Source organism: Hemiscyllium ocellatum, chromosome 1 (assembly GCF_020745735.1).
Source record: "Hemiscyllium ocellatum isolate sHemOce1 chromosome 1, sHemOce1.pat.X.cur, whole genome shotgun sequence".
NCBI classification, from domain to species: domain Eukaryota; kingdom Metazoa; phylum Chordata; class Chondrichthyes; order Orectolobiformes; family Hemiscylliidae; genus Hemiscyllium; species Hemiscyllium ocellatum.
Window position 1 is genome coordinate 94,458,691 of NC_083401.1, and position 72,089 is coordinate 94,530,779.

The window sequence follows — 72,089 nt, forward strand, 5'->3', positions numbered from 1 at the left end:
CTGGCCTAGCTAGTGATGCCCTCAAACCATGAATGAATTTTAAAAAAATGTTTACTGCCACTTCTGACTCATGAGGCACTGATCAGTTCATGCTAAATGCAGCAGGAACTGTACAATATCCAGTCATTGGTTGATCAGTGACAAATAGCATTTGTGCCACACAATGACCAACTTCAACAAGAGAAAACTAACCCATCTTTCCTTGACATTCAGTAGCATTACTATTGCTAAGTCTTGCACTATCAACATCTTGGGGTGACTATAGTCCAGAAACTGAACTGCACTAGCCACATAGACATTAGGGCTACAAGAGCAAGTCAGAGTCTAGGGGTTCAGTAGTAAATAACTTATCTCATGACTTCCCAAATTCTGTCCACCATCTGCAAGGTATGTGGGAATGTGATGGAAAATTCCCCACTTTCCTGGATGAGTGCAGCTCCAATAACACTCAAAAGCCTCAACAAACCTCCTTTGACAGCACCTTCCAAAGCTGTGATTTCTATCACCTCGAAGGACAGAGATAGCAGATGAAGGGAACACCACTACATGCAAGTTCCCTACCAAGTTGCACACCATCCTGACTTGGAACTATATCACATTGTCACTGAACAAAAATTCTGGAACTCATTAAGGGAACGGTAAATGACCGTACCCACCTCATCCACTTCACCCTCAGTGGTTTAAAGGAATTAGTTCACCACCATTTTCTCCAGGGCAATTAAGGATGGGCAAAAAATGTTAGCCTGGCCAATGATGCCCACAAACCATGAACAAATTAAATAAAATGTTCTCAATAAATTGTGGAGCAGGCCCCAGGGATTGAAGCTGAAAATGTGTTGCTGGTTAAAGCACAGCAGGTCAGGCAGCATCCAGGGAACAGGGAATTCGACGTTTCGGGCAAAAGCCCTTTGTCGAATTCCCTGTTCCCTGGATGCTGCCTGACCTGCTGTGCTTTAACCAGCAACACATTTTTCAGCTCTGATCTCCAGCATCTGCAGACCTCACTTTTTACCCAGGGATTGAATACCTATCCCTTATCCTAATTATTCTGTTTCAGTGTGTGTATGATCATGTGTATGATAATTATATTATAATTCATTGCCTCTGCACCAATTAAAGCCTTCAGGAAGGTGCTTTTGGGCAAGAGAAAGGGATGCAATACTTGAGGATGGATGTTTGAAGCTAGGGTGATGACCCACATTCTTGCTCCAGTTGCAAAGTGGATCCGATGATCAAGATCAGTAATAGATGAGATTTTCACAACTCCCCAAAAGCTGTCCAGTTTTTCCTGACATCTGTAAAGCATGCAGCACCAAGGGTATGCATATGCAGGTAATCTAGTTCCCAAACAGGTAACCAACAAAATAGCACAACACTACCACACCAACAACAAAGGAAGTGTTAAGAATGTATCAAATACAGACACATCATTTAAGGTACAGAGTGAAGAAGTCAAAAGGCAAATTTAAGCAGATGACCAGGCTTCCCAAAATCTTCTGCCCAGGAGAATACAAAACCCAGCAATGGCAGGACTAGCAGTGTGCTCAGATCTTGATGTGGTCTCATTTCATGATATTCAAGCCACATCCAAGAGGGTAGAACAGACCATTCATGACTTAAGGTAGATAGAATAGTGAAGAAGGCTTTTGGTATTCTTTCCTTTATTGGTCAGAGTATTGAGTACAGGAATTGGGAGGTCATTTTGCGGCTGTACAGGACATTGGTTGGGCCACTGTTGGAATATTGCATGTAATTTTGGTCTCCTTTTTATCGAGAAGGTGTTGTGAAACTTGAAAGGGTTCAGAAAAGATTTACAAGGATGTTGCCAGGGTTGGAGGATTTGAGCTACAGGGAGAGGTTGAATAGGCTAGGGCTGTTTTCCCTGGAACATCGGAGGCTGTGGGGTGACTTTATAGAGGTTTATAAAATCATGAGGGGCATGGATAGGATAAATAGACAAAGAATTTTCCCTGGAGCAGGGAAGTTCAGACTAGAGGGCCTAGGTTTAGGGTGAAAGGAGAAAGATATAAAAGAAACCTAAGGGGCAAAGTTTTCACTCAGGAGAGTGGTACATATATGGAATGAGCTGCCGGAGGAAGTAGTAGAGAATAGTATAATTGCAACATTTAAAAGGCATTTGGATGGGTATATGAATAGGAAGGGTTTGGAGAGATATGGGCCAGGTGCTGGCAGGTGGGACTAGATTGGGTTGGGATATCTGGTCAGCATGGATGGGTTGGACGGAGGGGCCTGTTTCCGTGCTGTAAATCTCTATGACTCTATGACTCGAATACAATCAGTCAGTGATCTCAAATATGATTTGACACAATCATCAATTTTAAGAGTTAATCAATATTCCATCTTAAGGATGTTACAATCTTGCTGTCTCATTTCTTGATCAGTCAAGAAAGTGCAGCATTTAAATCAGGAGACGTTTTGAGAGAAACTTAATAAGGTGGAGGAACACGATATAATTTAGAGGGTCAACCATCACACAGAATGGTGTAGCTCCAACTCACGTGTCTTAAAGAAAGATAGCACCATAAGAGGATGCCTGATCCATGACAACTTGAACTTTCACTGAAAAGGTGCCCAAAGAAAACACTGATGCCTGGGAAGCTGACTCCTAAGTTTTCCACAACAAGATTCTTTGCAAAGTTGATACACATTTCCATTTAACAGGAGAATTGCCAGAACTCAAAAAAATCTATGATGCCATTTGGACAGTGCTGTTTCTGATGGGTACTATTTGGGTGATCAGTTCACCAAGCCATATTCGAGGAGACCTGGATGGATTATTGAAGATACACCTGGTTTTGGTTACGTTGCTAATAACATTATGATCATGGGTAAGACAAAGGAAATCATGACCACCAAAAGTAAAATTCTGATGAATGCCAAGACATGGATCAGCATTTAACAACATGAAATTTCAGCCAGCTAAACTTCTTCAGGGCCATGTACTCCACCCATGGAAGTTCTCTTGATTCAGATAAGATATACTAAACAAATATCATCTCCACTGAATAAATAAGATTTGTAATCTTGTTTAAGATTTTCTAACTTTCTCTTCTCATATCTTCCTAAATTCACAAACAAGATATCCTTGCTACGAGATTTTCACAGGCAGGGTGCCTTTTATATGCAGCATAACACTATCAATATATCTTCAATGTTTTTAAAAAGTTTCTGCCAGCAAAATATTGCCTCCTGTAATGCTAAACCTTGAGGAAATTACAATTCTTGATGTAGATGCATCATCAAAAGGCTGAAATGTATGCCTTTTTCAAGATGAAAAAAAACCTATTGCCTTTGGTTCAAAAACCCTGTCATCTTCACAAGCCAACTATTTCAATATTGGGTGTAAGACATCAGCTTTGATATTTAACATCATGCAAGTTCATACTTATTTGGCAAGAATAATAGTTGAATCTATTATTAGCCATTAATGATGACATGCTACACGCCACTCATGAATGTAGCATTAGGTTTATAACATCTACCTGTCAAGGGGGAGCAAGGGATACACCAGAAACTGCAGGCCAGTCAGTCTAACCTCAGTGACGGTGAAATCATTGGAAGCAATTCTGAGGGACGGAAGTAATCTGCATTTGGAGAGAGAGGGATGAATCAAAAACAGTCCACATGGTTTTATTCAGGAGAGATCATGTCTGACTAGCTTGATTGAATTTTTTGAAAAGATGACAATGCTTTTGACATAGTCTACTTGGACTTCAAAAAAGCTTTTGCTAAGATTCTACTTGGGAGGCTGATTGCAAAGCTAAAAGCCAATGGGATTTAAGGAAATTTGGCAAAGTGAATCTGCAAATAGCTGAATGGCAGGAAACAGAGGGTAAAGGTTGAGAGATGGTTTTCTGACTGGAAGTCTGTGTCCAGTGGGATCCCACAAGAGTCAGTGTTAAGGACCTTGCTGATTTGATTTATATAAATGATTCAGACTGGAATGTAGAAGTTTTTCATTAGTAAGCATATGATACAAAATTTAGTAGGATGTTAAATAATGAGAAGGATAATCTTAGATTACAAGATGGGTTGGCCAGATGGGCTGATCAGGAGCAAATGGATGACAATGAAATACATGATGAATGGTAAGACCTGGAAATCACTGAGGTTCAGAGAGATTTTGATGGGTGTGTCCCTTAAGATATTAGGACAGATGGCAAAAGCAATTAAGAAGGCATGTGATATAATTGCCTTTATTAATTGAGCATATAGTTTAAGAGCTGGGACGTCATACTGGAACTGTATAACATAGTGGCTAGGCCATTGCGTGCAATTCTGGAATCCACACTAAAAGAGAGATGTGATAGCACTGGGAGGGTGCAGGGTAAATTTAGTTTAGATGTTCCCTGAGCTGGAGAGTTTCAGTTATGAAGAAAGATTGGATAGATTGGGGTTGTTTTCCTCAGAGCAAATGAGACTGAGAAGGGACACGATTGAGATGTATTGAATAATGAGGGGGACAAATAGGATAGACAGGAAAAAACGTTTCCTCTTGATCGAGGGATCAATGACTGGGGGTGGGGGGTGGTGCAGAGGTTTGAGGTAAGGTACAGAAAGTTTTAATGAGATGTGAGGAAAAATATTTTCACCCAGAGGTTGGCAGGAATCTGGAACCCACTGTCTTTAAGGGTGGTAAAGGCAGAATCCCTCATAAGTGCTAGAAGATTGGATTGAAATGATTAGGTGCTTGTTTCTGACCAGCTTGTAGACCTTTATAACTCTAAGGTGCAAGGATATGCTTTTGAAGTGAGATATAAGCCAGATACCAGGATGTTTTCCATGCTGAGCAAAACCCGCAACCCACTTAAAGATGTGGATATTCCTCTTGATCTACTTACTAAGGTCCAGATTATGAAGTCGAAGATGTTCTCAATGTTAATCTGTAACATTTTGGTGAGAGTCAGTGCAAACAGTTGCAATTGATAACTGCTGAACAAGAGATGCAAAAGGTCGTTAATCATACTTAACATACTTAAAGAAGTAACTGAAAAGATTTGGCTACATAGAAGTGAATTTGGTGTATCTTCAAGGAAAAATGAGTCTTAATTTCAAAAGCATTATGCCAAACTATCATGACTATGTTACAATAGGATTACATGGATATTGACTATCTAAGTTGCCCAGCACAGTAGGTTTATGTACTGGCTCAGGATAAATTGTGAATACATATGAGGCATGCCAGTTGAGTCACCTCCAGCAGTGGAGGGAACTTCTACATCGACCTGATGTTCTCTTTGCTTTTTGGACAAAAATAACAATGGCAGTGCACAAAGAAGACTACAACTTATGATATTTTACTTTTCCAAGTTTGCTATTGTTCGATGTCTTAGCAATACAATGAGCGTGACCTGTTTCTGCAAAATGAAAACTATTTTGAGTTCATTTTATATCCACAAATAGATAGTGTCCAACAATGGACCGCAATTGACTGGTAAACAATTTCAAAGTGTATATTAAGTGGGAAACTATCCATATCTCATACACTGCACTAAGTACATTCGGACTAGCAGAACATATGGTATATATGATTAAATCAAAGGTCATTAAGCATCAAGCAAAAAAACCCCAACATTTTCACCCAAGGACAACTTTTGCTCAGAAGACAAGTGTGAATGACCATGCCCACCAACTAGATGTCTAATTATTCTGAAGCACACGATACGCTTCTTCAAAGTCAGAGAAGAATGGAAAAGATATAAGACAAGCTAGCAGATAGAGAGCTATAGTAACTGTGCACTGGGCAGAGAATACAAGCTAGAAATACAATTAAACACTCTTGCATTCCAGCAAAGGTTTACTGGTCTTTGCATACCAGCCCAGATCATATAGTCATTACTGATCATGGTGCTGCACTGTGAAAGAATAGGAGTCAATTTCATCCAAAGAGCAACATACCAATCATACATGAAGAAAATGAATAAGAATAATCTTGAGTGACAACAAACAGCAATAAATCAACCAAGTTGCCAATAAAGTGTGTCAAAGAACGATGTCCAACCGATTTGATTAACTTGATTTGATTTATGTATTTTCACATGTATTTAGTTACAAAATACAGTGAAAAGTGTCTGACAGTGTCACCACTCTCTGGCACCATCTTAAAACATGGAAAAATGCTGTAAAACTAATATAGAGTATAAAGGCAAAAGAATAAAGAAATAGTGTTCACCTTTACAGTCCTTTGTGTTAAATGCTCTGCCATGGGCCATGGTGACCAAACACAAGACCCTTTGCAATCTCACTGGAATTAAAGTTGCTACTCTTCTGCATCATCGCACTTCTACACTCGCCTTCACACTCACCTCCACTGCAGCAGCCACGAGTTGGCACTAGGACCACCTCGTCGATGCAAATGCTGCCGGGAACCCAAACTCTCTCCGACTGTGCCTCCATAAATCCATGCTGGGTGCACTCATCACCTGCCATAAGTCTGCTCTGGGCCCACTCCATGACGACATGAATCTGCATTGGCCTATCTGCCATCGCCAATGCTATCACCAGGACGGAGCTCTTCAAAAAAGAGGTAAATAAAACAAAAAAAAAGAAAAGAAACAATGAAAGACAAGAAACAAAAGGAAAAGTGGATGAAGTGGATTAGCCCCAGGCTCAGAAGTCCTACTCTACTACTATTTCACTGCAAGATCTGCAACTCCCCAGATAGCAATATGTTCACAAGATTAAGATGATTTGCAAAGCCTACAAAGCATTATGTAAAAGTTTCAAATGATAATCTAAATTTTTTTAACCTCTTTGTATAATCATTAAATTGACAATATTTTTTTTCTCATGTCCAACTGTGTATACCTGTTTCAGATAATTTAATCTTTTAGCTTTGTTAGAAAGGGGGATGTTGTGCTGTATTCCAAAGTCAGTATACACTGCAGCATAACATGTGACCTATAATGGTGCCATACACCACATTACTGGGGATCACTTGAAGCATTATATACTACAAGAAGAAATGCTGTTCTGTGTAACTTAATAGTTTGATGTTAGCTCAGGTACGGATATGTATGAAGAAAGTATCTGTAATCTATCTGTAATAAATATCAATTGGATTCTTCATATCATGTCACCAATGTCTAGTTTCTTGTATTTCAAAGGATAACCTAAACTTTCCCACATTAGGTAAAGTACCCTGCTGTGAGGAAAACTATATAATCTTCAGGTCAATTACATCTTCAGACCATGTCCACTTGTTGGAATTTTTTGAGGATGTTACCTACAAAGGTAATAAAAAGGAGTTGATGGATGTGGTATATCAGTATTTTTACAAGGTCTTTGATTAGGTCCCTAGAGGAGGTTGGTCAGAAAAGTTAAAGCACATGGTTTGGGGTATTGCACAGGCATAGATTAAGGATTGGCTACCAGTCACAAAATGGAACACAGGCATACATGGGTTATTCTCACATTCTCTGTCTGTGACCCGTGGCGTACTGCAAAGATCAGTCCTTGGAATCCAGCTGTTCATGTTATATATCAACGTATTTGATGTGGGGACCATTGTAATATTTCCAAATTTGCAAATGATACAAAGCCAAATGTAAAGGCTGTTATTTTCATAAGGGGAATGCAATGAAGGTTCACCAGACTTGTTTTCAGGTTGGCAGGACTATCCTGTGAAGAGAGATTGGGCAAACTGAGCTTGTTTTCTGGGGGAGTTTTGAAGTAACTGAGGTAATCTCATTTGAAAACTACAGAATATTTAAGGCAATAGCTAGAGTAAGATGCAGGTGTTATGTTTCCCCCGAGTAGGGAGTTTAGAACCGGGGAGCACAATTTAAAAATATTTAGAAGCAAGATGAGAATCTCTTTTGTTTAACGTTTGGTGAATTTTTGAGATTCTTTACCGGGGAGGGGTCTGAAAGCTTAGTCTCTCAATATATTTAAAATAGAAGTTGACATGTTTTTGATTATCAATGACATAAGGGGACAGTGTGGTTAAAAAGTATTTGGTCAACCACAATCATGTTAAATACCAGAACAGGTTTGAGGAGGTGAATGGTCTACTCCTGTTCCTATGTTTCTATGTTCTTATCTACAGTTATCTACTTACCTACTAGAACTAATGGAAAGCTCTTTAGTCTTGCTCAGTCGATGACCATGAAATGATAAATCGTTGCTGTACATTGACGATGATGTACCAACATTCCATACTGAGGAACACCTGCAGTCACAACTGGACAGCCCTCGTTTCTGTAACGAGTTTAAGTTTGGCCAACAACATCAGGAAGGCAAGTGTCATGGTCTAGATTGTCAAGCTGACATCAATCAACATCAACAACACGACACTGGTTCAGAGCTTTGCATGTCTAGGTGCCATAATCACAGCTATCTATCTTATGATGCTAAAAACCCTTGTGAAGCTGCAGCTGTCATGTCCAGCCCCCACAACTAAGTACTTTAGTAAGTAACTTAGTAACCAGATTGTGAACCACAAACTACTAGTCTGCCAAACTTCCATCCATAGCACATTCTTCTACAGTGGTACAATTGTCTTAACTTCTCCATTTATTCTTTTGTTTTCTGCATATTTACGTTTTTGAATTATTGACCTGTGAAAAGGCTTTTTCTGTGAATTATCTAAATGGAATCAAAAGTGTCAGTTAGGTGCAATAGTGTTGCAAGTGTAGGGCACACCCAACAGGATTTGAATTCTATGTTTGGCAGGAGAAAAGGCAGCATAGTTTCGATCTTCACTATCTCAGATGAATCCTCAGCATCTCTCGGCAGGACATGGTCACCAACTCAAGATCCTAGAGCATGCCATTCCATCAACATATATTTACTGCTAAGTAAACAATATCTGCTTTGGTTTGGCCACATTCATCAGATGGAAGATGGCTATCTCCTATTGACCTTCTGGATAATGAATTGGGACAAAACCTCTTAGGCACCCATAACTCTGTTACAATATTTGATATCAGCATGTGAGATATGAAAATGGTGATTTTGAAATTGAAACTTCACATTCACATATTCCAGAAGCTGGCTGTTAAATGGGGATTGGAAGAGGCCAGCAGAAATGAAAAGCTCAGTTGGCTAAATGTAAGACTTAGAGAAAACAGGCCAGTAAATTGTGAATTTTTCTGTCTATTCCTTCACACCATATGTGGAAACGAGTGACATGTCAGAGCAGGAACTCTGAGCCATACCTGGTGATGTGTAATACAAAGCTGACTACCATAGAGCAAACAATTGTCTTACAAGATAAAAGCTGCCACCATGATCATTACATATCCAGGAATTTCATGACTCCTGTTAATGTCAATACAAAGGATTACAGTCAGAAGGTAATTTTATGGACTTTATCAATGTTAACCACAGAGCAATACAAGTTGTCAGAAGTTTGTGGTGAATTGGAACACATGAAATATCACAAATGTCTGGATATTTCTGGATATTTTAATGACTTAGTGGCACAGGAGCCAATCACAGTTTGGGAATATAGCAGCAACTGACTCTCCAAAGCATCTACAAGGCACAAGTCAGCAGCGAGATGGAACATTTTCCACTTGCCTGGATGGGTGCAGCTGCAACAACTCTCAAAAAGCTTGACCCCATCCAGGACAAAGTAGCCCGCTTAATTGGTACAATATCCACAGTAGCAGCAGTGAGTACTATCTATAAGATCACTGCAGAACTTCACCAAAGATCCTTATAAGCACTTTCCAAACCCACAATCATTTCTATCTAGAAGGACAAAGGCAGAACTACATGGGAACACCACTATTTGCAAGTTGTCTTCAAAGCCACTCACCATCCTGACTTAGAAATGACTCTCCAAAGACTAACCCACCCAGACCCACTTACCTCCGACTAATGCACCTTACACTGTGGGTAATTTATCATGGCCAATTCACCTGGCCTGCACATCTTTGGACTGTGGGAGGAAACCGGAGCAACCAGAGAATATGCAAACGCCACACAGACAATTGCCTGAGGCTGAAATCAAACCTGGGTCCCTGGCGCTGTGAGGCTACAGTGCTAACCACTGTGCTGCCCCTTTGCATGAACAACTCAGCTAGTCCCTCCAACCACCCCTTTCCCCCCATTACCCTGAAACATTGTTCTCCTCAAATGCTTATCCAATTAATTTTTGAAAGCCCTGTGTGTATCTGCCTCCATCGCACTCTCAAGTGGTACAACAGTCACTTGCAGCATAATAATGATTTTCTTTTCTTGACTCTTTTTTTTCAAATTACCTTATCTCGGTGTCCCCTGGTTCTTGATCCTTCCAGCAATGAGAACAATTCTTTTTATGCTGTATCTACAATCTTGACATTTCTGAGTCTATGTCGAGAATTCTGACAATAATTGTGGCAGAACTTGAAGAGTGAATGAGAGGCCCTATAATTTAATGTTATGGCTGATGCTTGCAATGTGTCTCAGGTATCCAGTCTTAAGCCAGTGCGCAACTTCATTTTTGTTCTGTTGGCTTCTGAAGTTCCCTGACATTCTGTGAGGCTAAAGTTGCTGGGACTGCCAGCAGTCAGAATTCCTGCTCCTTCCAATTCTAAATGACTACCTCAGTGACCCAGTTCAGCTTGGATCTCTGCTCTATGCAAGGGCAATTGGCAATTCATAAGTTAAAATTTTACCATCTCAGTACTTTGGTGTTTATACAGAAATGTGCTGGGACATGGAATTTCTGCCTCCATGCTCACAAGCCCCAAGAAATAGTAAGCTATTTATCACCACTAGATGGCATTTAAATACAATGCAATGCCAAGATTCAGTGCAGTGCTTATATAAGATTATTTTATACTTTTTTTTAGACTAGATTAGAATATCTACAGTGTGGAAACAGGCCATTCAGCCCAACAAGTCCACACCAACCCTCCGAACAGTAACCCACCCAGACCCATTTCCCTCTGACTAACGCACCTAATTTAGCATGGCCAATTCACCTGAGCTGCACATCTTTGAATTGTGAGAAAAAAACGGACACCTAGAGGAAACCCATGCAGACACGGGGAGAATGTGCAAACTCCTCACAGACAGTTACCTGACGCGGAAATTGAACCTGCGTTCCTGACACTGTGAGGCAGCAGTGTCTAATAATATTCTGATCATTTACAGGAGATTTAAAAAACCATTTAATTTACTTTGGCTGGAAAAACTCCAGGAATATATCATGCCCATGGGATTTTGTACTGCCACTGGACTTAACCAACATGCTTTTCGCATGAATGGAGGGAGTGCTGTGATTGAGGCGGGTAGGATGTGTAGCCCTTAAAGTGACATTCTCACTTAACACTTGAATTTGGTTACCAGGAATCTCCAAGGTCAGGTATGGAGTGTGAATATGGGAACGCAGCTGCCTCCACTTTGAATGGGCTGTGAATTCTGAAGTGGAGATAATATTGATTATCAAATCTCCGTGTGTGAAATTTTGGAATAGGGTCAATAAGGCTGAGGGCCAAGTAATGTTTGGTGATAGTTAGCCAACTTTGTAATGTTACTGTGTTTTACTTTATCCTGTCACTTCTCCACTCTTCAGAACAATGGTATAAATTGTGGTGTATTTGCATTGAAAAATGTACCCTCCTTATAAATTCTGATTTCTTTTTGCTCAGTTGTTTATTACATGGCAGAGTTTAAGCAGCAATTTCTTCCACACATACTGCCCACATAAGCTCCAACTCCGATACATCTCTGGCAGAGGATGTAAGAGCAGAAGCACACATCATAATTGAGGTAATACTAATGGAGATGGCAGCAAGGAGCCACAACTGATGAAACCTACTTGCAAAATGATACCGCATACTGAATTGTTGAATAAGGACCGTAGTTTACTAAAACTTTGTCTCTGGATGGTTATAATAGCAAGTGATAGAAAGGTCCTGCAGAAAGAAAATAAAACAGTGCCATTGCTGGTCAGTAGCAAACTAATCTTTTCTTTACAGCCAAGAAGTGATAAGTTAGGCTTTGATGATAAGTTGGGCCTTGGTGGAAATCCCACGTTGCAAATGGAACATTACTTACAGCAGGTGACCAGCCTCCATTTCTTACTTGTGGGTGTATTTGGTATTGATAATCCCATTGTGCCTGTCCATTAATAATGTTATCATAGCAAAAACATTTAGAAAACCCTCCACCAATCCATGCAACTGGACAAAGCTTTGGTTTGGCCACAACTGGAGTACTGTGTGCAGTCCTGGTCGCCACACCATAGGAAAGATATGATTGAATTGGAGGGAATACAGGGGTGAATCACCAGGATGATGTCTGGGATGGAACATTTCAGCTGTAAGAAGAGGATAAGCTCAGTTTTCTCAGAGAAGGTTGAGAGGGTAGCCAGATAGAGTCAAAGAGTCATTGAGACGTACAGCACAGAAACATACCCTTCAGTCCAACTCATCCATGCTGACCAGATATTCTAAATTAATCTAGTCTTGTTCATAAATAATATGATGAGAGGCATGGCCAGAGTGGATAGAATGCATTTGTTCTTCTTAGCTGCAGGGACTAAAACAAAGGACCATACCTTTAAAGGTAGAAGGTATGGAGGCGATTTGAGGAAAAATATTTTCACTCAGTGGTTGTCAGTTGGTCTGGGGGTCAGTGGAATGCACTGGGAGGGTTGTTGAGGCAGAAAGGCTCACAACCTTTAAATGTACCTGGATGAACATCTGAAGTATCATAACATTCAAGGCTATGGGCCTAGTGCAGGAAAATGGGACCAGTGGAGGTAGCAGCATACTTTTGGCAGTACACACTTCATGGGCCGAAGGGCCTCTTCTGTACTGTATGATTCTATGATTAAATGAGCTGATGCAGTTGTCAGCCATTAGCAGTGAAGTTTGATCATTTAGATGTGTTTTTTTTGACCAAGATACATATAATTACCAAGCTATAAAATTTACATATTAAAACAGAAAGTCATCAAAGGAAACAAAAATAAAAGTCAACAGGTCGTGGATGGTCTTTATTTGACCTGTGTCAGGACAAAGACACCACTTTACAAAGGCAAAACCTTTATAAAGCCGTTGTGTTTAAAACTTTCCTATTTATATTAACACAAAATACTAGAATGGAGAAAAGTGGAAGCATACTAAACCCTTCTGGCGATAGGATCATGTGATTTGCTTTCATGCAATCAGAACCCCAAGCCGAAACCTATAGAAACTCAGTTCCACAGTTCAACATGAAAGAGGGGTATTTTTGGACACAGGCTTTCAGACTGAGACAGACTCAGAGAGCAAAACCAACATTTCCTGATTTTCCAAACATGGGAATGGAATGTTTTATTTTCACCACCAAGCAGAGTGTTAATAAGAATGATCCCTTTTTGAAGAGATGAAATTTGTAGACAATTATTGTTTACCCATTTTCCAGATGGTGCAATGCTGCTGGGAGCCAGTTTTGATGACACTCAGATGATTGATGGGATTTTCAAAGGATATTGAAAGACATGTTTTGGTGTGGCATGGAAAAGAGAGCCTATGGGAGGAGATTGCGGCTGTATCTGTAAGGCTGCATACCTCCTGAAAATATGGCATAATGTAAAAACATGGACAAATTGGTTTGCTAATTGGCTAATGGACAAGTACCTTTATTGTAGTTTTGTTTTTTTATAATTATTACCTATTGCGTACTTGTTTAGTCTACATTGATTTTAGTTTTCATGGTGACTGGGAAATTCATATTTCTTTTTGAAAGGGTCTGGTCTCCAAGGGAATTATAACAAATTGGACATTCTTGTGGGATCTGAACCCACAGCCTGCAAAACAGAGAGACTGAAAATTTCCAGTGTTTAAACCTACAAGAACTTACATTTGATACGGTTGTCAGCAATTAGCAGAGAACTTTGATCATTTAGATGTGTTTTTTTGACCAAGATACAGATAATTGCCAAGCTATAAAATATACATATTAAAACAGAAAGAATTGATGTACTCCTGCCATATTTAGTGAAATGATAACAGGCACAATCAATCGTCAGACAATTCTAGCTGCTAGTGCCTTGAAGTTGAAAAGATTTGCAAGTTGTAGTAGTGGAATTCGAAACAGTAAAACTAATGATTACGAAGAAGGAGAGATGTGAAGATTGATCTGGAATCTTGATGAGAAAGAAAGTTAGAAAGTGAAAAGAAATAGAAGGAAAATTTGATCCCAATATGGAAAAATGCTGATTTTATGAACAGGGATTGGCAGGTAAATTTACAAATTACTCAGGTTTAACTCATAGCTACGATTTGAAGATGGCGAAGAAATAAATTGTCTACCATTTAAAAGCAGAACTCATGAATGTAATGGAATACTTCCCACTTGCCTGGGGTGAATAGTCGCATTCACTCATTCCACCACTGACGCTCAGTAGCAGCGGTGTGTACCATCAACACACACTGCAGAAATTCACCAAAGATTCTCCGACAACAACTTCTAAATCCATGACTACTTCCAATTAGAAAGACAAGGGCATTAGATACATGGGAACACCACCAACTGCATGTATCCGCCAAGCCACTCACCATCCTGACTAGGACATATATCACTGTTCCTTTAATGTCACTGGGTTAAATTATTTGAACACCCTTCTGAACAGCACTGTGGGACTACCCACAGCAAATGGACTGCAATGGTTCAAGAAGGCAGCTCACCACCACTTTCTCAAAGACAACTAGAAACAGGCAATAAATATAAGCAGGAGATGGTGAAGATTAACAGCCCTTGAAACTGTTTTATCACTATCACTTCCTGTGTTTAACAAAAGCTCAAGTGATTTGGTTATCACAGGTGAAGAGTTCCAATTTTCACATTGTGACACAAAAGAGGTGCCTTTTTGTTAAAAAAACTCTCAGCCTCAGAGAACTGGAAAGAAACAAGGATGAGGTGTCACCTCCAGTGACCCGACAGCTAAGCAAAGGTAAATAGCTCTAGTGTTCAACAGTGGCATTGGGGAAGCAGTGGCAACTGCAGGAAGGACATCTTTTTTAGATTAGATTAGATTAGACTTACAGTGTGGAAACAGGCCCTTCGGCCCAACAAGTCCACACCGACCCGCCGAAGCGCAACCCACCCATACCCCTACATTTACCCCTTACCTAACACTACGGGCAATTTAGCATGGCCAATTCACCTGACCCGCACATCTTTGTGACTGTGGGAGGAAACCGGAGCACCCGGAGGAAACCCACGCAGACACGGGGAGAACGTGCAAACTCCACACAGTCAGTCGCCTGAGTCGGGAATTGAACCCGGGTCTACAGGCGCTGTGAGGCAGCAGTGCTAACCACTGTGCCACCGTGCCGCCCTTAGAGTGCCAGGATCATAGAACAACCCAGACCATAGATAACTCATGGGCTTGAGGTTTTATTTACTGCATTGGTGCCATAAGGAAAGTGTACACAAGAGGGATGGGAGCAAGAGCAGAGGACTGGTTTCTGATGTGCTGATCCCTGTCCTCATATTCAGTCGCTTAATCCCTAGACAGTTTTAGCTGCTGTGTGCACTGTATGCAGGTTTGGCCCCAATAGTTGAGGCTCTTAAGTTTTAACTGGCCACTTACGAGCCTCAATTATCAGAGGGTCAGGAAGGTTGACCATTATGCTTTCTGTGGTGTAGTGGTAGTCTCCCTCCTACTAAGTCAGGAGGCCTGGGTTAAAGTCCAGTCTGCTCCAGACGTGTGTTGTAACATCTCTGAACAGGTTGACTAGGAAATAATTTACAATTCTGGTGAAAGCAGGTAAGTGATAATGTTCAGATACCCCAGTACCCGACCTAATTAAATCCTCTTTGAGCCTCCAGAATCACTGGTGAAAGCAGAATATTCTGAAACATAGAAAATAGGAAATTGCCATTTGTCCCTTTGAGCCTCCTCTGTTGCTCACTGTGCATCAAGGCTGATCATTCAATTTAGTGCCCTGTTCCTGCTTAATCCCATGTCCTTTGTTCCCTCTCTGCCTAAGAACTATATGTAACTCCTTCTTGAAAACATTCAATGTTTTCACCTCAGCTATTTTCCACAGAAAAGCATTCCACAGGCTCATTGCTCTCTGGATTAAGAAATTTCTCCTTAACTTAGTCCTAAATGGTTTACCCCATATTCTTAAACTGGGTTCTGAACTCACCGGTCATTAGATGCATCCTTCCTGCACTTATACTGTCAAGTCTTGTTAGAAGTTTATAGGTTTGTATGAGACTTTCCCCTTTATTTTTCCAACCTCCAGTGAGTATAGTCCTAACAGATCCAGCCAGTCTGGTCATCCCAGAAATCATTCTGGAAAACTTTCATTGCATCCCCTCTATAGGTAGAACATTCTTCCTCAGGTAAGGAGATTGAAACTACACACAATATTCTAAGTATTGTCTTGCCAAGGCCTTATACAATTGCAGCAAGACATCCCTTTTCATATTTTCATTTGAATCCTCTCACTATAAAGGCCAACATATCTTCTTCACTGCCTGCATGTTTACTTTCAGCAACTGGTGTACAAGGACACCCAGGTCTCATTGCACCTATCCTATTCCCAATCAATTGCCAATCAGATAATAATCTGTCTTCCTATTTTGGTAACCAAAGTAGATAACCTCACATTATCCAAATTATACTTGATCGCCAATCTATTTGCATTCTCTGAATCCTTCTCACAGTTGACCCTCCTACCTAGCTTTGCATTTTCTTCAGGAGATATTCCATTTAGATCGCTCATCTAAATCATTAATACATTCTGTGAATAGTTGGGATCCAAATACTAAATCCCACGTACCCCACGAGTTACTGGCTGCCTCTTGGAATATGGCCCATTTGCTATTCTTTATTTCCTGTCTGCTAATCAGTTCTCTAACCATGTCTACCTGCAATCTCGTGTGCTTTAATTTCACACGCTAATTCCTCATGTGGGAGCTTATCAAAATATCCAGAATGAAGTTAGTGCTGTAATGGTTAGTGATTGTGTTCTCTAGAGCTTTCTGCGATGTCTTGGATAGATTCATTGGCATGAATCCTTCTTATTAATACTAGTCTTAGTTACTTATTCCAATTAGGGAAGGATGTCCACACAAAGTCTTAGACAGAAGATCGACTCAGTCTTGTTAAATTGTGAAAATTGATTTCATTGTGCCTCATAGCTAGCTACAATACATCAAGGTAAATGATTGCCTCTGGTGAGACATCAGGTTCAAAAGATGAGTAAATATATATGAAGTATGTATTATATCTGATGAAGGCATACTTGAATAATTTACTCTGTTTTTCTCTCTCTCCACATAAGCTGCCAGACCGGCTGAGTTTCTCCAGTATTTTCTGTGTTGCTTCCAGACTTCCAACATCTGCAGTATTTAACTTTAATTCAAGTATATATAATTGTCACATTGATTTAGCTTTAGAAAAACTGGTAGTGGAGCACTGCAGCATTTTTTTAGCACTGCCCAGGATCAGTCCTCTTTATGCCTTGATGGGTAGAACTTTCTTGTGATATCAACTGTCCCTTTCAGATACTAACTGATTTATACAACATCAGCCCATGAATTTAAACAGATTGAAATGCTGGATTTTTTGAAGTATTAAATGCTCAATGGTAAAAGGTTTAGTAAGTATAATTCTTCAGTTTGATACTGGGAATATATTAAAATTTATCTTCTGTCCAAATAAGAAGGGTGACATAGTTTAACTAATCCACTAGATGGTGCTGAGGAGTCTCATGGCTGGAGAGCTGTTGAGAGTTTATTCCAAAAGGTTGATCTGCTGATCATTAAAGTGAAAGTCAAACCAATGCAAGATATCAATTTCTTGTGGAGATTCTCCTTCTGTTAAACAAGTGTAATGTTTTCTGTGGTATAATATTCTCTGGATGTGGGGATTATAGGATTTCTGTTGACCAAGGTTGACCCTGTTGACTTTTTTAAATTCAGTCAAATTTAAAGTGTTTGAGCAGACCTGTGGCTTTTGGAATGCAATGATTTGTCCATCACCCATTTTGGATTGAAAAATGATCTCCTGGTTTAAATACCTGCAGCAACTTAAATAGCTGAATGTCATCGCTAAATTAAAAGCAACATCTCAAGTTCATTGCAGAACATTGGAGAGGCTGGTCCCTACGCAGAGTCTCAGGCCAGATTTTCAAACCAGTTACCAGGCATGAGATTGGAAGTGGACAGGCACATAATATCACAACATAAACCTCTGTATCAGTTTTTGCAGCTAAGCTGATCCTGATCATGTTTTCTTTTGTGATGAAAAGTGTAAGATTTCTTTTATTTTATCAAACATTAATAATTTAGAGCTTGAATTTTAAAATAGTGGCATATAGGGTGAGTTGCTTTTCTGAAGCATTTAAAAATGACTAGCTCAGACAGTCCTTCTGGAACAATGACCTAATTTAGTATGTGTCAGAGCGCAGGATGCCTCTGGTGTGTTAATGAAAAATTGCTTGTACTGTGCTGGTTATGATAGGGAGTGCAAACATTGAAGCCATTCACTTGTTTTTGGTTCAGGATAGTCAGTTATTGATTTTAATCAACATGGTGATTGAAAAACTAGAATAGTTTGGAGGAATCCTGATTGGGGTCAGAAACAAATAACGTTTCTCCTAAAAAAAAAGGTTATAGGTCAGTTCAGGGAAAGCATAACTACCTCAGTAGAAAAGTTTAATTTGTGCAGCTTTGTAGACCATGAGTGACCAGATCATACCATCAGCCCACAACTTGTCCCCCCGTGGACCTAGTCCCTGGCCCCACCCTACTGCTACCACCACCAGACTCGATTCACCATTCTTCACTTGCTTCAGACCTGATCCACCTCCCACCAGGCATGTCTGAAAACCCCAGACTTAACACCCACCCACCAACCTCCCGAGGGGGTGTGAGGTGTGTCGAAACAACTATAATCCTATTGAATGGTGCAACAGGTTAGATGGGCTGAATGGTCTACTGCTGTTTCCATTTTTTATGATCTTATTAACAGCTTTTATGTATTATGATTAGAATTCTCTCATTTAAATTTGGTCAATATTTGTTGTATTAGGAATATAAAGTCTCCACCTGTTGAGACTCGAGTGTAGGGTTCAGATATACAACTTTAAAAGTGGATTCTGCTATAATCTGGATAATTTCTATCACAATGGCAAATGAATACAAGAATGCAGAAGTAGCCAGAGATAATTCCAGTACAATCAATGTAAGCAGAAAACTTGGGTTCTCGAGAGTATATTCTTAACATCTAAAAATGTTGTTCCTATATAACGAGCAATCTTCAATTATATTCTGTTACTGTTTATGTTTCTGGCAGGTCGCTTCCCATATTCACACCCTGGAATGCGGAAAAGCTGACGCTGCTTGCTTACAGCTCCTTACTACGATATTACAGGTTGAAAGTCAATTTGCCACTTTCTCATAATATAAGGCAAAACTCTTTCTTAAAATCAGTGTGAATGTAACTTTGCAATTTATTGCAAGATGTTTATGGATAATTGCACAGGAATGTCATTAGATAAATAAACAATTAAATGGAATTCCAAGGTTATTTCTTTTCTTCACCTTCCTTATTCGGGATATTATTCTTTCTTTCTGGGTTTTCCTGCATGATGTTAACTCTTCAATATCTCACTCATACAGTTATTCCTAGTGTGACATTGGATAGTGGGTAATACCATGTCGTTCCACTATCTTGACATCCATTTTGACATTCGATATTTTCCGACAAGGATCACTGGACTGCATGTGAATGCAGTTCTTCAATTTTACAGGTTAATTCTGAATATATTTCACTTGAAGTTGAGATTGGGAAGGCTATATCAGGAAAGTTGAATTGGCATTGCCTGTTTTATATCATTATCAAGAGTCCCAATTGAGCCTCTGTGATTGGAATAGTAAATTGTTATTTTGGCATTCAATTGAATCAAAGTGAATTCTAGTTTAAAAAAAAGGACCTGAATGTTCTTAATAGTCAATAATTATGATGATAAGATGAAGTGAATGATATCTCGCTTCTTTTGAATGTTATCGTTTATTATTCCTATTGACATTGTGATGCTGGGATGGGGCCTTGGACAGCACCACCTTTCTGGTTACCTCACCCAAATGACTGTTCTTCAAGTGGGATCTAAACAGTGACTATCTTGGACAATATATATCCCACAATCAACATCACCAAACAGATGAACTGGTCATTATAACTTTGCTGTTTCTGGGACCTTGCTGTGTGCAAAATGATTGCTGTGTTTGCTTCATTACAACAGTGACTGCATTTCAAAAATACTCTGTTGGCTATAAATTCCTAATGCAGGGCTTATGCCCAAAACGTTGATTATCCTCCTCATCAGATGCTGCCTAACCGGCTGTGCATTTCCAGCACCACACTTTTAACTCTTATTTCCAGCATCTGCAGTCCTTACCTTCTCCTGGCAAATTGCTTCGGACCATGCTCAGGCTATAAAACACATCATGTGATTGGAAGTCTGAGTGTGAGAACTGAATGGAAGGACATCACTAAATCAATGCAATCAATCAGTTAGCACTTTTTTTGGGTGCAAATGGGGAATACATTGTTTAATGTCAGAAATAAGGGCAGGGGAAGTGTGCTTTCCTATCCTGCACACATTTCTTGTAGGATTGACAGATTGTGATACAAGATTAGAGTGATGCTGGAAAAGCACAGCAGGTCAGGCAGCATCTGAGGAGCAGGAAAATCAACATTTCAGGCAAAAGCCAATCAGGAAAGCATACTTCCCCTGCCCTTATTTCTGACATTAAACAATGTATTCCCCATTTGCACCCAAAAAAAGTGCTAACTGATTGATTGCATTGATTTAGTGATGTCCTTCCATTCAGTTCTCACACTCAGACTTCCAATCACATGATGTGTTTTATAGCCTGAGCATGGTCCGAAGCAATTTGCCAGGAGAAGGTAAGGACTGCAGATGCTGGAAATAAGAGTTAAGAGTGTGGTGCTGGAAAAGCACAGCCGGTTAGGCAGCATCTGATGAGGAGGAGAATCAACGTTTTGGGCATAAGCCCTGCATTAGGAATTTATAGCCAACAGAGTATTTTTGCCTGAAACTTCGATTTTCCTGCTCCTCGGATGCTGCCTGACCTGCCATGCTTTTCCAGCACCACTCTAATCCTGACTCTAATCTCCAGCATCTGTAGTACCCAATTCTGCCCAGATTGTGGTACAAATCTAGTCTAAAAATGCATAAGGTTACTGACAGATATCATTATATACACTATACCTATACATTATAGACAACCTTCCCCCCTTTTGTATCACATCTGATTCTGCTGATGTCAGGGTGAGATCAATAGACATCAATCTTTCAGCTGTAAAAATCGTTGGCTCAATATGAACATTTACAATAAAGGATAATATAACAGGGCAAAGCGACATTTTTACAGCAATTTTCTTTTTATTTTAAAGTTATTTATTATAAGTGTAGCACTCAATCTAAGTGGGGTAAGTAACTCTTTTGTATAACCTCTTGGAAGTAAACGAGTATGAAACAGTTAGCAATTTGACAATGTGATGTGCTAATGTACAAGTGTTACAATTGCTTTACATTGGGGTGATTTGTTTTCTCAGAACTGCAGTTAGAGAGGTAACAGTCACCAGCAACAATTTCACTTGTAGACCATTTGAAAATTAGTCTTAAATCATTATGTCTGCACAGTCTGTGAAACAACTTTTCTGGTTCTTTCACAGATCAGGAACAGCAGTCATTCCAAAAAGTTCCAGGTCTTCTTTTATAGTCGTTGTCAAATCAGTAAGTACATTCTTTTTCACAACCTTGCCACATCATTTCTTATAGTCTGCAATGTCACAACAAGCAAAAGGACTAGGTTTGATATTCAAACTGTTTAGATATCTATCTATTTTATCTATAAAACAAAATATTTCTTTGCTTTCTTTAAGAACTTTTTCATTGAATTACATATTCTCACTAGAACTTGAGTTTATTTCAGTCCAAGCAATTAAACGCTTGCATTAAAAGTTTAAAGTGAGGCACTTGTAAGCTGAATCAGTTCATAATGGATACTTGGAAAGATGGATGCCAAAAGGTGACAATGAATGTCAATCCTTTGATACTATATCATTTTAAAAAATACCTTTAGCTTAATCAAATTTTTAATAGGTAATCACATTGCAAATTGAGAGAAATGCGTGAGCCCTAATATTTGACAGCCTTAACCTGAGTCAGCCCAAAAGGTTGTATTATCCTGTAGCACAGATTCACTTGTGTTTGACTTGTGTGGGACTGTTCTGAATGAATTTTGCAATGAAAGAACGTCCTTCTAATCTGAGTAGTTTTCAGGTACAAGAAAATATTTTCCAAAGAGCCTGGCCCAATAGAACAATTGACCGAGGAACACAGATCCAGTGAGGCAGCCACTCTTGAAAGTGTATAGCTCATCGTTTAACAGGGTTATTTTGGGAGAGGAAAAGAAGTTTGCAAACACTGCTGCCTTTACTGTTGATGGTTTACTAAGTCCTGAAGACATTGCCTGGAGAATGAAGGATAGCTTTAACTGAGGCATTCATAGAAAATCAGTGTGAGACCTGAATGGAGAGACAACACTCAGTTAACACAATCAATCAGTCAGCTCACATCTGGCTGCAAATGGGGAATACATTGGATTGTGTCACAAATAAGTGCAGGGGAAGTATCCTTTCTGACCCTGTGTACATCTATGGAGTCATAGAGCCATATTTCTTGTAGGGATGATGGATTGTGGCACAAACCTAGTCTGAAAACAAATGATGTCACTGGGAGATACCATTTCACATGTTAGATATGATATATTTGATTTGATTTGATTTATTATTGTCACATGTATCAAGAGACAGTGAAAAGTATTGTATTGTGTGCTAACCGGATAAATCGTACCTTACATTAAAAGAATGCAGAATATAGTGTTACAGCTACAGAGAAGGTGCTGAAAGAGATCAACTCTAATATATCAGAGGTCCACTCATAAGTCTGATAACAGTGGGGAGGAAACTGTTGTTTAATCTGTTGGTACTTGTGTTCAAACTTTTACATCATGCTAGGTGGAATAGGGTGAAAGAGGGTAGAACTGGGGTAAGAGGGGCCTTTGATTATAGGCAGCTTTTCTCTTTTTGCACTGCTTTCATTCTACATAAATTATGTAGTCCTTTTTTTTAAAGTCAGAAGTATCAAGTAAGGAATAACAAACAGCTCTCAGCAGAGGTGGTGCTGTGCTGTTCAAGAATTCTTCAGTGTGGAGTAGCAGCTTGCAGAGCACACCTCTGTGACCTACAAGTGCTTTGAATCAGATGGTGTCCTGTTGATGTTCCTGTTCTGAAATCTCACCTAAACAAACACCTGTTTGGTGTGCTCTGTCTTGCAGCAGATGTGCGATGTATCTTTAAGGAGCATGCTCATGATGTAATTACCATGTCATTGCACGTGACCGAATGGGATCAAGGTCTCAGCCTCCATTTTAGTGGGTCCTCTTGCAACACAAGAGAGAAGTGTGTGTTGCATTATGTTTGAATTGCTTAGCTTGAGCCCAGACACATGTGTGCCTGTGATTATAATGTGCATCTGTAAACATTAGGAGTTATAATAAAAGCACATTGAATTATTCAGTACTACAATACCAGGGTGGTGATGGTCAGTGCTGTGTGGCCACTACAGTCAGTCTGGTGAGTCATGGGAACACATGGAGCAGTACAGACATCAGTCAGGGCTCTAGTCATTCATCATTCTGGTGAAGCTGCTCAAGAGGTTGGGCCATGGTCATCTAGGCAAGGGCTCTATATGCCAAAAGTCTGTGAGGAACGGGATTATCAGGAGGCCGGTGCTGTGAGAGGGAAGTTGATGGTGGGAAGTGGAGGCAGAATCCTGGGATGCAGAAGGTATTACAATTGTGAAGGGAAGCAACTTACTCCATAACTGAAGGGTAACGATGGAACATGGAAGGGTAAAGGGGGTGTAGTCAACAGAGAGCAGCCCCTTGGATACTTGGCTGAGCGTCAGAGGAATGTACAGTGAGCTACAGGATGTTACCCTCATATGCCTGAGACTGGGGAGTGGGAATGGTGGGCAGATGTGGACTCAGATATAGACAAGTTGGGTGAGAAGGTGAAGACTTGGTGTGGAAGGCTTCCGACCCATAGACTGCAATCAGTGAAGATGGAAAACTCCTCCTCAATAACCCCAACATTGGAGCTCCCCAAGGATGCATTCTCAGCCCCCTACTGTACTCCCTGGACACTAATGACTGTGTAGCCAAATTTTGAACAAATGCTATTTACAAGTTTGCTGATGACATGACTGTGGTAGGACACATACCAAACAACAATGAGTCAGAATATGGAAAGGCGATAGAGGGCTTGGTGTTGTACTGCAGTAGTAACAGCCTCTCACTCAATGTCAGCAAAACTAAAGAACTGAACATTGACTTCAGAAAGAAAGAGGAGAACACGCCCCCATCTACCTCATGGAGTGGAGGTAGAGAGCTTCAAGTTCCTAGGAGTGATGACAATCAACAACCTGTCCTGGACTTCCCACATAGATGCGACAGTCAAGGTGGCACAACAGCGCCTCCTCCTCCTCCTCAGGCATCTCAGGAAATTTGGCATTCACCAATTTCACAGCTGCACCACAGAGAACATACTATCCTGGTGCATAATTGCCTGGTACAGCAACTGCTCTGCCCAAGACTGTAAGAAACTACAAAATGCTGTGTGCTGAGCTCAGGTCATCACGAAGCCAACTTCCCATCCATGGACTCCATTTACACTTCTTGTTGCCATGGAAAGGCTGCCAATCCTGGTAATGCTCTCCGACTGTGTGGAGTTTGCACATTCTCCCCATGTCTTCGAGGGTTTCCTCCAGGTGCTCCGTTTTCCTCCCACAGTCCAAAAATGTGCAGGTAGGTGAATTGGTCATGCTAAATTGCCCATAGTGTTAGGTGAAGGGGTAAATGTAGGGGAATGGGTCGGGTTGGGTGGCGGATCGGTGTGGACTTGTTGGGCTGAAGGGCCTGTTTCCACACTGAAAGTAATCTAATCTAATCTAAACATTAGCTGACTGTGCGCAGTCCAACCCCTTGCACCAAACACTCGTCATCGCTTGAGAAAGGAGAATGACTAACCCCCTTGACTGGGGATGCGTTCAAAATATCAATGCCCCTGGAGAGTTGGAGCTGAGTTGTTGAATTTACAGACGTCCATGAGTCACACATTGCCTCATCAGGGAGTGGCTGTTGCTGACTTTGCACCTCCGTCCATGGAACATTGTCTCAGGATAAGAATGCTTCAGTACATTCCAGGTACATTTTTGGCTACACAGTGACTTGTACGAACAGATGGTAGTCAGGGATGAATATATATTTACAAATGTAAGAAATTAATCAGAATTTGGTGACACAGTGACACTTGCATGTACCCTCTAAACATTGTCTTCTTTCTGACTGTCCCACTATGTCTCAGTGCTGTCCCAGGTTCTGCGGGCAGGGTGAAGGGAGCCTGCCTGACAGTGCAGTCTGTTGGCCTTGGAGCTATGACTGGATAACTCCAGGGATATTGGTGCTTAGAAGGCATATGGTGTGTGTCCTTGCCAGAGACAAGTGAACTCTCTTGGCTTGGACTCTTGCAGAGATGAGAGTGATAAGCAGTTGAAGGCCTGGCTACCTCTGAACTGTCCTGAGAGGAGAGATCTGAAGGGTGTGTATGTGGCTCCTTCTCTGGCTGGATCTGTACTGACATTGTCCTGTCTGCTTGTGAGTAAAGGGCACCTGGAGTGAGGTCAGGATTCCTTGTTCCCTGTCACCTTGTCGACATATCCAGCAGGTACTGAAATTGCTGGACTTGGCTCTCCATGGCAGTTGTCAATATGTTGTTGTGGTTCTGTTCGCCGAGCTGGAAGTTTTTGTTGCAAATGTTTCGTCCTCTGGCTAGGAGACATCATCAGTGCTCTGGAGCCTCCTGCGACGCGCTTCTTTGATGTTTCTTCTGGTATTTATAGTGGTCTGTCCTTGCTGCCTCCGGGTGTCAGTTTCAGCTGTCCGCTGTAGTGGTTGGTATATTGGGTCCAGGTCGATGTGTTTGTTGATGGAGTTTGTGGATGAATGCCATGCCTCTAGGAATTCCCTGGCTGTTCTCTGTCTGGCTTGCCCTACGATAGTAGTGTTTTCCCAGTCGAATTTTTGTTGCTTGTTGTCTGAGTGTGTGGCTACTAGGGATAGCTGGTCGTGTCGTTTCGTGGCTAGTTGATGTTCATGTATGCGGATTGTTAGCTGTCTTCCTGTTTGTCCTATATAGTGTTTTGTGCAGTCCTTGCATGGTATTTTGTAAACTACATTAGTTTTGCTCATGTTGGGTATCGGCTCCTTTGTTCTAGTGAGTTGTTGTCTGAGCGTGGCTGTTGGTTTGTGTGCCGTTATGAGTCCTAAGGGTCGCAGTAATCTGGCTGTCAGTTCTGAAACGCTCCTGATGTATGGTAGTGTGGCTAGTCCTTTTGATCTCATTCGACGTGACGGCACTGTTCACTTCGATTGACAAAACCCTAGCCAGAGAAACAATAGCCAACCTACTGGACATACAGAACAGAAAACAGGAGGCGGAACCTATCAACAAAGATGGCATACTTAAACTACTGGACTTGTGCCTCACTACACACTTTACATTCAACAATCAGATATATGAACAAATCAACGGAACACCCATGGGATCACCAATCTCGGGACTCATAGCAGAGGCAGTTATGCAAAGGTTAGAACAAACAGCCCTACCACAAATTCAACCCAAACTCGGAGTCAGATATGTCGATGACACGTTTGTAATCATCAAAAACACGGAAATAGAAAAAACACACCGGATCATCAACGCCACACTCACAGGAATCCGATTCACAAGAGAAGAAGTAAAGGATAGCCAACTCCCATTCCTAGACGTGATAGTACAGAGAACACCGAACGGAGAATTCACCACAAGGGTACACAGGAAAACAACACACACAGACCAAGTCCTAAACTATGAAAGTAACCACCCCAACACACACAAACGAAGCTGCATCAGGACACTATTCAAAAGAGCCACAACACACTGCAGTACACCAGAACTGCGAAAAGAGGAAGAGGAACACCTATACAAGGTATTCGCCAAAAACGGATACCCGCGCAACTTTATCAACAGATGCCTAAGAGATAGACCACAGAACGAAGAAATGCCACAACCAAAAGGACTAGCCAAACTACCATACATCATGAGCGTTTCAGAACTGACAGCCAGATTACTGCGACCCTTAGGACTCATAACGGCACACAAACCAACAGCCACGCTCAGACAACAACTCACTAGAACAAAGGAGCCGATACCCAACATGAGCAAAACTAATGTAGTTTACAAAATACCATGCAAGGACTGCACAAAACACTATATAGGACAAACAGGAAGACAGCTAACAATCGCATACATGAACATCAACTAGCCACGAAACGACACGACCAGCTATCCCTAGTAGCCACACACTCAGACAACAAGCAACATAAATTTGACTGGGAAAACACTACTATCATAGGGCAAGCCAGACAGAGAACAGCCAGGGAATTCCTAGAGGCATGGCATTCATCCACAAACGCCATCAACAAATACATCGACCTGGACCCAATATACCAACCACTACAACGGACAGCTGAAACTGACACCCGGAAGCGGCAAGGACAGACCACTATAAATACCAGAAGAAACATCAAAGAAGCGCTTCGCAGGAGGCTCCAGAGCACTGATGATGTCTCCTAGCCAGGGGACGAAACGTTTGCAACAAAAACTTCCAGCTCGGCAAACAGAACCACAACAATGAGCACCCGAGCTACAAATCTTCGCACAAACGTTGTCAATATGTCCATGGAGACAGCTAAACACTCACATACCTGAGGTAGCAGGGAATCAATGCCTTTGCTACAGTGCTGCAGCCACTGTGTCAGGATGCCCAGTGCTCCCAGGATACCTGCCTGCTGCCCCTGAGTCTGCTTGTGCTTTTTGTAATGCAGCCCCTGATTACCAACCTCTTCATAGAGCTTCTTTCTGGACCAGCTTTCTGAGATGTGCCAGTGGAATGCTCACCAGAAGGTGCTCCTAACTTGAATTCAGCTATTGATATTGTACATCTCTGCAGGGCCAGTCCTAGCCTTTGCCAGCAAGACTAAGATCCTCTCCTTATAGTGGATGAGGAGCAGAATATTGGGCACCCAAGTACCTGTTCTGGCTCTATTTATGGCCATTTAGTCCTATAATTAGATAAAGGGAGAACTGAGTGAGGTGGAAGTGGGTGCACAGCTGTTAGGTGTGGACAATAGGTGACAAGGTGTTTCAAGTGAGTCAGTAGACAATGCAGAGTGCATGCAGGATTACTGTTGTGGATGGATGGGTTGGATAGGAACATATGAGGGAAGTTGTGCCACCCACTTCCACCTCATTCAGTTCTCCCTTAGTCTAATTATAGAGCATGAAATTTGTGAGAGTGTGCTGTAACAAGGAAAGAGTGAGTGTGCGACATAGGAGTGTACACTCTTGCTGCACTGTTGAGTGTTCCTCCTGAAATAACTTCACAGAGATCAGTATCCCATCATTAAATCACCTTTATTTACATGTGGAAAGTCTTTGATGCTGATCCAGCTCCCTTGAAGCCAGCTCTCAGACTATCAAAATGTCTTTCACTCCTGTTTATATCTGTCAACCAGGACTCCCTCATTGGACCAGATTAATAGCTCCAGTCAGGGAACTCGTATTCTGAGAGGTCCACTTGGCTGACACCATTACAATCCCAACACAATCGTGTATGATAGCAGAATGCCAGCACTTGCTGGGATGCACCAAGCGCATTGTTAAGATTATGGTGGCACCAGGGATGTCAATCTATTTTGAGATATTCAGGCAGTGATGAGAACCTCTGCCTATGCTGAGTGGGAGAATTGGGCTAGCATCAGACAAGGTAAGGTATGTAATTATTGGGACAATTGCATGAAAAAAAACTGCTCATCCTTGCTGAGAAAAACCATACATGAAACATAGTGAAAATGACAACCAAAATAGGGCAAGGTTAATCACATTGTTTTGTCTGATTATTACGTTGTTTTATCACAATTTATCACATTGTTTTAAGTGATTTTGGAACTGGGTAGTAAGTCCAGAACAGGTGTGGTATTACCATGTCAATATTGAAATGAGGCTGCATTCATTCCAAGTGCATTACACCAATACAAAGACCTTGTTGGGGGAACACTGCATTTGTAAATGAGGACTGAACTTTTCCACTTTTCATATCTGTGCTTATTCAAATGGTCATAATGATTTTAAATTGTTTCCTAATATACCAGCAGCAGGAGTTGGAGAAGCATCATCTGTTGTGCAGTACAACAGCAATAGCGACATACAGGTCACCATACTTAAACTGAATGTTGATCTTATTCTTTGTCCACCTTATCCGCAGCCATAACGTTATATTCTTCACTCTTCGCTCTAATGCACTTTATATGGTATGATCTGCCTGTACTGAACAAAAATCAGAACTTTTCACTGTACCTAGGTACATGTGACAATAAATAATTCAAAACACATCAATTATAGATTACATAAAAAGAGTCTGAGACACATCGGAACACAGTCAGGGAACAGAACAGAATTTACATGAGAAAAAAATCATAGGAAAATCAAAGCAAAAGATTGAAATGAAAGATTTATTAATTACACAGAAAATCAGAAAATGTGACTGAAGCATTATGGAGAAATGCTGTATTTATATCGTCTGTCATTCCTGCAAATATAATTCACACAGATCAAAAGGTAAAGTAACTTATTCACATTGTAATCTCAAGAGTTACTTTTTGAAAGACAGAATTTGTTAAATCTTTGAATTTTCAAATTATGAACTATCATTTATAGGTAGAACAATGATATTGAGAATCAAATCTAGAGCTTCAGAGGCTGAGGAGTGACCTTACAGAGGTTTATAAAACCATGAAGGGCATGGCTAAGATAAATAGACAAGTTCTTTTCCCTGGGGTGGGGGAGTCCAGAACTAGAGAGCGTAGGTTTAGGGTGAGAGGGGAAAGATATAAAAGGGACCAAAGAGTCAGTTTATTTACACAGAGGGTGCTGCATGAATGGAATGAGCTGCTAGAGAAAGTGGTGGAGGCTGGTACAATTATACCATTTAAAAGGCATCTGGATGGGTATATGAATAGGAAGGGGTTAGAGGGATATGGACCAAGTGCTGGCAAATGGGACTAGATTAGGTTAGGATATCTGGTCGGCATGGAAGAATTGAACTGAAGGGACGGTTTCCATGCTGTACATCTCTATGACTCTACTCTAGAAGAATAGTAAAAAAACAGTAGTTTTGAATGTGAAATGTAGTGTAAGATACAAAATATTTAAAGCATACAAAATAGGAGCTGAAATAGACCAGTGAACCCTTCAAATCTGCTCCACTGTTCAATCAGATCATAATAATCTGTTGGTGTTTCAAATTCTCAGCCCTCCCTGATAGCCTTTGATCCTTTTGCTTAATAATGATATATATATCTCTACCTTAAAAATATTTTAAGGTACTTCCACTGCTTCCTGAGACTGGGAGTTCCAAAGTCATAATGAGAAAAAAAATCTCAAAACTCTCAGTACTGTATACTGAGTGCTGTGAGTAGGCACCGCATTCCCAGTGGTGGATGGCTACTATACATTCAAAAGGGTGAACCAGAAAGTTCAGGACTCAACATTACCAGACTTTGGCCTTTTTGTCTTCACCTTTCAGCCAGCTAGGTAAGGAATATGATTCTAAGCCCATGCACTACTTAGAAGACGAACATAGGACCAAAAAGCCAAGCAGGTTTAATTCACCCAGTGTTATTTTAGAAATCTGGTACATGAGTTTATGTTTAAAAACATGAATTCACTGTTAAAAATTATAAGAAGGGCAAGAAAATTATTGGACACATGAAATGTAAGCACATGAATATCTTTATAATGAGAATGATTTATTTTATACATCAGTTCTTCTGGTATTGATAGGTGCAACATTGTTGTATTGCCATCGTTTATCTGTATGCTGCTTTTGTTTTATCAGGGCCGTTGTAATGTCGTGACAAATCTCAAAATGGGTCAACATGGAAGTGACCTGTCTCAGTGTCCACAACAAAAGAAAATCTCTGGAGGACGGAAGGACTTTCCTACCTTAAGCTTGATGGAAGCGGAAAAAAAACTCACAGGAAGATCACCACAGAGTAAGAGGCTTTGTGCATAAATGGTTGGTAAGGTTATGTTGGAGATTTCTCTGTTTACTGGCTGATATGTTGTGTAGCTGAGCTATATCTAACAGGATCATTGATCCTTAGTCTGTCAAGAATGAACTGATCTCGACAGGACAACTGTAGTGAGAGGTACAATTGCTTTTCCAAAATTGCATGGCAATTACACCAGCAAAAATAGTATTCCAGAAAGTTCACTGAAGGTTAGGATCCAGAGCAACTGTGCCCATCAGGCTAAATTAGTTTCCCCTCCTTTTTCATGTTCAGTGATCTCTGCAATAACTGCATATAGATATCAAAGTAGCATGGGGTCACACTCTACTCTGATGCTTTATATAGTCATAGAGTCAGAGAGATGTACAGCATGGAAACAGACTCTTCGGTCCAACCCATCCATGTCGACCAGATATCCCAACCCAATCTAGTCCCGCCTGCCTGCACCCGGCCCATATCCCTCCAAACGCTTCCTATTCATATATCCATCCAAATGCCTCTTAAATGTTGCAATTGTACCAGCCTCCACCACTTCCTCTGGCAGTTCATTCCATACATGTACCATGCTCTGCGTGAAAAAGTTGCCCCTTAGGTCTCTTTTCACCCAAAACCTATGGCCTGTAGTTCTGGACTCACCCACCCCATGGAAAAGACTTTGTCTATTTATCCTATCCATGCCCCTCATAATTTTGTAAACCTATATAAGGTCACCCCTCAATCTCCGACGCTCCAGGGAAAACAACCCCAGCCTGTTCAGTCTCTCCCTATAACTCAAATCCTCCAACCCTGGCAATATCCTTGTAAATCTGTTCTGAACCCTTTCAAGTTTCACAACATCTTGCCAATAGGAAGGAGACCAGAATTGCATGCAATATTCCAACAGTGGCCTAAACAATGTTCAGTACAACTGCAATATGACCTCCCAACTCCTGTACTCAATGCTCTGACCAATAAAGGAAAGCATACCAAATACCTTCTTCACTATCCTATCTACCTGCGACTCCACTTTCAAGGAGCTATGAACCTGCACTCCAAGGTCTCTTTGTTCAGCAATACTCCCTAGGACCTTACCATCAAGTGTATAAGTCCTGCTAAGATTTGCTTTCCCAAACTGCAGCACCTCGTATTTATCTGAATTAAACTCCATCTCCCACTTCTCAGCCCATTGGCCCATCTGGTCCAGATCCTGTTGTAATCTGAGGTAGCCCTCTTTGCTGTCCACTACATCTCCAATTTGGTGTCATCTGCAAACTTACTAACTGTACCTCTTATGCTCGCATCCAAATCATTTATGTGAATGACGAAAAGTAGAGGGCCCAGCATTGATCCTTGTGGCACTCCACTGGTCACAGGCCTCCAGTCTGAAAAACACCCCTCCACCACCACCCTCTTCTTTGTTTGAGCCAGTTCTGTATCCAAATGGCTAGTTCTCCCTTTATTCCATGAGATCTAACCTTGCTAATCACTCTCCCATGGGGAACCTTGTCGAACACTTTACTGAAGTCCATACAGATCACATCTACTGCTCTGCCCTCATCAATCTCTTTGTTACTTCTTCAAGTTTGTGATACATGATTTCCCATGCACAAAGCCAAGTTGACTATCCTGAATCAGTCCCTGCCTTTCCAAATACATGTACATCCTGTCCCTCAGGATTCCATCCAACAACTTGCCCACCACTGAGGTCAGGCTAACCAATCTATAGTTCCCTGGATTGTCTTTACCACCCTTCTTAAACAGTGGCACCACGTTTGCCAACCTCCAGTCTTCCGGCACCTCACCTGTGACTATCGACGATACAAATATCTCAGCAAGAGGCCCAGCAATCACTTCTCTAGCTTCCCACAGAGTTCTCGATTACACCTGATCAGGTCCTGGGGATTTACCCATCTTTAACTGTCTCAAGACATCCAGCACTTCCTCCTCTGTAATCTGGATATTTTGCATGATGTCACCATCTATTTCCCTACAGTCTATATCTTCCATATCCTTTTCCACAGCAAATACTGATGCAAAATATTCCTTTAGTATCTCCCCATTTTCTGTGGCTCCACACAAAGGCCACCTTGCTGATCTTTGAGGGGTCCTATTCTTTCCCCAGTTACCCTTTTCTCCTTAATGTATTTGTAAAACCCTTTGGATTCTCCTTAATTCTATTTGCCAAAGCTATCTCATGTCCCTGTTTTGCCCTCCTGATTTCCCTCTTAACTATACTCCTACTTCCTTTATACTCTAAGGATTCACTCAATCTATCCTGTCTATACCTGACATATACTTCCTTCTTTTTCTTAACCAAACCCTCAATTTCTTTAATCATTCAGCATTCCCTAAACATACCAGCCTTCCCTTTCAACCTGACAGGATTCTTGTTATCTCATTTCTGAAGGCTTCCCATTTTCCAGCCGTCCCTTTACCTGCGAATATCAGCCTCCAATCAGCTTTCAAAAGTTCTTGCCCAATACCATCAAAATTGGCCTTTCTCCAATTTAGGACTTCCACTTTTAGATCTGGTCTATCCTTTTCCATCGTTGTTTTAAAACAAATAGAATTATGGTCGCTGGCCCCAAAGTGCTCCCTCACTGACACCTCAGTCACCTGCCCTGCCTTATTTCTCAAGTGTAGGTCAAGTTTTGCACCTTCTCTAGTAGGTACATCCACATACTGAATCAGAAAATTGTCTTGTACACACTTAAGAAATTCCTCTCCATCGAAACCTTTAACACTATGTCAGTCCTATTGATGTTTGGAAAGTTAAAATCCCCAACCATAACTACCCTATTATTCTTACAGATAGCTGAGGTCTCCTTGCAAGTTTGTTTCTCAATTTCCCTCTGACTATTAGGGGGTCTATAATACAAATCCAATAAGGTGATCATCCCTTTCTTATTCCTCGGTTCCACCCAAATAATTTCACTGGATATTTCCAGGAATATCCTCCCTTAGCACAACTGTAATGCTATCCCTTATCAAAAACGTCACTCCCCCTCCTCTTGCCTCCCTTTCTATCCTTCCTGTAGCATTTCTATCCTGGAACATTAAGCTGCCATTCCTGCCCATCCCTGAGCCATGTTTCCGTAATTGCTATGATATCCCAGTCCCATGTTCCTAACCATGCCCTGAGTTCATCTGCCTTTCCTGTTATGCCCCTTGCATTGAAATAAATGCAGTTTAATTTATTAGTCCTGCCTTGTCCCTTCCTGCCCTGACTGTTTGACTCACTTCTGTTCTCAGCTGTACCCATCTCTGATCGATCTCTTTCCTCACTATCTCCCTGGGTCCCACCCTCCCACTTTACCAGTTTAAATCCTCCAAAACAGTTCTAGCAAATTTCCCTGCCAGTATATTAGTCCCCTTCCAATTTCGGTGCAATCCGTCCTTCTTTTACAGGTCACTTCTACCCCAAAAGAGATTCCAATGATCCAAAAATGTGAATCCTTCTCCCATACACCAGCTCCTCAGCTATGCATTCATCTGTTCTATCCTCCTATTCCTGCCCTCACTAGCTCATAGCATTGGGAGTAGTCCAGATATTACTACCTTTGAGGACCTCCTTTTTAAATTTCTGCCTAATTCTCTGTAATCTCCCTTCAGAATCTCAACCTTTTCCCTTCCTATATCGTTGGTTCCAATGTGGACAATGACCTCCTGCTGGCCCCTCTCCCCCGTGAGAACATTCTGCACCCTCTCTGAGACATCCTTGATCCTGGCACCAGGGAAATAACACACCATTCTGCTTTTTCTCTGCTGGCCACAGAAATGTCTGTCTGTACCTCAGACTACGGAATCCCCAAACACAATTGATCTCTTGGAAGCCGACGTACCCCTTGTTGCATTAGAGCCAGTCTCAATAACAGAAACTTGGCTGTTCATGCTACATTCCCCTGAGAATCCATCACCCCCTGCATTTTCCAAAACAGCATACCAGTTTGAAATGGGTATATCCACAAAAGACTCCTGCCCTAAGTGCCGACCTCTCTCACCCTTCTTGGAGTTAACCCATCTGTTTGACTGTATCTGAGACTTTCCCCCCTTCCCATAACTGCCATCCATCACATACTGTTGCTGTTGCAAATTCCTCATCGCTTCTATTTGTCTCTCCAACCGGTCCACTCTATCTGATAAGTTGTTTCATTGAATTTGATGAATGCTTAAAAGCTAGTCCCCTGCATCTATTAAACTATATTTCAGGAAGGAATTAAAAGCTTCAGGAGAGAGAAAGGAAAATAAATACTTATTTATTAACATGCTTCTGGATGATCCCATGGTACAGTACATTATTCATAGACAGTGGTATTGGACACGATGGAATTTTGTATCCTCCAGTCTCTTGTAATTCAAATATATAAGAAAGAAGAGAAAGGTCAGAGGGCATATATGTCCATTAGAAAATTAATTTGCGGAGATGGGAACAAGGAAATGGCAGAGAAATTAAACAGATACTTTACATCAATATTTACACTCGAAGAATCTTTGCACATTCTATTAATAATAAACAATGCAGGAGAGCAATTAAGTAATATTACCATCACTAGGGAAGTGGTATGAAACAAACTAATTGGACTAAAGGCAGAGAAGCCCCTGGCACGAATAGCTTGCATCCTAGGATCCTAAAAGAAGTATCTACAAAGATAATAGATGCATCATTGGATCATGGAGAAGTACCAGAGGATCGGAAAACTGCTAATATGATACCCGTATTCAGAAAGGGAAGATGGCAAAAGTGGGTAACTATAGGGCGATTACTTTCCAATCTATTGTTGGAAAAGTATTGGAATTAATTGTTGAGGAAGTAAAAGCAGAACATTTGAAAAATCATCATCTAGTCAAGGAGACACAGCATGGCTTCATGAAAGGGAAGTCATGTCTGACTAACTTATTGGAGTTTTTGAGGAAGTCTCAACCAAAATGAATTGTTGGATTTTTCTTCCAGAAGACATTTGATGAGGTACCTCACGAAAAATTGTCATGAGAGCCCATGGTGTTGAAGTTAGTATATTGACATGTATAGAGAACTGACTATTGGGCAGGAAACAGTGACTGGGGACAATGGGTTCTTTTTCAGCTTGGAGACCTGTGACCAGTGGGTTCTAAAGGGATCAGTGCTGGGAGAACAACTGTTTACAATATATCTTAATGATTTGGAGGAAGGAAGTGAATGTACTGTGGTCAAATTTTCAGACAACACTAAACAAGTGAGAGGGATACAAACATTTTACAAACAGTTTACATAGAGATATTGATTGCTTAAGTAGGTTGGCAAATGGAATATAATATGGGAAAATATGAAGTTGTTCATTTTGGAAGAGAGAACAAAAGAGCTGGGTATTATTTGAATGAAGAAAAGCTAAAGAAAGCTACGGTGCAGCAGGTAATCAGGAAGGTGAATGGAATGTTGGGCCTTATATCAAGGGGATTGGAGTATAAGAGTAGGGAAGTCTTACTGCAACTCAACAAGATTCTGCGGAGGTTATATCTGGAGTAATGTGAGCATTTTTGGTCCCCTTATTTAAGGAAAGACACCATTTTGTTGGAGGCAGTTCAGAGAAGGTTCATTAGGATGATCCCCAGTATGGAGGGATTGTCTCATGAGCTGGGGCTAAATAGGCTGGCGGTCTACTCACTGGAGTTTAGATGAATGAATGGTGATCTCATTGAAACATATAAGATCCTTAAGGGGCTTGACAGGGTAAATGCTGAGAGGATACTTCTCCTCATAGGAGAGTCTAGGACCAGAGAACATAGTCTCAGAATAAAGAGGAGCCAATTTAAGACTGAGATGAGGTGGAATTTGTTCTCTCAGAGAGATGTGATTCTTTGGAACTTCTTGACACAGAGCTGTGGGGTAGAGTCCTGGTGTATACTTAAGCTCATTTAGATAGATTCTTGATCAGTTGGGGAATTAAGGAGAAAGAGCAGGAAAGAGAACATGAGGAAGGTTGGATCAGGCTTGACCTACTCCTGTTCCAATTTCTTATGATCTCATGAGAGGATTGGTGACTGTTTAACAAAGCAAAGGAAAGTCAGAAGGCACTTAAGGGAAGAACAAAATAGAGTTTTATTTGTTTAACCTTTGTGATTAATGAACATTGAATGGCCTGTAGAATTTGATTTTATTAAGTGAGAAGTCTGAGAGATCTGTCAGAAGACACTTACCAGAGTAGTGTGGGAATTAAACTGACTCGTGGTCGATTGGAATCTAGATAAAAGTGTGAGTATTATATCTCAAATGCACAATTTAAAATTGGAATGAGAGACAAGGGAAGATGTTGTAGTCATTAATGTGTTTAAAGAGATTGTGTATGAAGCTAATGGTGAATTTTAATGGATTTATGAGCGGCTCATTGCAGTTCAGACAGCCCATCAATTATTTGCATTTTAATATTATATTACATTATATTAAATAATTTTCAAATCCATGTATAGCCTCAACCCCCTCCCAATGTGTGTAAAGTACCTCCAGCCTCATAACTCTGATTTTTCTGTGCTCCACTAACTCTGGCCTCATGTGCACCCCTGATTTTGATGACTCCACTATGATATGCTTCCCTCACTTTCAGAGCCCTTTAAGTATGACATGGTGGCTCGTTGGTTAGCATTGCTGCCTCACAGTGACAGGGACCTGGGCTTGATTCCAGCCTCAGCCAACTGTCTGTGTGGAGTTTGCACATTCTACTCATGTTTGCATAGGTTTAATCTGGGTGCTACCGTTTCGTCCCACCGTCCAAAGATGGGCAGGTTAGGTGGATTGGCCATGGGAAATGCAGAGTTACAAGAATGGATCTGAGTGGGACACTCTTTGGAGGGTCGATGTGGACGTGATGGGCTGAATGGCCTGCTTCCAAACTGTTGCGATTCTATTAATCACTCTGGAATTCCCTTCTTTAGCTTACTGGCCCTCTTTTTTTTCCCACCCTGTGCAATATTCCCTGAAGCCTTTCTCTTTCATCAATATTTTGGTCATCTGTTCTAATGTATTTTGTTGCATACAATTTTTGCAATATTGAAACAGGCCATTTTTCTTACTTTTAACATAAGCTTCCTATGACCTGATTTCACCTAATCCAACCTACATATCCTTCTGTTGGTTTCTCCCTCACGTTTTTAGCTTCCCATTAAATGCACTGTTCCCTAATTTCCAATAATATTATTCCTCCATCTTTAAGAAATAACAATAACTCCAAAATAGAGCTGATGATATATTATTTACCTTACTGTTCTGGTAAGATTCTCTTTATCCTCACCTTTTGCTTTCTGACACTTTTCTGGCCACATTTGCTGAATTTCAATCCAACATCTCCTTGCTCCAGATCAGTTCTATCTTTTTTTAGAATAGATCATTTACAGTGTGGAAACAGGCCCTTCGGCCCAACAAGTCCACACTGACCCGCCAAAGCGCAATCCACCCAAACCCATTCCCCTACATCTAATGCTACGGGCAATTTAGCAGGGGCAATTCACCTAACCTGTGGGAGGAAACCAGAGCACCCAGAGGAAATCCACACAGACACGGGGAGAATGTGCAAACTGCCCACAGACAGTTGCCTGAGGCAGAATTGAACCCGGGTCTCTGAGGCAGCAGCGCTAACCAGTGTGCCACCGTGCCGGATCTTTTAAAACATTGAAATAAGCCACATTGCCTCCGCTTAGTTTATCTACACATTCTGTACTTTTTAAAAGTTCTGTTGAAATGGTCAATGAGGAACTGCCTTTAGAAGTCAATGCTAACTGGCTCTATTAATACATGCTTTTTCCAACCCCTTAGTAAGTTCATTGCATAGAATGGACGCTATTAGTTTACTAGGAGAAAGTGAGGACTGTAGATGCTGGAGATCAGAGTCGAGAGTGGGGTACTGGAAAAGCACAGCAGGTAAAGCAGCTTCCAAGCAGCAGGAGAATTGACGTTTTGGGCAAGAGCCCTTCATCAGGATTCCTTGCTCCTTGAATGCTGCCTGACCTGCTGTGCTTTTCCAGCACCCCACTCTCGCCTATTAGTTTATTGATAACAGAAATAAGACAAGTTGACATTTCTTAGTTTGTAGCTGAAAATGTGTTGCTGGAAAGGCACAGCAGGCAGGCAACATCCAAGGAGCAGGAGAATCGACGCTTTGGGCATGAGCCCTTCTTCAGGAATGCCCGAAACTTCGATTCTCCTGATCCTTGGATGCTGCCTGGCCTGCTGCGCCTTTCCAACAACACATTTTCAGCTCTGATCTCCAGCATCTGCAGTCCTCACTTTCTCCTAGAAGATTTCTTAGTCTATCCCTGTCACCTTTTTGGAAAACAGAATTGCATTCATTGCTGCAATCCACAAGCACCATTTTCCCTTACATGGAATTTAAGTAACGATTTGGAAATGCCCGTGTTGGACTGGGGTGTACAAAGTTAAAAATCACACAACACCAGGTTATAGTCCAACAGGTTTATTTGGAAGCACTAGCTTTCGGAACGCTGCTCCTGGAAACTTTTGCTATAAATTCTGTGTCTTACAATTTTATTCTCCACAATCACCTGATGAAGAAGCAGTGCGCCAAAAGCTAGTGCTTCCAAATAAACCTGTTGGACTAAAACCTGGTGTTGTGTGATCTTTAACATTGTACACCCCAATCCAACACCGACATCTCCAAATCAGGACTATAACCTGATGTTGCATGATTTTTAACCATGGAATTTAAGAGAATTCTTATTTAAGTTTCCAAACCTTTGTCACTTCAGATTCATTTCAATTGCTTCGTAATATTGATAATCAGGGCAGGACGTATATACTTAATGGTAAGATCCTGAGGATTGTTGCTGAACAAGAAGCCTTGGAATGCAGGTTCAAAGCTCCTTGAAAGTAGAGTCGCAGGCAGATAGGATAGTGGAGAAGGCATTTGGTATGCTTTTCCTTATTGGTCAGAGCATTGAGTATAGGAGTTGGGAGATCATGTTCCAACTGTACAGGACATTGGCTAGTCCAATTTTGGAATATTACATGCAATTCTGATCTCCCTGCTATAGGAAAGATGTGAAACATGAAAGGGTTCCAAAAAGATTTACAAGGATGTTGCCATGTTTTGAGGGTTTGATCTATAGGGAAGGGCTGAATAGGGCTGTTTTCCTGGAATGTCAGAGGCTGAGGGGTGACCTTATAGAGGTTTATAGAATCATGAGGGGCATGGATAGTGTGAATAGACAAGGTCTTTTCCCTGGCTTGCGAGAATACAGAACTAGAGGGCATATGTTTAGGGTTGAAGGGGAAAGATTTAAAAGGAAGCTAAGGGGCAACTTTTTCAAGCAGAGAGTGGTGCGTGTTTGGAATGAGCTGCCAGAGTAAGCAGTGGAGGCTGATTCAATAACAACATTTAAAAGGCATCTGGATGGGTATATGAATAGTGGGATATGGGCCAAGTGCTGGGAAATGGGACTAGATTAATTTAGGACATCTGGTCAGCATGGTTGAGTTGGACTGAAGGGTGTGTTTCTGTGCTATACATCTCAATTTTAAGAGGCTATTAAAATATTGACTGTCTTTAGTATGATTAATGAATAAAAGTTTATTTTTGCAGCAGGTTAATCACTTGAATGGGTTTAAAAGTGTTGAATAGGTTTCATGAAAGAGAACTCTTTTCAACATCAAGTATGAGTGAGAGATAATTTCAATTACCAGAAGTGTGTCAAAGTTTGTGGATGACACGAAGATGAGTGGTAAAGCAAAGTGTGCAGAGGAATTTGCAAAGGGACATAGATAGTTTAAGTGATGGGCAAAGGTCTGACAGATGGCATACAATGTTAATAAATGTGAAGTTATCCATTTTGGTCGGAATAACAGTAAAAAGGACTATCACTTGAATGGTAGACAATTGCAGCACACTGCTGTGCAGAGGGGTCTGGGTGCCTTTGTGCATGAATCACAGAAGGTTGGTCTGCAGGTGCAACAGGTAATTAAGAAGGCAAATGGAACTTAGTCTTTCATTGTTAAAGGAATGAGTCTAAAAGCAGAAAGGTATGTTGCAGCTGTCGAGGTGCAGGTGAGGCCACACCTGGAGTACTGCATGCAGTTTTGGTCTCCTTACTTGAGAAAGGATGTACTGGCACTGGCGGGGGTACAGAGGAGGGTCATTCGGTTGATTCTGGAGTTGAGGGGATTGGTTTATGAGAAGAGACTGAGTAGATTGGGATGATACTCATTGGAATTTAGAAGAATGAAGGTGGATCTTATAGAAAAATATAAAATTATGAAGGGAATAGATAAGATAGAAGTAGAGAGGATGTTTCCACTGGTGGGTGAAACTAGGACAAGAAGGCATAGCTTCAAAATTAGGGGGAGCAGATTTAGGACTGAATTGAGGAGGAACTTCTTCACCCAGAGGGTTGTGAATCTGTGGAATTCCCTGCCCAGTGAAGTCGTTGAGGCTTCCTCAGTAAATGTTTTTAAAGCTAAGATAGATAATTTTTTGAATAGTAAAGGAATTAAGGGTTATGTTGAGAGGGCAGGTAAGTGGAGCTGAGGCCACAAAAAGATCAGCCATGATCTTATTAAATGGTGGAGTAGGCTGGAAAGCATCTGTCTTTTCAAGGAGGAAGAAGCTACAAATGCTGTGGTGAAAGAGAGGTAACTAAGACATTAAAATTGTTTAAAATTGATAAGGAATGGATATTGAATATGTTGTTTGTAAATAAAGTTGATAAGGTATCATGACTGGAAAAGATAGTTCCAAAGATACTAAAGGAAGTGGAAGTGGAAATTACAGAGACATTAGCCATAAATTTAAGGTCCTCCGTAGACTCTGGGGTGATGCTGGAGGACTGGAAAATTACAAATGTTACAAACAAGGAATACACAGCAATTATTGGCCAGTCAGTTTAACTTCAGTGATGAGGAAGCTTGTACAGCTAAGAATGCTAGAGACCTGTACTACATCCCTGACCCCTTCCTGATTTGACTTTGGGAGCCACAACTCAATTTCACCCCTGCATTGGAATCTTAATCCAGTCCTATTTTCTAATACTTTGACATCTTGGCAATTGAGTTATAGTATTTATATCATATGTATGTGTTGTGATGAAATGTGTGTGAGATGTATATAATTTATATATAAACACCAGTTTTAAAGTTAATATCTTCAAATTGTGGCATATGGTTATTGGTAACTTTTGTGAAGGAATTAATTAAAAAAGAGTAAGGTCTTTACAGAATAGTCACCGAATCCAGTATGAGTCAAAGAGCAGGATATCCCTGGTGTGTTAATGGAAAATTGTTTCTACTGGGATGGTTTATGACAGGTGGAGTAAACATCAAAGGTTGTTAGCTTGGTTTTGTTTCAGGATAATAAAGAATTAAGCTTAGCTTAGAAACCTAGTGATTAAAGGTTTTTGGGGTAATTTAGAGGAGAAAGATTGCAGCCAAAAGCAGGTATATTGTCTCTTTTGAGACTCTCCCATTTCAGGACAGAAACTGCAGAGAATTAGTTAAGTTAAAATGGAAAGCCTCCTCATGCCCCATACCCTATAACACCTCATGCCCACATTTCACCTTCAGTTTCCATCATATTGTCATCTCAATTCACTACGAGCAATCAAGGAGCAATTTGGAGTTGTAAAAAAACTTCTGGTAATTGAAATTATCTCTCACTCATACTTGATGTTGAAAAGAGTTCTCTTTCCTGAAACCTATTCAACACTTTTAAACCCATTCAAGTGGTTAACCTGCTTTAAAAATAAACTTTTATTCATTAATCATACTAAAGGCAGTTGATATTATAATAGTCTCTTAAAATTGTCAATCAAATTGTGAACAGTGTTGTGATATGTTTTTGGAACATTTAAAGCTCAGTCAAGTGGGAGATTCAAGATGGCGGCGACCCAGCATGTCTGAGTCTATAGTGCTCTGCCTAAGACTTGAGCAAAGTGGGGCAACCGCCTTCACCACACCATTTAAATCATTTAAGATAGCTTTTGTGCAGCATAGTTAGTCATTTTACATCAAACTTGGACAGTTTGGTGTTGTTTTTAAAATGACTAAGGGCAAAAATTCCCACAGTTCGCAACAGGCAATTCTCCCCTCCCCCAACCCCTCCCACAGCAGCAGAGATGCCTGCGGTCGCTTCAGGGGACTTACCTGAAGAGGCGAGCCTGATCTCCGGGATCAATAAACTTCAAGAGAAGGTCGATGCTTTTATTGAGGAGTCCAAGGTCCAGGTGGGAGTCATACCTGGTCATGCTGCAGAAGCATGACCGAGAAATCGAAAAACTTGAGCAGTGCGTCGGAGGGGCAGAGCAACGGGCCGCGACCTCGGAGACTGCTGTCCAGTTGTCCGTGGGTCAGGTCCGGGCTCTCAAGCAGTGAGTCTGGACCTTGGAAGAGCACATTGATGACCTCGACAATTGGGGCCATCAAACAAATATTCAATTGCTGGGCTTTATTGAACGGGACAAGGATGGCCAGCTTGTAGACTTTCTGGAGCGATGGCTCCCACAAATATTAAAGTTGGAGTCAGGACCAGGCCGGGTGCTGGTGGAGTGGGCCCAACAGGTTGCCGTATGCAGGCCTGGGTCGGACCAGCGCCCCTGCCCGGTTCTATTCCAACTCAAATGTTATAGAGAAAAGCAAATGCTCCTGGAAGCTTCCAGTCCTGGGGAAGGATCCCCAGGACATGATGCACAAGGGTTCTAGAATAATGTTATTCCAGCACTTCTCTCCAACCGTAGTCCGCAAGAGGAGGGCATTCGATGAAGTGAAGATGCGTCTAAGAGACCTAAATATTCAATGTTCCATGCGTTACCCAGCAATGCTGCTCTTCAGCCATGAAGCATCCGGATATCACTTTGGATCACCGATCCAAGCTAAAGAATTCTTGGACTCTCTTAAATAGACTGTGGGACTTAAACCGTATGGATAACGATTTTATTTTGCCCCCCTTTGTTTACCCTTTTTTCCTTCTTCATCTCTTTTCCATTAACTTTCACTGGGGTTGAGGTGGGGAGGGGGAGCTTATTCTTTACTCTCTCTTTGGTTTCTTTTTTACAGGTCATGCGGCTTATTCGATTTGTGTGGGAGGGAGGTTTGTTTTGTTCTACCTCTCTTTAGAGCGGGGTTTTCTTCTTTTGTCATTTTACCTAGTTACCTTATACTTGCTGGGATTGTAACTTTGTAGTTTTATATATTTATATTTTGTATTATGCTTGCTAAATGCATGTAGGCGCTGGTGTGGGGGTGGTGGTGGTGGGTCACTCACTTTTAACTTTGGTTTTATAGAGTACTTGAATATGTTTACTCCATGCTATAATGCCTGGGCCGAGGGCAGGGCTGTAGGTTATGGTGGGGTTATTGACAGGTAGCCCACATCCCCTGGGAGCAAGGGGGAAAGTCTCCTTTCAAATATGTTTTGAGTTTTTTTTAAACTTAGGAATAGTTTTTAATTGTGTTGGTATAAATATTTTAAATAATTTTTGCATTTATGAATTTTCTATGGTCTTTATTCAAGGTATTTTGGGTAGGGTTCTTCCTCCTGAGGGGTCTCGGGCTTGCCTGGACGATCATGGCTCGCCATTCACTTAGGTGGTGCACCTGGAATGTCAAGGGGAGTAATTCACCAATCAAAAGGAAAAAGATATTATCAAGTCTCAAAAAAGAAATGGTTGACGTAGCTCTCTTACAGGAGACACATCTATTTGACAAAGAGCACTTAAAGCTACAACAGAGTGGATTTGATCAGGCTTTTTTCTCATCTTTCATTTCAAAAGTTAGGGGAGTAGTCATTCTCATTCGGAAGAATCATCCTTTCCAAATCTTAAGCCAGATAAAAGATGAGTCTGGACTGTATATACTGATCAAGCCCTAATATATGGAGAAGAATATGGAATTTTGAATCTTAATTGCCCTCCGGTGCACCCTTTAAATTTGTAACAGAAGCATTCTCTAAGTTGATGGCTTTTGGGGGTCCACCATACAATTATAGGAGGAGATTTTATGGACCCAGAGACAGATAGGATACCTGAGAGTACCACGGGTATATCTCTTGGATCTAGACAACTGGCGGATCTGAATAGGGAGCTAGGGCGAGTAGATGTTTGGAGGTGCCTTCATCCCCAGGGTAGAGACTTTACTTTCTACTCTAACCCACACAAGTGCCATACTAGAATTGATATGTTCTTTGTTCCTTTGACCCCTTTGAATTTCCATATTGTCTTGCAAAATAGGTAATATAACTATTTCTGATCATGACGCAGTATATATGGAAGTCAAGACTAGGGACGATGGGATAGGCCCCCAAAATTGGCGTATGGATTCTTTCTTAGTGAAGGATAGCAAATATATAAAATATTTTTCTCAGGAATTCAAAATCTTTTTGGAAATTAGTTCAGGTATGGCCAGTAACCCGTCGACGATGTGAGAGACCATTAAGGCTTATGCGCGAGAATTGGTCATCTCATATTCTGTGACCCAGAAAAGACAAAAGGAAGAAGAACAGTGCCTGCTTGAGGCTCATTTGAAGGCAGCTGAGGCAGTGTATGTTGATAGGCCCTCAATTACTAAGCTACAAAGGATCACAGCCCTTAGGAGAGCCTTGAATACCGCACTTACCCAAACAGCGAAGAGGGAAATATTATTTGCAAAGCAGAGATTATATGAATATGGTGACAAGCCTGGAAGATACCTAACATATCTTGCTAGGAAAAAAAAAGGCTCCTCAAAAAAAAAGCTATTACGTCCATTAGAGAAAGTGCTGGAACTCTGATTTGTGATCGTAAAAAAATCAATACAGCCTTTAGAAAGTTCTATCTTGAACTGTATAAATCACAGGACTGTGACGATAGAACTGAGAAAATGGAGTCCTTGTTTAAAAAGTAAAAAATGAGGTCTGCAGATGCTGGAGATCACAGCTGCAAATGTGTTGCTGGTCAAAGCACAGCAGGTTAGGCAGCATCTCAGGAATAGAGAATTCGATGTTTCGAGCATAAGCCCTTCATCAGGAATAAGAGAGAGAGAGCCAAGCAGGCTGAGATAAAAGGTAGGGAGGAGGGACTAGGGGGAGGGGCGATGGAGGTGGGATAGGTGGAAGGAGGTCAAGGTGAGGGTGATAGGCCGGCTTCTGTGCAGAGGAGATGACCTGGGGGGTGCAGTGAGAGAGGGACTCACTGAAATCCTTGTAGAGGGAGGAAGAGAGCTTCTTCAAGGAAGGCATCCTTGTAAGAGGATTCGCAGTAGGTTAAAATCTTCGAGTAAAAAATGAGGTCTGCAGATGCTGGAGATCACAGCTGCAAATGTGTTGCTGGTCAAAGCACAGCAGGTTAGGCAGCATCTCAGGAATAGAGAATTCGACGTTTCGAGCATAAGCCCTTCATCAGGAATAAGAGAGAGAGAGCCAAGCAGGCTGAGATAAAAGGTAGGGAGGAGGGACTAGGGGGAGGGGCGATGGAGGTGGGATAGGTGGAAGGAGGTCAAGGTGAGGGTGATAGGCCGGCTTCTGTGCAGAGGAGATGACCTGGGGGGTGCAGTGAGAGAGGGACTCACTGAAATCCTTGTAGAGGGAGGAAGAGAGCTTCTTCAAGGAAGGCATCCTTGTAAGAGGATTCGCAGTAGGTTAAAATCTTCGAGTAAAAAATGAGGTCTGCAGATGCTGGAGATCACAGCTGCAAATGTGTTGCTGGTCAAAGCACAGCAGGTTAGGCAGCATCTCAGGAATAGAGAATTCGACATTTCGAGCATAAGCCCTTCATCAGGAATAAGAGAGAGAGAGCCAAGCAGGCTGAGATAAAAGGTAGGGAGGAGGGACTAGGGGGAGGGGCGATGGAGGTGGGATAGGTGGAAGGAGGTCAAGGTGAGGGTGATAGGCCGGCTTCTGTGCAGAGGAGATGACCTGGGGGGTGCAGTGAGAGAGGGACTCACTGAAATCCTTGTAGAGGGAGGAAGAGAGCTTCTTCAAGGAAGGCATCCTTGTAAGAGGATTCGCAGTAGGTTAAAATCTTCGAGTAAAAAATGAGGTCTGCAGATGCTGGAGATCACAGCTGCAAATGTGTTGCTGGTCAAAGCACAGCAGGTTAGGCAGCATCTCAGGAATAGAGAATTCGACGTTTCGAGCATAAGCCCTTCATCAGGAATAAGAGAGAGAGAGCCAAGCAGGCTGAGATAAAAGGTAGGGAGGAGGGACTAGGGGGAGGGGCGATGGAGGTGGGATAGGTGGAAGGAGGTCAAGGTGAGGGTGATAGGCCGGCTTCTGTGCAGAGGAGATGACCTGGGGGGTGCAGTGAGAGAGGGACTCACTGAAATCCTTGTAGAGGGAGGAAGAGAGCTTCTTCAAGGAAGGCATCCTTGTAAGAGGATTCGCAGTAGGTTAAAATCTTCGAGTAAAAAATGAGGTCTGCAGATGCTGGAGATCACAGCTGCAAATGTGTTGCTGGTCAAAGCACAGCAGGTTAGGCAGCATCTCAGGAATAGAGAATTCGACGTTTCGAGCATAAGCCCTTCATCAGGAATAAGAGAGAGAGAGCCAAGCAGGCTGAGATAAAAGGTAGGGAGGAGGGACTAGGGGGAGGGGCGATGGAGGTGGGATAGGTGGAAGGAGGTCAAGGTGAGGGTGATAGGCCGGCTTCTGTGCAGAGGAGATGACCTGGGGGGTGCAGTGAGAGAGGGACTCACTGAAATCCTTGTAGAGGGAGGAAGAGAGCTTCTTCAAGGAAGGCATCCTTGTAAGAGGATTCGCAGTAGGTTAAAATCTTCGAGTAAAAAATGAGGTCTGCAGATGCTGGAGATCACAGCTGCAAATGTGTTGCTGGTCAAAGCACAGCAGGTTAGGCAGCATCTCAGGAATAGAGAATTCGACGTTTCGAGCATAAGCCCTTCATCAGGAATAAGAGAGAGAGAGCCAAGCAGGCTGAGATAAAAGGTAGGGAGGAGGGACTAGGGGGAGGGGCGATGGAGGTGGGATAGGTGGAAGGAGGTCAAGGTGAGGGTGATAGGCCGGCTTCTGTGCAGAGGAGATGACCTGGGGGGTGCAGTGAGAGAGGGACTCACTGAAATCCTTGTAGAGGGAGGAAGAGAGCTTCTTCAAGGAAGGCATCCTTGTAAGAGGATTCGCAGTAGGTTAAAATCTTCGAGTAAAAAATGAGGTCTGCAGATGCTGGAGATCACAGCTGCAAATGTGTTGCTGGTCAAAGCACAGCAGGTTAGGCAGCATCTCAGGAATAGAGAATTCGACGTTTCGAGCATAAGCCCTTCATCAGGAATAAGAGAGAGAGAGCCAAGCAGGCTGAGATAAAAGGTAGGGAGGAGGGACTAGGGGGAGGGGCGATGGAGGTGGGATAGGTGGAAGGAGGTCAAGGTGAGGGTGATAGGCCGGCTTCTGTGCAGAGGAGATGACCTGGGGGGTGCAGTGAGAGAGGGACTCACTGAAATCCTTGTAGAGGGAGGAAGAGAGCTTCTTCAAGGAAGGCATCCTTGTAAGAGGATTCGCAGTAGGTTAAAATCTTCGAACTTGGCCTTTCCGGGTTTAACCTCAGAGCAGGTGTCGATCTTGAATGCCCCCCTGACAACCCAGGAAGTACTCAATGCAATTAGTCAGCTTCAGAGTGGCAAAGCACCTGGACCAGACGGAATCCAGGTTTAGTTTTATAAAGAATTTATAGGGGAATTGGCTGGGCCACTTATAAATATGTATAATTACTCACATAGTCAGGACTGCCTCCCGCCTTCGCTGAGAGAAGCAAACATCTCACTCATTCTTAAAAAAGGAAAGGCCCCAGAAGATTGCTCATCATATAGACCAATATCCTTGCTAAATGTGTATTTTAAAATTATTTCTAAAATGTTAGCATTAAGATTGGAGAAGGTCTTACCATACATCATAAAAGAGGACCAGACTAGGTTTATTAAGAGCCGCAGATCAAGTAATAATATTAGAAGGGTCTTAAACTTTATACAAGCCTGTCAACAGGGAAGAATACTGGAGTTAGTTGTCTCCTTGGATGCAGAGAAGGCATTTGATTGGGTAGAATGGTCATATCTTTTTTATACACTGGAAAGATTTGGTGTCAGAAAGGTATTTTCTAAATGGTTCTCAGATTTAATCAATGACCCCAAAGCAGCTGTGATCACCAATAGTTTAGGTTCAGATAGCTTCGGTGTTGGTAGGGGCTGTCATCATGGATGTCCTGTCTCACCATTATTATTCACGCTAGTCATCGAACCACTAGCAGAAGCTATATGGACTGACCCTAAAGTAGTGGCTCTGATGGTTAATTCAGATAAACATAAAATTACTTTCTATGCAGATGATGTCCTCCTTTCCTTAACTGATCCTTTGATATCCATGCCCTGCCTAATTCAAGTGGTCAATCTATTTAGTATGTTCTCAGGCTATAAAATCAACTTTATGAAATCGGAGGCCATGCCGTTGGGTGGTCTCGCCAGTATATCCAACTTACCGGATGGATCTTGCTTTCTCTTTTGGTGGTCACTGGAAGGTTTTCTATACTTAGGTATTTCTGTCACCCCATTATTTGGTCAGCTGTATAAAGCCAGTTTTGTGCACCTATTAGAGAAAATAAGGCAGGACCTTCAATGCTGGGGAGATCTCCCAATATCCTGGTTGGGCAGAGGTCTCTTGTGACCCACAATCAATTTGGTTAGGCATTGAGACCTTCCAAGCAAAGTGTCCCCGTATCAATCTTTTATTTGTGGATAAGATGAGAGCAATTATGGACTATTGCAAAAACCTTATTGTATTAAATACAATTAAAGCCTGGAGGATAATGTGGCAAGATGAGGGTAATCTGCAAAACGCCTCCCCTTATACTCCTATAGTGGGAACATCGGGATTTCAGCCAGGGCTGACAGATGCTACATTTAAAACTTGGAAGTCCAGAGGTATCTCCTGCTTGGGAGACCTGTTTGATGGGGAGGTTATGATGTCTTTTGAGCAGTTGCACCAGAAGTTTGGACTGCCTAACAGGGACCTTTTTCAGTATTTTCAAATATGAGATTATGTACAGAAGAAGACCACATTGATAGGCTATCCCTACAAATCAGATTGGAAAAGAAGAGTGCTATGGCCGATGGGGCCGCGCTCGGTCAGTACTCTTCATCACTTATTATATAATGAGGTATTGAAAGGCATGGCCCGATTATTTAAAACATGGAACCAAGAATTGGGGTTAGAAATCTCTTTAGAAATGTGGGAGGACATCTGGGAAAATGCCAGAAAGATCTCTATCTGTAATAGAACTCAAGCTATTCAATTAAAGATACTCCACAGGGCTCATATAGTACCTGAAAAACTTGCAAAATTTAAGGTAGGAACATTGTCAATGTGTCCTAAATGCAAAATAGAAGTTGGCCCTCTCACGCATTGTCTATGGACATGCCTTAAAATCCATAGGTATTGGGACAGAGTAGTGCATGCCTTGACAGAGATCTTGAGTACAGAGATTAGATTGGATCCAGTGTCTCTACTCTTGGGCTTTTCAGATTTCCCCTCCCTGGATGTGCACGGGAGGAAACTATTTTCCATTCTCTCCTTTTATGCAAGGAAAAATATTTTAGTGAATTGGGCAACAGAAGGCCCTCCAGGACTTTTGAATTGGCACAAGTTAATCATGGAATATATCCCCCTTGACTTCCTCACAAATATGGTGCACCAAAAAACGGAATTATTCTATAAAATATGGCAGCCCTATTTGAACTATATCAACACAGATATTTCGGCCATATTGTCCAGGGCTTTTGTCTGACTGTGATAGTGGTTCTGGCTGGTCTGTTGGCCCCGAGGAGGAATTCCGTACAAATACGAGTTTCATTATGACTTGATGTAAATCTATTTTGAGCATGTACTTAGTTATTTAATTATTCTGTTGTTTATTGCTAGTAATGTATGATATCCTGTTTTATGTTTTGGTTGTTTGTAGGATAGATCAGTAGTTAGTTGGGTTTTTCTTTTTTTTTGTTTTGGTTATTAGTTCTTTCTTTTTTTTCTTATTTATTTAATTTTATATTGGTGTTTATACTTGTTTGCATTACGTTTGTAATTTTGTAAAAAAACTTTGAAAATTTCCTTTTTTCAATAAAAATACCTATTAAAAAACTCAGTCAGGCATTCATAATGGGCTCAATTGTAATAAAAATCATTGTGAAGTTTGAAAAATGGGACTTGGAATCACTGTACCTTACTCCAAGTTAAAATAGAGTCCTACTTCCATTACGATCCAATATATATCCTCGATTTACAGCTTTGCTCTTGCACTTATCAGTATTTGTTGATAATTTAATATTCTGTGTCCCAAAAATATAAAATATTTTGACTTTTTCTAGGAACGTCTACTTCTCTGGGTTTGATATTAGAGCATACACAGGAAGTCACAAAGACCCAGCAAATAAGAAAATCCAGGTGCACGGTAGGAATATTGTGTTTTGAATATTTTATCAAAGAAAGATGAAGACAGAAACAGAACAGATATTTTTTTTCTCTTGATCTTGATAGTAACCCTGAAAAGCTGATTCTTTAAATTTGTGAATATCAGCTTTACATGGCATTGAAGTCATTAGATAATAATTGGTGGGCTTCTACAATGTATGAGAACATTTACATTTATATAGTGCCTTTAACACAGTAAAATACCTCAAGTGTCCTTTCTAGAAGCATTATAAAACAAAATTAGAATACCTGCCACATAAGCAGGTATTAGGGGAATTGGTAGGAAAGCTCTGTCCAAATTGGCATTGTAAAGGAAAAGAGCTGGTGAGTCAAGTAGGTTTAATAAGAATACTCCAGAAGTTAGGACCTGAGAACTGAAGGCATGAGCCCTGGCAATGGAAAGATCAAAATTGGGGATGCTCAAGAAACCTAAATTAGATATCAGTCTGACAGTCTTAGGGTTAACATCTACAGAGAAAGGGAGTGGTGAGGACAAACAGAGATTTGGAAATAAGGGTAAGATATTAAAATTAAAGTGTTGCTTGACTGGGAGCCAGTTTTTACCATGATATGTAAATGAGACTTGGTATAAGTAAGGCAGCAGAATGTTGGATGACTCCAAATTAATAGAGGAAAAAATGTGGAAGACAGTCAGTGCACTGAAAGAATCAAGTTGAGAGTTAAGAAAGTCATAAACGAGGATTTCAGCAGAAAGTGCCTTGAGGCAGGGCAAGCTTAGGTGCTGTCATAGAATATGAAATGAACAGTTTTAGAATGACATTGGCATTCACTACAGGGTTAAGCCAGTTTGTGAACTATCTGATCCAATCTCAACCAATTGCCAGAGAGGGTTTCATAGCTAGGGAAAATAGCATTGACTGGGGATGGGTGACAATGGTACTGACACATGAGAAGATAAACAGTCTGCTGATTTGGCAAGACTGGAGGAATTGAGAGAGGTGGTGATATGGTGGAGTTGAACGCCATCGCATATCTAAAACTAAAACTGCGCTTTCAGATGATGTCACAATAGTTGCAGCAAGTAGCTGAGAAATCAGAGAGGGTCAGGGTTAGATACTTGGAGCACCAAGGAACGCTGTAGGAGTGGGACAAGAAATCCTTGGATAAATAAACCAAGTGAAGAATCCCATACAGCTGGAGAAGTGTGGAAAGGCACTTAGACAAAGATGTCTGGTCAACCATGTCAAAGGTTACAGGTAGTTTGAGAGGAATAAAGAAATAAATCTTACTTTTGGCAGAGTCAAACAGGATGTTATTTGTGACTTAGTCAAAAACCATTTTAGAACTGTGTCATGGAGGTATTCTGGCACAATGGTAGTATCCTTACCTCTGGGTCAGATGCTCCAAGTTCAAGTCGCTGCCAGGTCTGATTGGCCAGAGATATTCCAGTTCAACAGACTGACCAGCTTGTGAATGCTTCCACTGCTTCTCCCAAAAGGAAAAGGTGTATTAGATGCCCAGAAAAGAATTGCCTTGGTGGTGAAAATCTAACTGGACAGGTTCAAACATGGAGTTTGGGGAATGATGGGCAGAGATTTAGGTGCCATTAGCTAATATGGAGAGCAGATAGGGAAGCCTGGTTGCCACTGATTACTGGGAATAAGACTGAGGGACCAGGAGGTGAGTTGAATAGCCCAAATGAGCTCAGGGTGGGGGAGTGAGGACCAGGAGTAGGCCATTTGTCACCTTGAGCCTGCTCCATTATTCAATGTGGTCTTATGATGAATATGTCAAGATCAATATCCTAATCCTGTCCTGCACTGCTATCTCTTGATATCTTTCGGCACAAGAGCTATATCTACCTCCTTGAAAACAGATAATGTTTTGGTCTCAACCACTTCCAGTGGCCATGAATTTCACAGGCTCACCACTCCGCTGGGTGATAAAATTTCTCCTCATCTTGATCCTAAAAGGTTTACCCCTTATTCTTAAACTTTGAGCAAAAATAGAAATTGCTAGAAAATCTGAGCAGGTCTGGCAACATCTGTGAAGAGAAATCAGAGTTAACGTTTCGGGTCAAGTAACCCTTCCTCAGAACTATTCTGAAGAATTGTCACTTGACACAAAATGTTAACTCTGATTTCTCTCCACAGATGCTGCCAGACTTGCTGAGCTTTTCCAGCAAACTCTATTTTTGTTTCTGGTTTACTGCATCCACGGTTCTTTAGGTTTTCCTGCAACCATGACTTCTGGTTCTAACTCCTCCACCATCAGGAACATCCTTCCTGCATCTACCTTGTCTAGTCCTGTTAGGATTTATAAGTTTTTTTAAATCAGATCCCCCTCATTCTTCTAAACTCCAGCGAGTACAATCCTAACTGACTCAATCTCACCTCATAAGTCAGTCCTGCTGTCCCAAGAATCAATTTGGTAAACCTTTGCTGCGGTCCCTCTATAAGCAAGAACATCCTTCCTCGGATAAGGAGATTAAAAGTGCATGCAATATTCCAGGTGTGACCTCACCAAAATCCTTGTATAATTGCAATAAGACATTGTTGCTTCTGCACTTGATACCTCTCACTATGAAGGCCAACACAAAGTTTACTTTCTTTATTGCCTGCTGCACATGCATGCTTACTTTCACCAATCGGTGCACTAGGATACCCAGGTCTTGTTGAATATTTCCCTCCCTCAATTCACAGCCATTCAAATAATAATCTGCTTTCCTACTTTTGCTACCAAAGTGGATTACCTTACCTTTATCCACAATATACTGCATCTGTCATGCATTTGCTCACACGTTCAGCTTGCTCAAATCATACTGCAACATCTTTGCATCCTTCCCACAGTTCACCCTCCCATCCAGCTTTGCACCATCTGCAAATGTTGAATATTACACTTGGTTCCCTCATCTAAATCATTAAAGTAGATTGTGAATAGCTGGGGTCCTAGTACCAACCCTGTGGTAGCCCACTAATCACTGTCTGCCATTCAGGAAAAAGACCCACTTATTTCTACTTTTGTTTCCCATTTGCTAACCAATTTTGTTATCCACCTCAATACACTACCTCTGATCTCATGCGCTTAACACTTACACATTAATCTCTCAGGTGGGACTTTATCAAAACAATTATGAAAGTCCAAATAAACAGAATCCACTGACTCCCCCTAATCAACTCTACTGGAGTCTTAGAGTCATAACGATGTACAGCATGGAAACAGACACTTCAGCTCAACTCATTTAAGAGCTGAAAAGGGATAATGTTTAGTACAAAGATATGGAAGAATTATACAATTTAAAATCCTTAGAATGGCTTGGAAGCATAAGGTTTTAATCTAAGACTATGGTTGCTTAGTTGGTATTTTGGATCATCAGCACTAATGATTAACTCAGTTATACTTTTATGGTCTCAGTATTCTGATATTTCTTTCTATTTCATATTGTCACCAGCCACTATTTCACTTGAGAGTTAGAAAGGGACCTTTTTTCAGATAGTTTTATTTCTGTAGTCAAAAATGATTCTTTCATCTCTTTGCCAAAAGTAGCTTCTTGAAATACAAGCTTGTTTGTGCTTTTCCATGTGCGAGTTCATTTTCTCCAAGCATGACAAATGGAAGTGATGTTTACATCTCCAACATGCAAATATTCTCATCAAAGCGTGAAACGTACAACATAGGGGACATTTCACTCATCCCCAGATGAAGCAGACTGCTTTCTTGTCTTTTGGTAAAATATTAATTTCAGCTGAGCTGTCTGGTGTCTCATCTACATTAAAACATGACCACTTGTGTTCCAGTGATACCTGTGATTATTTTAAGCCCGTGTTTCAAGTTCCTTTTATAAAACTAATGCAGTCCCCTTATGTGAAATCAAGTATGGAAATTCAAAAAACAGTAGCCTTTTATATATTCATGGATAATATTATGATTTGCATGTTTTTAAATTTCTAAAATCTATTAATTAATCCACAGAAAATGTCCACTTCATCTCAGTCTGTACTTAAAGAAGACAGCTTTGAAGAACTGGAAAATAAAGGTAACAAGGAATATGAGTGCCTACATTGTTGCTAACAGGTATATTTGATGGTACATTGTGAGGCTAACTCACAGAACTGTAGAGTGCTACGGAGATTTCATTTTCTGACCATTGCTTTGTTAAACCAAAGAAGAAAAGTTGTAAGTGAGATCGATTACCACTTCTAACATGTTTTCTCGGCACAGATATGATGCCAACATATGTGAGAAACTTAAATTCATTGAAAACTGAATGTAAGTATAAAGTAAACTTTAACTTTTTTGTTGATGCAGGACTCCCCTTGGATATTTTGTAGGCTTTTGATTACTGTCACATAATTGTCTGGCAGTTCTGCTGTAGTTTCATTAGAGGTGTTTCTAATTTATTGAATGTTTGCTGGTGTTTTTCCTGTTTTCATGCTAGGTCCTGATTACTGTGTGTGAGCTTACAACAACAGTGTATGTCATCATTTGCTACTGACACATTTTCCTGTGTCTCACACAGATCATTCCTGCTGTCTTGTTTATTTTCAACTTTGGCAGCTAATAGGATGGATTTCTGTTTTATCACACATTCGCTGTTGTGCCACCATTGAAAGTTAGAGTATTTTTATTTGTGTGAATTCTGCAGCTATCACTAATCAATAGTTGGTGTTAACACTTCCATTTTTGTCAGATGTGTGCTGCTGCTCACAGTGAGTTATCTATTGTCAGTTTACCAACTGTAGATTTTCTATGGGTCTCTGGAGCTGTGAAAGCTCCTGTTCAGTGAGCATGGTGCTCACCTAATTCATGCAGAACTAACCTTGTAATACGTTATTACCTTGGCTTATCAGGCTAATAAACAAGACCTTTTTCTGAGGCCTGTGCTTTGCATTAGAGAGATCACCCAATGAAGCAAGTGGGCACAGTTAAATATAAATGTAAGTAGTCAGAAAAATCAATTGACCACAACTGCAGGCAAAAATGATTTGCATCTTCTAAAATACTTAAATGGATTTAAATCAGGAAACAGTCTTTGTAAAGACTATAGGAATGGTGGTGATAAAGGGTAATACGAAGTGAAGGCAAATTAATTGTGGAAATGTGAAATGTAGTTTCAGTAACATAAAGTACTGGTTTGCAACATCAATCCAGTGCTTGATTGATAGCTAGAGCTGAGTGCCTTGAGGTTGCCTTATATCCCAGAACACAGAATGCAGAAGAGGGCCATATATCAGATCTAGCAGGTGTTGACTATCATTTTCAATGTAAAGAGAATTGTAATATTATACAGAGTATAGCTACTGACCATGTGCAAAGGGTGGTATTTCAAAGTAGTGTCAGATCACATGAAAATAGGGTGCCGATCTATAAGACTCTGAGTAAGGTGTCCCCTTTTACCATCCTCTGCGTATAGTTACATTCAGTAAAGCCTACTGCTGTTCACACACAGAGTGTAGATCTCATGGTGACAATGGTGACCAAAGCCATAAAACCAGAGACTAGCATAAAGAGCCTGAAGTGACACCCAGTAACAGTAGACCACGAGGCTAGCTAAGAAATCCAAATCCAGACTTTGGAAAAATACCTGAAGTGAATCTTTAATGGTGATAGGGGCTCAGCTAGCTAAAGACTGTCAAGATGTACCTAAGCATTGAGCCTTGAAACAAGAAAGGCAAACAGAGACTGAAGAAAGTACAGGGCAGACCCATGGCAGAATGCATAGTTAGCAACAAGCAGAAATCAACTGGCCACAATGAAAATGAGTTTCCATTGAACAGGAGCCTATAGAAACAAGAACAAGAGAGGACTGGTGGAAAGATAGAAATAAGTCAGTTACCAGAATCCACACTGAAAATACCTTGAGGGTAGAAAAAAATCCTCTCCTTTTTGAGATCTTGTGCATGATTCCTAATCGTTATGATTTTTTATTAACTGGTCTTCTTTGTGTAGCTTTATACTTCTGTTCAAGTAAAGAAGTGAGAAAAGAAGTGGCAAAGACAGAATGGCCAACAATATGAGGTCTTTCCAGACAGTGGTTTAGTCTTCTGGAATATAATTAAGAGAAAAAAAACCCAGGAGATTTGTTGTTTATTTACATGAATTTGGAACTTCAGAGCTTTCTATACCTTTGAATTCAAGGACACGGTGCCTGAAAGCTCACTTGACTCTTCTGAGGATAATGAATCTTTTGTTGAAGAATATACAGAAGAAGTAAAATTGTTTACTTGTTGCATAGAACAAGTCCAGGAGATGTAACAACTGCAGTTACAGAGGAAGAAGCTTTCAGGTCACTGCTGAGAAGCAAGAATGTAACCTTGTGTTCATTCAATCACTAATGAAAGCAAATCAAGCTTTAGAAATTTCCACAGCCAGTGATGTAACCATAGAATCAGATGTGTCAAAAATTGTAGAATTAGAAAGAGATTGTCAATCATTAAAGGAAGAGGTCTCAGAAGCTCAAAAGAAATGCAAAAAAATTGAATTTTTAATTAGGGTGAATGGAGCCCACACTTGCACAGGAAGATGCCAACTTTATGCAACGATTCTTAGTAATCATGCATATTCATCTTAAACAGAAGCTTGACAAATTGAGACAACTTCAATCCTCAGCAAAGACGACTAGGAAGAAATGCATCAATTTCAAGTAATTAATAAGAAGTTATCCAAGCAGAAATAGTTCTCAAGTCCAAATTATATCATGCTAACATCAAATGTGTTGAAATGGTTGATGTACGCAGTTGGTGCTTGGAAAATATTGTATAACGTGCGTTCACTCTTCACTATGCAGAACACATTACTACGACTTGAATGTTTCTTTGTCAGCCAACATTCTGACCTATGTGTTTATTATTGAAGGCCTGAAAGAGCAGCTTTCCCACAGTGCCAGCAGTCCAACACTAGACACAAACGTACAGCAGTCTGTGAGCCACACACCAAAGTCAACAAAGAGCAGTGCAGTTACACACGTCTCAGAGTGTACAATCTGTGAACTTGAGGAGATGGCACTGGATGAAGCATGTTTCACAGGTAAGAAGGAATCTGGTGTGGACATATCAATGCAACTGCTGTAAACATATTTTTTGAAATGCGACAGCTTTGTGAATTTGAGCAGTATCTTTAGTTACTAGATGCTTTTTAGTAAAAAAGAGATGCAAGTTCTGGTCATACTTACTATTAAAGCAACCATTGATAATATGTGGACAATACTTGCTCCATCAGTTGGCAAATAGTATGTTTACGTAAAAAGGCCTCAGAAAGTGTTTGCTTTTTTGATTCAAGAGAAAAACTTGAAAGTAAGAGAGAATTTAGATATGTAAAGACTCTGTGGAGATACTGCCTTTGCTGTTTTTGAATTTGTGTGTCGCTGGACATCGGAGTGCATCTGGGAAAATTAACGAACAGTGAATTTCACAACTAATCTTGGAGGAACCGGTTTGGGCAAAGTTCACAGCACAGAAACAGATAAGTTAATTATTGTTTTAAATCTGTCCAAGAGAAAGGCTGTATTAGTGAGTACAATCGGTTCTTTCTTGATTATATGTTTTTGGAGATAAGTCTCTTGATTAAACTTAAAATATAAGCCATAGATCTTAATTTAAACTGATGCAATGTTTTGTAGAGGATTAAGACGGTGTTATTTTCTAGGTCTGTAGATTGAGAAGGAGCAAAAATGGCCTTTGCAGTGGTGTGTACTTCTTGTTGAGAAGTTAGCAATTTTTTTTAAATGAAATTGGAAAACATGACCAGATTGTTTCATCTTGAATAACTTGAACTTTTAACACATCGATTACTTCAAAAGAATATCAAAAAAAGAAATCTAATAGAAAAAAGTATTGTCTCCATCACAGCAAAAGAGTCACTAAACAAAAAGAAATCTCAACTATCCTGAGAATACAATCAGCAAATATTTAAATTTAACAACACTGTCAAAATCAATACAAACTAGTAATTGAATAAAGATTTTTGTTTCACTTAGTAATTGCATTGTAGAGTAAGTGGGGAGGAATTGTTCAGAATAGTTGTCTCAATTTGAATGTCAAAATCAGTTTGTAAAATCAGATGATGATAATTTAATGTCCATATTTTCTTGCTGCATTTGACTGCAAATAATACATTTTATTATTTTTCTTTGGTCCTTCTCCTTTTCAGATGCAGTTTGGCTCCAAAGCATAATTGCAACAAAACTTCCTTGTTTCCACAGATCGATCACCTTCATCCAGATCTGCTGAAACTGTACTTGAGAGAATGATTGCTTCAGTGGAAGACAATAGTGAGATGCAAGAGGACTATAATTCTACTGGTAAGGGGGAACCAATAAACATTGAAGAAATATAATCCTGAAATCAACTTAAAGGGATGGAAAAGACCCTACATTTTTTACTAAATCATCCGGCATGTATTCCATTGCTTACTGGAAATTACTTTTGGATAGTTGAATGAGTTATACTGGAGTATAGACGTGGGGAAAATATGAACCACATGAGGCAAAATGTATTCCTTCAATAATTTCATCCCTACTTCAAGATAGAATCAAATCAGAGGCTGGGCCGATCAGATGGAAGGTGGGAGTTCAATTCCAGCCTTGGGTGACTGTCTGTGTGGAGTTTGCACATTGTCCTCGTGTCTGTGTGAGTTTCCTCCAGGCGCTCCAGTTTCCTCCCACAATTAAAAGATGTAAAGATTAGATGAATTGGCCATGCTAAACTGCCCATAGTGTTCAGGGTTATGTAAGTTAGGTGCATTAGTCAGGGATAAATATAGAGTAGGAGAATGAGTCTGGGTACATTACTCTTCGGAGGGTGGGTGTGGACTTGTTGAGCCAAAGAGCCTGTTTCCACACTGTAGCGATTTTAATTCTAATTCTTCTGGTTGGCCATTTATTAATTAAAGTCTGTTGTAGGCTTTTTTAAACACATATATCCAAATCCCTGTGATTGAATTAAGGGCTACATTCTGATCTTCAGATGTGGTAACATTGCTGTACTGTTTGAGCGTGGGTCATTAGAAAAGCTGAACTGGTTTGTTTATGACCATTGTAATGACTCTCAGCTATCTGCATTTTACATACCAGAGGAGCATATCGATGTGGAACAATGCTTATAGGGAATGGGTGGTCAGCATCTGGAAGTGTGCACACATATTATTTCCTGGTTTTTGATCCCACAAATGCTGCTGTCTATTTGAAGGCTGATAATATATGCGTAAGTAAATCTGAACAAAGCCCATCTTTTCTCCTGAATGCAATCAGCTCGATGTCTGCATCCAATAAGACATGTTAAGGAGAATGATGACACATTTTATTGTAGCAATATTTCTTGCATGGATATCTTTTAAAATCACCCCTTCTAATGTGATTTAAAATATATTGCTTGTGCCAATCTGCAGATAGTTGTGAAGAAATTGAGCAGCATAAGGAAACAAATAAGGTAAGACTACAATAAACAGAACACATTTAGCACTGGTATATGTCAGCAATTTATCATTTTTCTCTGCAGCAGATATTGGCAACTAAAATCAAATAAAACCCAGAGATTTCTTATCAAAATAAGAGGATAACAAAACTATGGAATTCTAGGGGTCACAAGGGTAACCTCTGGAGGTGTAGGGCTGATTCTATCTTTACAAAAGGAAAAAGAATTGTATCAATAATGCCATCAGACAGGATGCATGTAAAATACCAGCTTAAAGTATCTGAGTTTAGGAGGAAATATTAAAGGGTTTAACATCTTTGAAAGTAGTTACATCTTCAGATCCAGATAAATGCATCCTCAGTTGTTCATGGAAGTAGAAACAATGGAGGCTTCGACCATCATGTCCTAGTCTCCTCTGGCTACAAGTGTAGTGTTAGAGGACTGGACAACTATGAATGCTATAACTTGCCTCAAGAAGTCAAAAAATCACACAGCACCAGGTTATCAGGTGGTTGAGAAGGAGCAGCACACCGAAAGCTAGTGCTTCCAAATTAACCTGTTGGACTAGAACCTGGTGTTGTGTGATTTTTAACTTGGTCCACCCCAGTCCGATATTAGCTCCTCCACATTTGGTCTCAAGAAGGGAGAAAGGGACAGACTGAATAATTACAGCCAGCCAACCTTACCTCAATGATAGAATTCTTTCCAATAATAATTTCAAGAGTCAGGATCAACCAGTAGTGGTGGAGGGACTGAATATTTTTAGTGATGGATTGGGTTCCAATCATCAGGAGTGTGTTGTTGCAGATAGTGTTAGGCTTCTTAAGTGTCAATGCAGTTGCACTCATCCAGGAATATGGAAAATATTCAGTCCAACCTTTGTGATGGTAGATGTTGGACAGGAGTTGGGGAGGTGAATTATTTGCTGTAGAATCTTCTCATATTCTCAAATAAATGCATGATGTTACCAACAAATAATAAAATTTACAAAATTGTACAATATTTGTGATTCTTGCTCCAGTTCAATTTTACCATGGAGCAATCTGTTAGCTATGTTTAATTTGATATACTATTATTAATCCCCTACTGAAATAACAATAAAATATTCAGATTTACATTGCTCCTATTGCATTAACATTAAATAATGACACTTCTATTTCAGCAGATGAATATTGAATGCTTCTGAATGAACACGATTAATCTTTTAGTGGTGTGATTAGAACAAGCAAATTCTTCTCATTCCATTGGGTATTTGACAACCCTTTAACTAGATTGTTGCTGGAGATTCCAGATTATTGGTGTATTTTTTCATTTTTTCAATTAGGAATTGACAACATGGTTAAATGTTAATATCCACCAAGTCTTTTAGAGAACAAAATTGCCTGGGAGCATAAAAGATCAACTTTTTCTCTTTATGGCAGGATGGAATAGGATTCATAGCCAACCTCCATCAGGTAGACTGCTACAATTAAACTATTATGACTTTGTTGCTCTCCCACATAGCATCACACAATGAATTTATCTTATTTTTGACTATCAATAAAGGCACACATGTAAAAGTAACATAAGAACTCAATTAACTGGGAAAACCTCTAAGTTGTTCTCAGAAATATTACAAGTCCAGCAAAGCTAAAATGTAGAAATCACTGGTGAAACTATTAGCATATGAATATTTAATGTGTTGATATTACAGTCTACTCATCTAAATGAATCCATAAGCTCTATGTGCTGAATAGTTACTACTTCTATTGAAATAGGGGAAAACAAATGACATATGAGCACTGTTAAGTGCATGAGCACTAATACATTCAACAGTAAGTCTTGGCCAAAATCATTAAATATTTAATTCCCAAATAGAGATATGAAGAAGAATAAATGTTTGATTTATATTTTCATCTCTAATCAGTGGAATAAATCCTCAAGGCCCTTTACTTCTTTTCAGGAAAGTAGGATAAAGGACTTCAGAGCAGAAGTAGGCCATTTAGCCCTTTGAACCAGTTCCACCATGTAATAAGAATATGGGGGATGTGGTTGTAATCTCAGTTTTACTCTTGAGTGACGCTTCAGTATCTTTGACTGGGGAGACCCAGTCTCTCCCCACATTGCTATGTTGGCAATGCAATGGTTTCTGTATTGGCTTCGGCAATGGGAGTGTGGTGGGTCCTGTCCAGAAATCCTTACTTTGGCGGCCTCAGATGCTATAGCCACTCCAAAAACCCAGGAATCATCCAGGGAAGAAAAGATTAACTTTGTCCTAACTTTGTCTCAGTTATTTCTTTTCATAATGGTGTTGAATTGTAGTGACATATACATCTCACTGTGTTTTCATAAATATAAGTGACAATAAATTGCTATTCTATTCTATTCCCTTGTTTATCAGAAAGTCTTCAATCCAGAAGTTCTTTAAAGTAATTCATGATGTAAAGGTGCCAGTGTTGGACTGGAGTAGACCAAGTCAAAAATCACACAATACGAGGTTAATAATCCAACAGCTTTATTTGAAATCACAACCTTTTGGAGCTTTGCTCCTTCATTAGGTGCAATGAGACAGGGCACACCAACACTGAGTTTATAAGCAGAGAGATCAAAGGATCATACAATTGGTGTAAGTGCAGTGAACAACCCTAAAATGGTTGACTCTGTTAGGAAGGAGATGCAAATTTTGATTGATTAAGATGGAATTTCAAATCGCTGCCCCGAGATAATTAAAGGTTTTATTAGTGTTTGCCTAACTTTCCAAACTTCAATCAGGCAGAGATACAAAAGGTGACATCTCAGTTCAGACACTGAATTACAGGTGTGAGACCTTGTTCAGAATCTGTCTCTGAGTCTTAACATCTGGTGTTGTTCTGAAAGCAGGAATTTACAAAATGCCACACTGACTGACTGTGAATGCAAATTGCGTGTTTTTTGAACAAAATAAAATGTACCTGCAAATACACAAACGTTAAGTAATAGAGTCACAGAGATGTACAGCACAGAAACAGACCCTTCAGTCCATCTTGCCCATGCTGATCAGATATCCCAACCTAATCGAGTTCCATTTGCTAGCACTGGGCACATATCCCCCTAAACACATCTTAATGGATTCACCCCATAGATATGAGTGTGTGTGTGTGAGTGCATGTGTGGCACATGCTTGAGAAAGAGCGTGAGTGAGTGTGAGAGGATATATGTGTGAGTGTGTGTGCGTGCTTGTGTGAGAGTGAGTGTGTGTATGCATGCATGTGCATCTGTGAAAGAGTGTGTGTGTGAAATAATGTGTGCGTTTCTGTATGAGAACATGTGTATGTGATAGAGCATGTGTGTAAGACAGTGTAACAAGTAATCCAAAACTGTACAAACTAATTAAAGTAGAAAGGTCATAATAATTTATCTAGGTGATGCTGTCAAAACAGGACAGTTGGGAAGATTTTACAGAACAGAACAGTGTAGTGGGATGACTTGTAGTGCGACATAAACTCAAGATCACAGTTGAGGCTGTCTTCATGGAAATGGAACTTGGCAATCAGTCACTGCTCAGCGATTCTGCATTGTTATGTATCTTGAAGTCTGCTTCCCCAAATACCAAAAAGTGAATGCCTTTAGTCGCTGAAGTGTTCCCCGATTGGGAGGGAACCCTTTTGACTGGTGATTCTTGTGAGATGTCCATTCATCTGTCTTTGTAGCGTCTGATTGGTCTCGCCAATATACTATGTCTTGTGGAATCCTTGCTTGTAGCGTATGAGATGGACAACATTGGACAAGTCACATGAGTGTCTGCCATATATGGGATGGGTGGTTGTCCCCATGTGTTGTGGTAGTGTCCATGTTGATGATCTGACATGTCTTGCAGAGGATGCTGTAGCAGGGCTGTGTAGTGTTGAGGTCAATATTGTCCCGAAGGCTGGGTGAAAACTATGGTCTGTTTGGTGGTTGTTTGAAGGTGAGAAGTGGAGATGTAGGGAAGGACCTTGGCAAGGTGCTCACCATCCTCAACGACGTGTTGAAGGCTGCAAAGAACATGATGTAGTTTCGCCGCTCTGGGGAAGAAACATTGACATGTTTTGATAGTATCACCTTGATAAATTGTTATAACCTCTCTAGTTTTAATTAGTTTGTACAGCTTTGGATAACTTATTGCACTCTCTCACACACACTCATTCACATACCCACATTCACACACATCCTCTCTCACATGAACATGAACATACACACACACACTCAGTCATGCACTTATGCGGACCCTCTCTCCTACACATGCGCACACTCTCATACACACACACACACACACATATGTAGATATGTACATTCTATTTTGTTAAAAAAACACACAATTTGCACTCACAGTCAGTCAGTTAGTGTGGCATTTTATAAATTCCCACTTTCAGGACAAGACCAGCCAGACTTAAGACTCAGAGACAGACTCTGAACAAGATCTCACACCTACAATTCAGTGTCTGACCTGAGAATGTCACCGTTTGTATCTCTGCCTGAATGAAGTTTGGAAAGTTAGGCAGACACTGATAAAACCTTTAATTATCTTGGGCCAGTGTCTTGAAACAGATTCTGAATTTGCACCTTAATCAGTCAAAACTTACATCTCTTTTCTAACAAAGTTCTTCATCAGACATTTTAGGGTTGTTCACTCTACTTACACCAATTATATGATCCTGTGATCTCTCTGTCTATAAACTCTGTATGTGTGCCCATTCCCACTGCAACTGTTGAAGGAGTGTCACTCTGAAAGGTTGCGACTTCCAAATAACCTGTTGGACTATAATCTGGTGTCATGTGATTTTTGAGTTTAAAGTAATTCAGAATAATATATTATTGTCAATAACAACAAAAATAGAAATTGCTGGAAACACTCAGCAGGTCTGGCAGCTTCTGTGCAGAAATATCAGAGTTAACATTTTGAGTTGAGAGACCCTATTTCAGAACCAGGTTAAGAGTCAACCACATTGCTGTGAGACTGGTGGGCACACATAGGCCAGACCAGGTGTGGATGGCAGATTTCATTCCCTGCAGGGCATTAGCAAATCAGACGGGTCTTTACAGTAATTGACAATGTTGCAATTAGGCTAACTTCTTAATCCAAACATATATTGAATTCAAACTTTGTTAAGTTGGGAACCCTAATCTAGGGATTCTGAATTATAAGCCCAGTGACATTATCACTGCATCATCACCTGCTCCATTTTAAATGAAATAGGTCAGGCAGGTCATCACCTTAAAAGATTATTTTGACATCTCTTTCCAAGAATGCTGATGGACCTGCCAATATTAACTTTATTTTCTGTTTTATTTCCAATTTCCTGATTCTACAATTTCTTGCTTTTGTATTAAACCATGTCTGTTCTTCTTCCAAAGGAGTCACCTTTGCCAGTTATGCGATCATCTGAAAATACTCCATCTATATTTGTGAAAATAGGAAGGATGGAACAAGGAGGCATTTTTGTAAGTTTGATATACATTGGCTTGACAGGGCTGATTTTAAATGTCCATACATTGTCTATCAATGTCTATATAAAAGTGATTATGTAGTATGAAATAAAATTCACTCAGTTGGATCACTCAAAATGTAATGAGATAATTATTTGAAAAGGAACAAGGGAATTATGGGGAGAAGGCACTTGGTGAGATGTTCATCTGGAGAGCTAGTGCAGACATGATGGACCAGATAGTATTCTCTTATGATGTAATAATTCTGTGCTTCTTCAGTTTTCCCTTCGTAGCCAGAGTCTCACCTCTGTTGTAGCCCAAGGTATGAGCTTCTTTTGTGTTATTGTATTTTTCTTTAGTGATACCTTGAGCTGAAATATACACTGAGGGTGGGCTCCCTAAATCACAATTTAAATACTGGAGGCAACACCACCTCTATTTTGTCTGTATGCCTCACTTTAATATGTCAGCAGATTGGGCATTAATCAATATGATTAACAACTGTGTCTGTCCCTCTCCAGGTGGAAGTCCCTCCTCTGTCAGAGCTGCTGCCCAACCAGAAGCTGGCAACTCTTCTGTACCAACAGCTCAACTATCACTAAGTCCCACCAGACCAAGGGACTGTTCTCTGATTAGAGAGAGAGAGAGAGAGAGAGACAACTAATAGTGGTTTAACCTGAGGGTCACGATCCTTCAGACAAGGGAAGAGGTTGAGAAGGTGGGATCTTCATGGTAACCTCAACTAGAGCAGGAATTGAACCCATTTTGTTAGTGTCAGTCTGCATCATAAGCCAAGTTGAGTACTTATCTACATCCTTCTAACACACACCAATGGCAAGCGATAAGAGCAGGAGATATCCTTGTTCAGTCATGTGATGGAAGTGTATCTAAAGCATCTACTATCACTAACCACAGCTTGAGGCGCCAACATTCAAGTAGAAGTGAATGTTGACTTCCTGATTGAACTGTAATGTGCCACCACTAAATTAAGTTTCATTTGTGAAACATTGGTTCAATTATCTAGGATGAAAATCCATATGTTTTACACTTCTGATATCTGTATTGCTTTGATATCTTTTGGAAACCCAAAGACTTTGCTTACTATATAATTGTGTAAATTTATATATTAGTCCTCTTAATTCAAAGTGACCTGTTTCAAACTGTTGGACAATACAAGATTATTTAGCATTACATTTTGACTTTACTGTATCATTTATTGTGCTTGTTCAGATCTGGTGCAAAACCAAATGTATGCAATAACAGTGAATTATTAGAAACAGAAGAGATACTAAAATGAAAGCCCCAAGAACTGACCTCATGGTATCCTTATTTCCAGCTTGTAACTCTTTATAACTTTGCAATGCCAGTAATACGTTGTATTCTGTCTAAATCAACTGCCAAAAATGTTGCTATTTTGTCTTTATTCTTTAATGGGATGTGGACATCACAGGTGCAGCCAGCATTTGTCACCTATCCCAATTGTTCTTGAACCAAATTGTTTGCTATTCTCTTTCAGAAGATGGTGAAGAGTCAACCACATTGGTATGACTCCTAAATTGTATATAGGTAGACCAAGTAAGGAGAGCAGATTACTTTGCCTTTTACACCTTATCTTCAGGACAACTTGGTGGTTTTTTTTTCAAAAATCAACGATTATTTCACAATTACAATTTCTGAGATTAGCTTTGTATTAAAAATAAATAATTGAATTTAAATTCTATGAACATTTGTCTCCAGTCCTAGATCTGGTTTACCATTACTATGATCTCTCCCAATGAGCGCAGTTTATTTTGAATTGCAGCCAAAACTGGTATTTCATTTATTAATTACTGTAGTGAGATCACTTGGATAGTAAGATCACTTAGAGTTTTATTAAATGTTGAGTTACAGAGTTATTGCAAAGCCACATCACCTATTATGCTTTTTATCACCAATGAGGCAAAGCAACACCAATAGGCCTTTTCACTCCTTGAGCTTGTTCTGTTATTCAGTTAGATTATGACTAATTCATCCTAACTCAATTTATCTAACTTGATTATGTAATCCTCAATCCTCAATATTTGTCTAACAAATATTAATAAAGTATACTCTGAAATCTTGAATTGAGTGAACACTAGTCAGCCTTTTGAGAGAGAGAGACATTCAGATTTTCACTATAATTTGTGCAAAAACTATTGGCTAACAGTATTGAAAAGGAATTTAGCTGGATAAATGTTAAAGTTGGTGACAAATCAACAATTGATGTGCTTTCATTATTATACACATTGTTCATGGATTTTATTTTTGCTTTATATGACCCATTTACATGCAGGTTTCAGGCTTAAGTACAGAGTATGTTATATAACCTTTCATTTCTTCAGTGGGCATCAAAATGAGTTTATATTCAAATCCAGTCTCATCCTGAATTATCAATATGCTGATAAATATGTATTATGGATTTGATAATTCATGATTTTTATTTAAACAAAATGATTCCATTTTGGAAGCAGCATGGAGGTGTGATAACTTTATGAACTGTGGACTGGCAGGGAATGTTTTGCATTGGATGAAAAATTGCGATAAAGGATTATCCTGCTCCAGTTGGATCCAATGCAAGCAGTGCACAAACCTTGCATTTCTATGACTCTCATGTGCAGCCAGTGCTAAACACAATATTGAGTGACTACACACTTGAGCAGAAAGAGCAGATTTTATAGCATCTATCACAAATAAATTAAATGTAACTTGCACTACAGAGGATGTGCTTTATGGTTGGAGGAGGTGCTGAATATCATTCCACAGCTGATTCAATTACAGCAAAAAAATACAAGAATGACACTTCATGACAGAACTTCCCTCTGATTGTTTGATTTAACAGAATGATTTTTCTTCTGTTCACAGGGACTTACAGAAATCCCAGGCAGTACTTGTAATCTACAGTTAAGCCTGGTAAGAGCAGTAATTGATATTTCTCTTGATAAGTCTCTTGGTCTTTACCTTTTTTCTGTTCCTCCTTTCAATGCTTAACATTTTGTTCAATTCTCCTTCCTGATTTTTCTCCCTTAATTCTTCTCCAGCATTGATTAAGATTTTAAAGGGGTTATTCAAACTTGATATCTCTAGTCAATTGTTGCTCCATAGTGTGGCCATCTAATCATTTGGGATATGAACTGAGTAGTGAATACAAATTGAAGTCTTACTACCCCAGGTATTTTCGGTGCCCTTGCTACTTTTAGTACTGCCTTTAAGTGTTGTTCAATATGGAAGAGCACTGACTTATCAGCCAAGTGTGGATGGCAGGTAGTAATCAGGAAAAGATTTCCATGGTCATGTTTGACCCAAATTTTGAAAATTCATAGAGCTGGAGTTAATATTGAAGATTCCAAGGCTAAACTCCTCCATTCCATTCCATTCCATCCCACTTCTGCACATACCTAGGGATAGAAGTGGTGGTGTCTCTGGTGGTGGCTAATCATTCTATTTCATTTTAGTGTGGGACAGTTCTCCCAGAATTGTTAATACCAGAGTCATGGTCAGACCAATGAGACTGTGCATATTGGCATAAGTGCCAAACTTTACTGAATCTGCCAAAGGTTGAGGCCAGAGAAGGTCTGTTTTATTACCATTTGCAGATAGCCATACCACGATGTATACATCTGGGATGCTTACCTTTGCAACATTGATGGGGAGGTCAGTGCAGGTGAAAACTGCAAGTAATGCAGATGCCGTAAATCAGAAACAAACACATGAATTGCTGGAAAAGCTCAGTAGGTCTGGCAGAATCTGTGGAGAGAAAGCAGAGTTAATGTTTCAGTTCCTCAAACTGATGGTAGCTCAGAAAATGTTGGTTTTTAGGCAGAAGCCAGGGTGGGAGGGGGGAGGTGGTGTGGGGATAGAGGGGTAGGAAGTAAACAATAGGTGATTAGGGATAGATGCCAAAGAGAGAGAAGAATAGTTGAACAGACAATAGAGTGGACAACGATCTGGCTGGGAGGGTGAATAGCTGTTAATGGAGACTGTTAGTGGCTGTTAGTTGAGCACTGCAACAAGCCTGAGACAGAGATATTGGCCAGGGAACAGCAAACTGCCAGTTCAACACATCACCCTATTCCCTGGCCAATATCTCTGGATCAGATTTGCTGTAGTGCTGCTGTGCTCCAGTGAAGCTCAATGTGAAGAACAACACCTTATTTTCTGCTTGAGGACCCTGCAGTCTTAGATTAGATTTTTAGATTAGATTACTTACAGTGTGGACTCAGTATTGATTTCAATAACTTTGGGCTTAAACTCAACTATGTCTTAGCCCCCACCCCCACAACAAGGCCTTGTGATCACATAGCTTGCTACTACACCTAACCCATTATTAGCCATTAATATCTATTCACCCTTCTAGCCAGATCATTATCAACTCCTTTGTCTATCCAATCATTCTCTCTTTTTGGTCTCTATCCCCAATCACCTATCGTTTACTCTTTACCCCCTCCCACCACCCTGGCTTCTGCATAAAAACCATCTGTTCTGAAGAAGGCTCACCAGACTCGAAATGTTAACTCTGATTTCTCTCCATAGATGCTCTCAGACCTGCTGAGCTTTTTCAGCAATGTCTGTGTTTGTTCCAGTGTTGATGGCTCACCTGGGTGTGGGGAGGGAAGGCTACTTGGCTGCAAATGTGTTGCTGGTCAAAGCACAGCAGGCCAGGCATCTGCAGACCTCATTTTTTACTTGGCTGCAACACCAAATTTATGAAAAGCAAATCTAAACCCAATCCTTAGGAATCTGGAACAGGACTCCTTCTCCTATCATCCTGTAACATTCTATGATTCTACTTGTCCACTTTCCAATAATGATTTTGAAATGGGGAGGCAGAAGCTTCTATCCACCAACAATAGTTGTGAGATGTCCATCAATATTGATAAGAACACACAAAGGCCATATCGTATCTTCTTCTGTAATTTGTGAGTAACATGGTGTCATAGAGTTGTACAGCATGGAGACCCTTCGGTCCAACTTGTCCATGCTGACCAGTTATCGTAAGTTAATTTAGTCTCATTTGTCAGCATTTGGCCCATATCCCTCTAAACCCTTCCTATTCATACACCTATTCAGATGCCTTTTAAATGTTGTAATTGTACTAGCCTCTACCACTTCCTCTGGCAGCACATTTCATGCACCCATCACCCTCTGCACAAAAACGTTGCCGTTTAGGTCTCTTTTAAATCTTTCCCCTCTCATGTTAAACCTATACCCTCTAGTTCTGGACTCCTCCACCCTGGGAAAAAGGCCTTAGCTATTCACCCTATACACCCCTCAGCCTCTGATGCTCCAGGGAAAATAGGCCCGGCCTATTCACCATCTCCCTCCAACCCTGGCAACGTCTTTGTCACCCTTTTCTGAACCCTTCATGTTTGACAACATCTTTCCTATAGCAGGGAGATCAGAATTGAACACAATATTCCAAAAGTGGCCTAACCAATGTCCCATACAGCCACAACATGATGTCTCAACTCCTGCACTCAATGGCAATGACCAATAATGGCAAGCATACCAAATGTCTTCTTCACTATCCTGTCTACCTATAACATAGTTTCAGTACACTGAAAACCTCAGATAGGTTTATTTGACAGCTCAGACTATAAGTTGCAGCTACACTAACTAGTAATACACCCTCCCTCAAGCATGCTTCTTTTGAACTGCATAT